The sequence below is a fragment of the Podarcis muralis genome, chromosome 8 (assembly GCF_964188315.1).
Source record: "Podarcis muralis chromosome 8, rPodMur119.hap1.1, whole genome shotgun sequence".
NCBI classification, from domain to species: domain Eukaryota; kingdom Metazoa; phylum Chordata; class Lepidosauria; order Squamata; family Lacertidae; genus Podarcis; species Podarcis muralis.
Window position 1 is genome coordinate 30,372,710 of NC_135662.1, and position 72,089 is coordinate 30,444,798.

A 72,089-nucleotide genomic window follows, 5' to 3' on the forward strand; every position below is an offset into this window, starting at 1 on the left:
CACCTGGAGGGTATCAGGTGGGGAAAAGCTGAAATATAGCCTGAATAGATTGGAACTTCACTGCATGTGAGCAATTAACAGGCACATTTCAAAAAATTGAGATTGCTACCTTAGGAGTAGGACAAGCAGGAGGAAGCACAAGAGGTTAACTATATTCCCTGCCCCACTACAGCCCCAGCCCCAAACCCCTCACCTTATTAGCCAATTTAAAGAAACTCCTGTTCGCCTGCCCCCTTCCCTGCAGTGGGTAGTTTCTTTTCTTTTAAGGTCTTACATTCAATTAATGCCATATGTTGTGTGGCCCATAGCTGCGGTTGGACAGAACGACAAATGAGGCGTGTAAAGAGCAACCAGTGTGTATACTGCAGTGTTTATTCTATGAAGAAAAGCTTTGTTCAGGAAGGGAGGGCCTTCACAAAACCAACATGTTAATAATAACGCAATGCTCATTAAGCTCAGAAGGCCTCTGAGGACTCGGTAACCACCCTGGAGAAGCTTCTGTGGATTGTGGTAGGCAGCGCCTTCTGTTGTCGACATGGGGCTTCATGATGAAACGAGGAAATGGGCCTTGACACGAATAAACAGTCTCCAGGGGAGTTGCCTCTACACATTGCCTTTCAAAGCCAACCCATAACAGCACGTTCTCTGGAGCACCTCTGCTAATGCTGAGCCACAAACGTCTCCTTTATTCTTATTTTTCTCCATCAATGAATGAGAAAAGAAACCACATTAGAAAATTATCAAAGGGTAAAAGTTATGTACTGCTGACATCTTAATTCTTGTTGTCCTAAGATGTATTAATAGTAATCTGTCTCCCAGTTGATGGAGGGCAGGGCATGAGGCAAATGGGGTTCTTGAATGCATATGTGGTGGCCCTGTCCCTATGGTTCTGAATTTGGCTTTTTTTTTTTAATCTTACTGGGAATCGCTGCCCAGCAGGATCCTAAATCACCTTTGCTAGCTCTTCTCGCTGCCTTCCAGGGTTCCAAGATTTGATGACTCAGCTCTTAGTAGCTACACACGACTATAGCTGGAGCAAGTCATGTGACTATCCTCCAGAAAGCTGGTACAACCATATTTGGAATATAGCTCTATCAGGAGGGGGAAAAAATTACTGACAGCATCAGGCTGGCACAAAGCCTGTCTGAACCGGATCAGTGAAAGGCCTGTGGCTACAGAGACACCAAGACACTCTTTGCACCAACAGCTGGTCTCATGTTCGTCTTGTAGCACTCACTTCTGTGCCATGATCTTTCTGTATTCCCCCTCCTTTTCTGAATGCTGATATGTGTACATAGTGAGCAACCTGACATTGTGTTGCGTTGTTTTCTTATTGTTAAAAAAGGTAAAGGTACCCCTGCCCATACGGGCCAGTCTTGACAGACTCTAGGGTTGTGCGCCCATCTCACTCAAGAGGCGGGGGGCCAGCGCTGTCTGGAGACACTTCCGGGTCACGTGGCCAGCGTGACATCGCTGCTCTGGCGAGCCAGAGCCGCACACGGAAACGCCGTTTACCTTCCCGCTAGTAAGCGGTCCCTATTTATCTACTTGCACCCGGGAGTGCTTTCGAACTGCTAGGTTGGCAGGCGCTGGGACCGAACAACGGGAGCGCACCCCGCCACGGGGATTCGAACCGCCGACCTTTCGATCAGCAAGCCCTAGGCGCTGAGGCTTTTACCCACAGCGCCACCCGCATTTCTTATTGTTACTCACATGCTTATTTGAATGTGGCTGCTGTGTACTATATATTGAAAACAGTAAGTTTTTTTTAAAAAATCAAAGGGCAGGGGGGAAAAATCTGACATTCTCAAGGCGGAGTGGGGGACGTTCAATGCGCTTACTGAACTTCTGAGGTGGCGCAGGGAAATTTGTGTCCTTCTATTGTAACAAATAATCTCAACAGTGGTCTGCACTCAGCAGCCTTCCCAGGTGCCTGTGCTTCAGTCAAAACCCAGAGTAAGACATCATGAAGTAACTTCTTCCAGTGGATTTTTTCTAGATTAAGCAGCACAAGCAGCCAGGAAGGCTGCAGAGGGTTGGATAAATCTCTAGTGGAAAGAAAACCACATGCACACCACCCTTGCATATTTTGGGCATTGTTTTTGTTTGTTTCTGAATGCAAATAGCCTAAGGGCTCTCTGGTTACAGTAGCTGAATATAAACACCTTAAATAAATATAACTTGCTCCCATGAAATGGGTGTGTATTATACTTACTTTACAACCTTCCTGAGAAGTGACACATTTATTTCTATTGTATAAGTAAATCCCAATGGCAATAGTTGGAGCTACTTATGAGTATAGGTCCATCAGATTACAGTGTTACCTCTGGTTACATAACTTAATTCATTCTGGACGTCCATTCTTAACCTGAAGCACCACTTTAGCTAATGGGGCCTCCCGCTGCGGCACGCTTTCTGTTCTCATCCTGAAGCGAAATTCTTAACCCGAGGTACTATTGCTGGGTTAGCGGAGTCTGTAACCTGAAGCGTATGTAACCTGAAGCATATGTAAGCTGAGGTACCACTGTATATGGTAACTCTACCTTATTCCAGCTACGGGGCTTAGTGTATTTCTCCAAAGGCCAAGCTGAAGCTCCTCTGAACAAGGACTATTCATAACAATAAAGGGCCTGTTTAGAAAGTCTGTTTTTTTGTGTGCAACTGTTGTTGTGTTTTCCTGGAACAGTATTTGCAAGTGAGACAGTTGGATCAATTAGCGTCTATGAAATAGAAAAGGAAAATATATTGAAACATTTTCTATTTCTCCATCTGCTTTTGTTTCCACTTGCCTGTTCGTTAAACTTCACAGCTGAAAACTAACAGGGATTGGGGGTGGGTAGAAATAGTATCAAGTTTTCAAGAACTTGGGGTCCAAGCAATGGTTCAGTTCCATGATGACCACGTTCTACCTCCACCGTCAGACATAGTATGCCTCTGAAAAACTTTAGCTGGGAATTGTAGGTGCGCAGAATGCTTCAGCTTGCAGGCTTCTAATGGGCATCTAGTTGGCCAATATGAGAACAGGATTCTGGAATAGATGGGCTATTGGCCTGATCCAGCAGGCTCTTCTTATGTTCTCCAGTGAGAGTTCATCCATACAATATGCTAAAATTGTGTAAGACTACTTTGTGTGTCTCCACTCAAATTTCCCATATTCTCCGGTAATCCCTTTATATCAGGCTCTACTTGCTCACTTTTGTCCACAAAATTTTGGAAATGCTTCTGGAGCAAATCAAATGAGGTTGGCAGAGCAATCAACTCAACGCAACCGATAAGCCAGGGATGGCCCACCTGTGGCCCTCTGGCGGTTGTTGGACTACAACTGATATTATCCCTATTGGCCGTGCTGGCTGGGGCTGATGGAAGTCGCAGTCCAACAACATGCTGTAGAACTTCCTGCTGCTCAAAATGTTGCCCGTAGGAGCTGCGCTCTCTCTCTCTCTCTCTCTCTCTCTGTGTGTGTTTGTGTGTCTTCTGATTGCAGAGTTTTGAAGGCTGCAGAGAGAACTAGAAAGAGAGAGACTTAACAGATGACAGAGAGGAAGGAACTCAGAATGGTGTGTGATGCCTGAGACCTATACTTGCATCCCAGGTCTGTATAGCCAGACTAGTCTGAGAGACTTTAACCTCTCACCCATGTGTAATTCATGTTATTGGGACTCCATACTCCTTTAATCTGTTGCTCAAGGATACTCAAAATTGTATACCAACCTGAGTTGTTTCCCTTCCTGTCAAACCAATCCTACCTCTTGGATTTTCTTAAATTGCCCACTGCTTCTTCTACCCTGCCCCCTTTTGAGAAACATGAGGTCTACTGGGCAAAAACCTCTCAGCCTGAATGTGTTATTTCTTCCTTCCGTATCTACCATGCCACTATTGTCCACAGCTCCCACACCTTAGAATCTCTGTGATTTGCTTATAAATTTAATATAGACACATACTCTATAGACTCAAGTTCTCTTTAATAGTTGGCATAAATTAATCTGTCTTGAGTGATCCCAACAATGCACATTTCCTTAAAAAATATATTAAGTGCCCAGTCAAGCATTCCTGGCAAAAAATCTCAGCAACCAGCAGGCACTGAATTGTTTTTCAAAAAAACTGGCCAGCGGACTAAGATCTTTCTTCCACCTACCTTACACATGCATGTCAAATATGCACCATGGAAGCTTTCCTAGAAACCAAACTTGTGTATCAGACTTGTCACTTTTATTGATCTCTGTCTAATATAATTAGTGTTCTTATTTAAAAATGTATGCATATGTGACGGTAAAGATGAAATGAAACATAAGAGAAGCAGGTCACCAGAATGGAAACCACATTTCTAATTAGGTTGTGCATGTTTAAAGTCAAACCTCAACCATAAGTGGACTGTTCTTCAATTAAAATAGGAGTCTGATAGCTAGTTAAGCATCAAGGAAAGGACCTTCTAAATAAACTAGAGGTGTAGCAGGAGCAAACTGTGCTAACGAGCCATAAACATACTGCTGGGTTTATTTATTCAACACTAATTACTGAACTCAATACTGATTAGAGAGTTTACACATCTCACACACAAAAAAACCTCTAAGTGACAACTAACCACAATATGTATATATTGTAGAAACAGCCGTGGCCACAACAGTAAAGGTTGTTTCATTAACCAACGTTCAAATTTACTAGAAAGCAAAATTACACTAGTCCTTTAGTAAAGTTTATAAACATTTTAAAAAGTGCATAACATCTGAAAACAGGAAGAAAACAGGACAACACTTAAAAATAAAAATAAAGAAAACAAATTGGGATGGGAAGGGGGACTTGTGATTGCTGCTCCACTTGATTGCCACAGGAATATTCATGTTTAACTCCAATCTCAGCTGCTGAGAGACAAGGTGACCCCAGTTCTAAACACTACAATAAATTTATGCTTCATTTCAGGACACAAGTATTCAGCAACTTTCTGGGGCTTCTGTTTCATCAGCTCCCAACATATTATTTCTCCTTTTAAAAAAAAGTTGTACTGATAAGTTTGCTCTTAAAACCTCAGCACTAACATCATGGTGTTTTTTTTGGCTTTTTAGTGGAAAAGCCCAGTTCCCTAAGGGATGAGATTAAATAAAAGATTCTGTCTGAATCTTGGATTTCCAACCACCTACAAGCAAAGTGACCGAACTGTACTGTGAAAACAACAAGACACACCAGACTATACGTTAATTACACTGTATGTTCTTATAAATGAAAGAATGCAGTTTCATCAGACTAGCAGCTGATTTGATAATCTTATCATGTGCACACCCACCACACTATGCGAAAATAAAACCCTAGCCCTTTTAAAACAAGTGGTAGAAAAAAATCACAGTCACAGAAGTTGCCTTCATAAGCATTTTGAGAAGGGGCAGTGTGGCGCATCTAAACTGTACAATATAAAACATTGTAAGTAATAGAGCTGAAAACACAGAAGCAGAGTTCTTAAAAAAACAAACCAACGGTGCTTCCTTGACAGGTGATTTTAATAGGTGAACACCCTCTGAAGGTCAGACAACCTCTGAAGATCACTGGAGCCATTGTCATACAATGCAATTCAAGCCTCTGGTGAGTTGAGGGCCGTTTGCTACACGATGTAGTTTGCTCTACTTCCTATGAGCATTTCATCAAGTGGTCATTTGTGGCGAGATCCATGTTGAGAGAGTCTCGAGATGAGCAACCAAGTCTCAACCATTACTAACAGAGGTAGAGAAAGTTCTGTCTGCTGCTACAGCCTGCTTTGCCCCTTTCAGCATTGGGCCGTTCAGCTCCCAGTAACGAGGCGCATCCATTTTCATTTTTTGTTCAATCAGCTTGCTCACAAAATACCTTTTTCCCAATAGGCTTTTGCGATTTGAAAACATCCCACAGTTGCGGCTGTCGGTCAAAGTGGGATGTCAACTTTCTTGCTTTGCTGCTTCCCCCTGGGCTTCCCCAGTTTGCTCAGTGGGATTCCTCTGTGCATCTCCTTCCCCTTCTGTAAGGGAAAAAAAAGTTAAGCAGTGGTGAAATAGCATCCAGACCACATAATCATAAGAGTTGGACGGGATCCTCCAAGGGTAATCTAGTTCAACCCCTTGCAATGCAGGAAACTCAGCTAAAGCATCCATGACAGATGGCCACCCAACCTCTGCTTAAAAACCTCCGAGGAAGGGAAGTCCGCAACCTCCTGAGGGAGTCCTTTCCACTGTTGAACAGCTCTTGCTGTCAAAGTTCTTCCTGATGTTTGGCTGGAATCTCCTTTCTTGTAACTTGAAGTCGTTGGTAGGGGTCCTACCCTCCAGACCAGGGGCTAGCAAACTTTTTCAGCAAGGGGCTGGTCCACTGTCCCTTCCCTCAGACCTTGTGGGGGGGGGGGGCGGACTATTTTTTTTTGGGGGGGGGGAATGAACAAATTCCTATGCCCCACAAATAACCCAGAGATGCATTTTAAATAAAAGGGCACATTCTACTCATGTAAAAACACGCTGATTCCCGAACCGTCTGCAGGCCGGATTTAGAAGGCGATTGGGCCGGATCTGGCCCCTGGGCCTTAGTTTGCCTATCCATGCTCCAGACTAATCTAGTTTAAGCCTGCAAATTCCATGGCACTGAAAGACATGGATGGGTGTTTGGTTTGGCTTCTTTAATAGTCAATGAGTTTAAAAAATGTGCCTGGTAACTAGCTAATTTAGAGTACATAAAGAAGAATGGAAGTTCTGTGGGTATACAGAAGCGCGTGATGTACTTCATACTTGGATGTACATTGCTTGAGGTGTAAGCATTATGTCATGTTATAACTGTGAAGGTCCATGCACTCATGCAACTGTGTGTGCCATCCAGCTTATTGTACTTAGCTGCCAGAATTATTATTATTATTATTATTATTATGAGGAAAAGAAGAAGAGGAGGAGGAGGAGTTTGGATTTGATATCCCACTTTATCACTACCTGAAGGAGTTTCAAAGCGGCTAACATTCTCCTTTCCCTTCCTCTCCCTCTCCCACAACAAACACTCTGTGAGGTGAGTGGGGCTGAGAGACTTCAGAGAAGTGTGACTAGCCCAAGGTCACCCAGCAGCTGTATGTGGAGGAGTGGAGATGCGAACCCGGTTCCCCAGATTACGAGTCTACCACTCTTAACCACTACACCACACTGGCATCAAAGGAGTGATGGGAAAACCCTTGGCTTTTTTCCAGTACCATGCATAAAAATGGCATTTATGTTATGGGAAATGGAATCCCATAGGAGGGACGAATTCTCTTTTGTGCTCACATTCCAACCACTCTGCAAATATTCACTAGTGGATCTCTCCGCAAGCTGTTCCCAGGAACTGGGAGGTGGTTTCAGCTTGTGTTAGTTCAATGGAAACAAGTTTTTTCAGACACAGTAACACAGCCAATATTCGCACCCTCACACATGGGAAATAGCAGACAGAAATAAAATGTCCTTCTATTCCCTGTTGCAGCTCTGTCCCTTGAGAGCGGGGAGGGTTGTCTCACACCTCTGCATTCCTCTTTATGGTACTTCAGAGTACAGAAACCTTGCAGAGGCATGCGAGAATGGTATGAAAGGGAAGGCGTTTGCCCTTTGCTCCCTGTACATGCCTTCCTACCTAGAGAGTCCCCCTGGAGCAAGTGGCCAAATAAACCCAGGACTCAAAAAGTATTGTGCCTACCGTAATTACAAGGCCACTCTGCTGCAGGGATGTGGATGGAAAATGTAAAAAGGAAAATCTGTTTCATAAGTTCATTAGTAGCAATCAGTGGATGCCAACTGCAAATACAGTATTAGGCAAGCTTGGCAGTTTCACAGTTTTTAGCTGTGTTTGCTAAATACAAGCAAAATAAACATGCCAAATTGGATCGCTCTCTAGGGTATCAGGAAATCGAAAACTAAAAGGAAATTCTGATGCAAATTTCCAATGCAAAAATTTCCAGAAACCCAAATCACTGCTCTGTGGGTAGGATTTCCTGGGGTATGTTAGCTTCATGGTAGATGGTTCTGAGTTGCTAAGGTGTTGTTGGAGACCGTCTCCCATCAGCTGAAGCCAACATGGCCAGTGGTCAGCGATGAGAAGAATCAATGACATTCTGCACAGCAACAGTTTCCCCAATCCGGTGCCGAGCAGATTGACTTAAGTGGCTCTTATTAACACCATGAAACTTTCTCCGTATCACAGAGCTCATGTCCATTGTGGAGATATTGGGGTGGGGGAAGAGAACTTCCTTCGTAGAAGCTGGAAAGACTGAGTGGTACCCGACTAACTCCTTCCATCAGTGCAAGGGAATCCGCTTGTGCAATGCAACTCCACCCCTCCCCCTGCGTGTCCCCGAAATCTGTTCTGGGGGTTCTCCCAACCCTCCAGAGCAGATCTGGAGAGAGCATGAGAGGAGAGAGGAGAGGAGGGAAATCACAGACAGAAATCCTTGCACTGATGGGATGCGTTAGGCCACAACTGCACCATACATTTAAAGTACCAGTATACAACTTTAATAGACATGGCTTCCCCAAAGAGTCCTGGGAAATGTAGTTTGTAATGAGTGCTAAGAGTTTTTTGGGAACTGTAGGATCTGTGAAAGGAACAGGGGTCTCCGAACAACTCTTAGCAAGCTGTACATGGGTGTACTGTTTGAAGTGGTATAATAGTGTTTTAAATGGATGGTGTGGGTTTAGTCTTAGCTGGTAAACCAGGGTTATCAATTGGACTCCTCAAAGCACCGTTTTATTATACATTTCTCTAATATAGGCTCACCAGCTTGGCCAAAACTAACCAGCCACATAAAAGGCTAAATGACAATCCATCTGTTTTTGAAGGGGGAAGTTAGCATATTGTAGGTGGGTTGTGGTAGCCTGCACTAACTCAAAAAAGCAGAGGAGATGTTGTCCTTTTTATACAGCAACATATTTCATGAACTAGTCTACTATTCTGCTATGGCCTTGCACTAGATAGAAGTACATAAAATGCCCTCATATACAAACCAGCTAAAGACTAATTTTTAATACTGAATTTCAAATTTTTGTAGCCTGCTTTGGAACCTTAAGGAGAAGAGCAGGTAAGACATTTAATTTTTTTAAAAAGTAAATAAATTAATAACAATAAATGTGAAAAGCCACTAAAGCCCAGCATGTTGTTTCCATGAATGATGTCCCTTGCAGACTTATTAATGCTTTTTCTCTTAACCTTTCAGATTAGTACTTACCAGTTTTGTTTATATCAAGTTCTGATAACTTCAAGGATAGTTCACTAGAATTTCCACTTGCAGAGGACACAAGGATATCGTGAAGGGCATTTCTTCTCCCGGTTCTCCCAGAAGCAATGAAATCTGCATATGTAGATTCCACATCAGTCATTGCTAACCAGTATCCACATAGCAGTACCTAAGAAAAACCAAAGAAAATCAAAAGCTACATTAGGGATAATAGGAGGGCATGAAGCAAGGAGACAAATATGGAATCTTTAGATGATTTGTACAACTGGTAAGACAATTTCACACCTTGTATTGTGGAAGGCTTTGGGGAAGGGATAGCTAACCTGTGTCCCTTCAGGTTTTGTTGAACACCAGATCCTGTTAGCGCCAGCTAGCATGGCCAAAGCTCAAGGGTAGTGGGAGCTGAAGGGCACCAGGTTAAAATAAGCTGATCTAAAAATGATGTTAATCTATTAATTAACATCATCAAAAATGGTTTACTTTAAAGGTAAAGGTACCCCTGCCCGTACGGGCCAGTCTTGCCAGACTCTAGGGTTGTGCACTCATCTCACTCTATAGGCCGGGAGCCAGCGCTGTCTGCAGACACTTCCGGGTCACATGGCCAGCGTGACGAAGCTGCATCTGGCGAGCCAGCGCAGCACACGGAACGCCGTTTACCTTCCCGCTGGTAAGCGGTCCCTATTTATCTACTTGCACCCGGGGGTGCTTTCGAACTGCTAGGTTGGCAGGCGCTGGGACCAAGCAACGGGAGCGCACCCCGCAGCGGGGATTCGAACCGCCGACCTTTCGATCGGCAAGTCCTAGGCGCTGAGGCTTTAACCCACAGCGCCACCCGCGTCCCATGGTTTACTTTAGCTGGTGGAAAATACCATGGCTGTCCATCATTTGCTAATGGGTCAGCCAAAGCACATTAGACTGGTGCTGCATCAGCTGCTTCTGCAGTTGCACAACATCTGGAAGGCACAATATTGTCTACCCAGAGTGTCTGGTTTATCTGACTAGCCTGAGGTTCTCAACTAGAAAGAAGGGAACACTGGTTGGAGTGTGTTGGAGGGCTCCAGGTTGAGGAAGACTGCTTTATATCAATTCCAAATTCATGGTTGGTTGAGGAGATCTGAAATAATGATTCACGTCCATCGCTATCCTAGCCCCCTCAGCCTCCATGTCTTTCCTGCTTTCAAACGGAATCGTACACCTAAAATAAGCCTGCTAACAACAGGCATTTGCCTATTTTTAGCCTCTTTACTTGTGTCTCTCCCCCCCCCCCCCCCGCCGGCCCCCAGTCTTCCTTTCGATCAGACAAGAGACAAATAGTTACATGAGCCTTCCTGGAGCCAAGTGAACAGTTATTTGAGAAGCTGGCGGAAGGGGATTAGGTACAACATTTTTTACGGGCTAAATATAGCCATATCGAATGTCTCTGAGCAGTTTATCCACACAGGGCTTCACACCGACAGAACTTCTGAGAATGGCATGCAGCAGGGCCATCAGCCCGAACAATGACACACTAACGTTAATGCTGTAAACAACATGATCTAACATAAAGCTCAAAAATTCACTAAAACAAAGCTACACACACACACCAGCAGAGAAAACGTTTCTCAATAAACTCATTATTTCTAGCTTCCCTCACATCTCCGCAACACATATAGCTAACAGACCTCATTTTAGGGCCGAGGTAAAATGATACCCTGATTATTTGGTCCTATCATACTAATGTGTGCCTAAATTCATCACCTTTGGGCTAATGATAGAAAAAGGTAGTAAGGTGGTAGCAGGCCTTTCTTTCTTTCTTCTTTTACTTCTTTGCTGCTGCCTATAGAAGTGGCAATGGCCATAACCAAGCTGGCAAAGTTGTTCTTCTTTGGTGTCTCCAGCCACCATTTTCTTTCCCCTTCCCAGACTGCCTTGGGCCTGGATAGTGTCATTTGGGATGAGGATAAAGCACCACGATGAAAGGCATGGTGGGCCTTGGGGAAATTACAAACCCCTCTTATGGGAAAGGAGTGGTATGCTGTCCCCTAGTTAAGAGCTAGGTGACAGGGAGGAGGTAGACCCTTGCTGATGTCCCTGATAACCCTTTCCCTCCATCACCCGAATGCATCTTTCAGCAGGGGTGGGGAACCTGCAGCCTTCCATATATTGTTGGATAGCAACTCCCAGCCAGCTTTCCCAGCAAGAGATGATGGAGTCCAACAACAACTGGAAGACCACTGTTCCCCATCCCTGCCCACAGCCTCCTAGGAAGCTAAGGGAGCACAGAAAAAGTGGGGGAAGCACATCTGATACAAGAAAGAAGTGTTGTCTCCATTGAACTCACCCAATGGGGCATCCTACATGGATAGCCATTATTAAAGAGAAAGAAAAAGGGCAGATGAACTGGAGTGGCTGCAATTCACTTACAGCAATAGGAAGCTTCTCTAAAACACCAGTTTGAAATATGATGCAAGGCAAAAAATAAAAAAAGGCTTCTGGAGGGGGAAAAGCCAGGCCTGTGAAGAGTGCAGCCTGAGGAGAGTGTCCTGAGGGTCAAGTATGTCTACATTTGGGGCCCAGGGCCTGTGTTTCCACACCACTGACTTAGAAAGCTATCAGATTCATAGGTCAAGCAGGCAAGGCCAAAACAGCACTGGGAAAAACTATGTTGTTTTGAGGCAGTGCACAAAAGCTTCTTAGAAGGGCCGGGGGAAACTGTCCTCTGTCCCACTGAAATTATTCATTGAGGCTTTGATTGGCAGCTGGAGAGGAGAGGAGTTTGAGTGGCACCCTGAAGCTGTTCAAAGCTTCTTCCCAATACAGTGATGCCTTGGGTTAAGAACTTAATTCGTTCTGGAGGTCCGTTCTTAACCTGAAACTGTTTTTAACCAGAGGTACCACTTTAGCTAATGGGGCCTCCCGCTGCTGCCGCCACGCGATTTCTGTTCTCATCCTGAAGCAAAGTTCTTAACCCAAGGTACTATTTCTGGGTTAGCGGAGTCTGTAACCTGAAGCATATGTAACCCAAGGTACTACTGTACTGTATCTGCAGTATATGTGTGGCAGGCCCTTTCCTGCAGTGGCTCCCTGTTTCTATTTCTCTTTCCTCTTGGTTTTAATGTATCTATATGGGGTTTGTTGTCTATTTGTTTGGCTGTAAGCCGCTTTGGGTTGCCCTGGGCAAGATAAAGTGACTAACAAACATTATAATAATAATAATAATAATAATAATAATAATAATAATACTACAAATACTGCAGATAATTTGACTGTGAAAGGACATAACAGGTGCAAGGTGGCAGAGAGAGGGACAAGGGGGAGGAAAGATTTTTCAAAGGTTCCATTGCAGACTGCCATCTCACTAGAAGGTAGACACAATGGTAAGTGAGAACTTAATGTTCTGTTTATCCTACTTAAAAAATAAATAAATTAGCAGTGAAAGAGAAAAGCTTTTGCAAATAAACAAAATGCAAGTCAAACAAAGTTGGGCTGACACTGTAGGAACAATTGCTCTGGATTCGATGAGCAGACGATTTCCTGTATCAAAATTTCATACTTTGATCCTTCCTTCCATGTAAACATATTTACCATTTGATATTTGTCTGATCCCTTTATCCAGGGATGATTTCCGAGACTCATGTGCAAAGCCTCTGAGTAATTGGGCAAAAGACCAGCTGCAGCAAGCCACTCCTCAAAAACAAATGATAACTGGGCTCTTGGTGCTAATTTCACATCACTCCAATGTTGTTCACTAATTATTCCCTGCCAGGCTGCTGACTTACAGCAATCTGTTAATGCAAAAAGCTTATTACAAAGCCTCTTCTCATGCACCATAGAAAACTGCATCTTGCTCTGCTGATTGCAGTAAGTTTGCTGAACAACTGATAATGATGGCATTATGTCATATTTAGTCAATTAAGCTAAAGAGTCACTTGTATATGGCGGATGGCAGAATTAGTAAGACTATTTTCTGAACTTTGCCCTTTTTATTATACTAATGATCATACTGTTTTGTTAATGCAGGCATCTGCAACCTGTGGCCAGCCAGATGTTTTGGCCTACAACTCCCATGATCACTAGCTAACAGGACCAGTGGTCAGGGATGATGGGAACTGTAGTCCAAAACATCTGGAGGTCTGAAGGTTGGGGATGCCTGCGTTAATGGATGCACTGCTGTCTGTGTTTTAGGATGATGATTTAGATGTACCTGCCATAAATCTGCATCATCATAAGGTCCCAGGGTGGGTGACAACAATGTAAAAATACATAAATAAAACCAGTTAAAACACTTTATCATTACATGTATAGGGTGGATCCTAAAAATAGATACAGTGGTACCTCGCAAGACGAAATTAATTCGTTCCGCAAGTTTTTTCTTCTTGCGAGTTTTTCGTCTTGCGAAGCACGGTTTCCCATAGGAATGCATTGAAAATCAATTAATGCGTTCCTAGGGAAACCGACTTCAGACCAGGTCCGGGGACAGTCTGTCCCCCGACCTCTTCTGAAGGCTGGGGGGGGGGGGGGACAAGGGCTTTTCTTCCCACCCCCAGCATTTTAAAAAAACCCAGGACAGCGGAGGACTTCTCCGCTGTCCGGGGCGATCTTAAAATGCTGGCGGGCGGCACTTTAAAATCGCCCGGGACAGCGGAGGACTTCTCCGCTGTCCGGGGCGATTTAAAAGCCCCTGGGAAGGCAGGCAGGGGGGACAAAGACTTTTGCCCCCCGCCAGCCTTCAGCAGAGGTCCAGGACCTCTTCTGAAGGCGGGCGGGGGCGAAAGTCTTTGCTCCCTCCGCCCCCCCGCCAGGCTTTGGAGCAGCCTTCCGAAGCCTGGCGGTGGGAGGAGGTCCGAGGACAGTGGGGAAGAGGCACTGCGCTTCCCCGCTGTCCCGGAGATTTCCCTATGGGCTTTCGTCTTGCGAAGGAAGCCCATAGGGAAATTCGTTTTGCGAAGCGCCTCCGCGACGGAAAACCCTTTCGTCTAGCGGGTTTTCCGTCTTGCGAGGCGTTCGTCTTGCGGGGCACTACTGTATCTTGGATGTCAAGCAGGAAATGAACAGGAAGAAGAAACAGTCTCTTCTGCTTGATAGATGTGGGGATACTTATGGAGACATTTGCATGGATATCATGAAGGTACTGATGGGCACACTGCCCCCTCTTAGGAAATTCCATAGTTAAAGTGACTACTTCATTTTAGCTCTACCCAGGCAAAGAACCCATGTCATACAGCAGCTAATAGCAGGATCTGGGAAGCTCTTAGTTCAAATCTCAGCTCAGTCTTTAACTTGACAGATCTAGAAACCAAGGTGTATGCTTTGTTTGGGGTGCCCTATGCCATGTTGTTTCTGCTTCTTCCGGATCATAGTCTACACTTCCAAGAAGTGCCAAAGAAAGAGCAGAGGACACTCTGTATAGATAAATATGGCCCAGTACCTGGAAAGAAAAACAGGAAACAAGTCCTCTCACTAGAATTTTTCATTTTCTCTAAGGAAACAGAAAGCCTTTAAGATCTATGAAGATCCCATAAAAACACATTTAATTTTTCATGTAACTGCATTAGCTGGAAGTCCTAGATTTTAAAACATTTTCCCCCATAGAAAAACAAACCATTTACAATAAGTGAATTGCCTAGGGTTTCCTAAAAGCCTCACACATAATTATCGTGTGAGGAGACTAATGTCATTTAAATATAATAAAAAGATACAAGTCTTTTATAAATTCATGAGATTTCTTCAACTGCAACCCTATGTCCATATTCCTGGAAGAAAGACCCACAGAGCTCAGTGGGACTAATCTCTCAGTAGACATATATATAATTGTGCTGTTGCTTCTACCTTTATGGTTACCTAACTTAGACTGTCTCAAACTCCAAACAACATGCTTAAGGGTTTGGACAACTAGAAATAAAGCTTGCCTGCCATTGGCAGAAGTGATCTCTAAGAAAATAAGATTGTGGTTATGTTGGAAATACTGTACGCTAAAGCATGTTTAAGCATTAGAAGTGCCACAACTCCTTTAATTTGTACAATACCATGTCTTTCATGACCCAAGCTGGGGAGGGAACACAGAGCACATGGTTCATATGTATAAGATCCCAGCTTCAGTTCCTGTCATTAAAAGGATCACATAGTAAATTTGTGAAATACTTCTGCCTGAGATTCAGGTGAGCCTCTACCAGTTATAATACCAATTCCTCCATTCCATGCTCCACCCCAAACAGAGCTTCGGCCAAACATGGGTCACTGAAACTTTATAGACCTTCAAATTGCAGATTTGGGCGAGAGCCATGACATGCCAGCTAATTTGTACTGAACATTTAAATTGCAGAAGGTATTTACTTATTTAAAAGAAAGAACAAACATGTTCATTTGCTGGAGTTGGCTTGAAATTCGAGAAAAATAACCCATACACCCCCAAGGACTTGAAAGTCAGCGAGTTGGTTCAGTAATCAACACTATGATCCAGCAGGTACATCATTTGACTTCTTACTCAATCTCTTTTAAAAATAGCAGTTGCTATCATCTGACTTGGATCACCACTTCTCCTTTTATTGAAATAGAACCTGGTGGGACCTGCTGTACAGATAAGAAAGGATGCTGTGTATCAGTTCTTGCTTTAGTGCAACACACTAAACATTTGTCCATTCTTACTGGTCCCAGCTGAGATATCATGACATCTGCAAAAGGAAACAGATGCATTTTCAGATATTGGTGCTTCTTTATGGCAAGTATTCTTACATCAGGAGCTTTCAAAGCAGCAATAAAGAGCTGAAATTGAACAGTGTAAGCTTGAAACAGAACCATTAAGGAAACAGCATTCCAAATATTTCCAGAGAGCATCCCTGTAGAAATATGAAGTAGACCCTAGTGAGAATGTGGAAAGACAATTTAGTTCTTTAATATGACCCAGGTCATACTAACACACACTTTCCAAATAAGCTGATTTTCAGAACTACGCTTCTGATACAAGTAATTTCAATTACTGCATGCATATGAAGGTTTGGCTGCCTTGATGTCCCAAGTCAGCTGCCCCAGATAGAGCTCAATGAATGTACCTGTCAATCAATATACATGTTTCAGTGACAAAGCAAGCATGAATTATCACTTTAAGTGGTCACGTGAAAAGAGTCAGATTTGGGTAAGCCACATACTATATACTATCATTATGCACACAAAGACACTGCATCAAAACTTTGCAGTGTATTTAAATATATGTTGTCTTGTTCTGCATATATATGTTAAAATGACATGCAATATTCTGGACCAGATTTAGAGGTTTGTTTTGTGGATTTATTTCTCTGTCCCAAATCGGCAATCCAGAGTTGGAGATAGAGGGGGAATCAGTGCGACACACTGCCTAGATGGCAAGGCCATAAGTGAAAAATGGGCATGGAACAGGACCTGGGATCTTTCACAGTTAATTTGCATGGATATACACACCTCTTTTACCTAAAGGCATGGGTAGGCAAACTAAGGCCCAGGGGCCGGATCCAGCCCAATCGCCTTCTAAATCCAGCCCGTGGACGGTCTGGGAATCAGCGTGTTTTTACATGAGTAGAATGTGTGCTTTTATTTAAAAATGCATCTCTGGGTTATTTGTGGGGCATAGGAAACTTTTTTTTCCTTTTCAAAATATAGTCTGGTCCCCCACAAGGTCTGAGGGACAGTGGACCGGACCCCTGCTGAAAAACTTTGCTGACCCCTGCCTTAAGGGATATAAACAAACAATTAAAAGCAGGACTGGGAAAGACATTGATCTGCCCCAAGGCTCTCTGGAGCACTCTTGTCAAGAGTAAACAATATGACACTTGTTGGATCAACAGAATATAAGGCAGCTTCAAATAAAATCAAGGATGAAGATACAGGAGGCTGTAGAGCTCTTCCCTACATTGTTTGCATTTTATGTAGAGGTTTTCAAACATAGAGGTATTAATTTCAATCCAGCACATGACTATATCTATCCTTAAGTGATTAAATCAGACAACGTTGCATGGAAATACAGTGGTACCTCAGGTTACATATGCTTCAGGTTACAGACTCCGCTAACCCAGAAATAGTACCTCGGGTTAAGAACTTTGCTTCAGGATGAGAACAGAAATCGTGCTCCGGCGGCGCAGTGGGAGGCCTCATTAGCTAAAGTGGTGCTTCAGGTTAAGAACAGTTTCAGGTTAAGAACGGACCTCCAGAACAAATTAAGTACTTAACCCGAGGGACCTCTGTAGTTAAAGCAAAGCAGACAGGCAATGGTTATGTATTTTACAGCCCAGTCCTCTGACTCAAGTCTTACTATGTCCAGTGGGTTTGCTCCCTGGTAAATGTGCATAGGATTGGCTTCTCAATTAATGTATGTCAAGAGACCTGGTAAATGCAAGAAAAGAGCTTGTTTCTCTTCTATCCCACACTTTTGCAAGGATGGGGAACCTGTGACAGCTCAAGTGTTGTTAAACCAATGATCCCCAACTAGCATGGTGGGTGGCCAGGAATCATGGAAATGGTAGCCCAAACACAGCTCCCTACCCCTGCCTTTCTGTGTCATCAAACTGTCCCCGAACCCATCATTTCCAAGCTCTTTTCCTTCCCAGCTCTCAGCTCTCTGTTGGAGGCTTTCAAAGGATTACAAAACTGAAGCCTTCTGCAGATGACCCATCAGCAGTGGCAAAAAAATTAATGATTAGTGGCAAAATAGGGTTTTAAGCAAGGAGTGTGAATATATCTTGAAGCGAGGTTTTGCGCGCGCGTGTGATACTGTTTTATATGAGTCAAAATAAATTCACATGGAGGAAGTACTCAGGAAATTAACAGAGGATGTGCACAGTAATGATATTATCCTCTAATAATGTTTCAGAACCTACGGCATTTTTCTGGGGGTGGGAATCTCTGCAACCTCTTCTATATGAAATGCAAAATAATTCAGCTGGAATGTGTGATCTACAATATCAGCTGAATAATACCCCTAAGAGCTTTATGGTAACTTTCATAGTCCTAACAAAGGGCTTATGCACCTTATATAGAAGATTCCTCTTTAAAGAATGAAACAGCTGACAGTCAAGGAATGCCCACTGTAGCTTTCATTTAATTTGCTTGGTCCTAAAATGGCATATGAGCAACCAAGTTTTAGAATGAATTGAATTGTGTTTATTTCTCATTGGCTTAAAATTTAAAAAAGAAAATAAACAGAGTGGTCAATCATTTTTCATGTATTATTTTTCAATATCATTTTAAGCAGGAAATTATATAAACAGAAGAACTCCCAAGTCTGATGATTTGCTCCATGTTGATTTGAATCTGCTCACAGAGCTGAACCGAAAACAGCACCACACATAGACAAAGGGAAGATCTTAACAGGAAGAATAATTAGAATATATTAATTAGAAAAGGGCCCTGGGCAAAGTGGGGGGAAACCCAAATAGCCAGAAACAAACCAAAACAGTCACATACACAAAAGACTCAATGGCATGAAATATAAACTAAGGGAGTGTACAGACTGAAGATCAGGATTATAATAGAGTACCTTGGAAATAAGAACAGAGGAAGAGAGCCTTAGAATTATAGAGTTGGAAGGGGCCACAAAGGTAATCTATTCCATACCACTACAATGCAAGAATCTTTCATCCAACATGGGGCTCAAACCCATGACCCTGATATTAAGAGTCTCATGCTCTACTAACTGAGCATTGTGCATCTGTTGTGCACAAATGAAGCCATAAACACAGCACTTTCTACTCTTTTCATTTGCATTGCTGCCATCTTTGTTATTTAGGAATGGGAAAAGATAACAGGATTAAACCAGATGTGCAACCGAACTTCATTCACTGGAAAGTCAATGAAACCCATTATGATTGCACAGCTGTCAGAAAGATTCCTTTTTATTGAAGCTTCTGAGAGAACATTTGAGGGAGATGCAGTTTCACGGGCATGGAGGGCAAGGGCATAGATGAAGCTCTGTTTGCTAAATAAACATATTCAAACATGGAACCTATCTGGGCCACCCATTTTGTTGTTGAAATTAGCACAACCATCCTACTTGGCTCGCTGCTTCTGGCCTTGCGATGGAATGTAGGTCATATTCGTTCTGCTAGACTGGATGCTGTCTGAGCTTATAAAAAAGCTGTCACACCAAATGGTCCATCTAGCCCAGTATCAGCAACATCTCCCCACGGCATCAACATGTAGGAATTCCCATCATTGCCAAATGAAATCAATGAACCTGGTCCATTAATGCATGATGAGGACATTAGTGACAGCTAAGCTGTCTACCTCCCCATTTCTCATTCCATCCCACCAACAAGAGGACAACTCCTTTCTCACCACCATCAGATAAGCCAGGGCCCAATTCTTCAAGTCCTGAGGAGCAACACTCTAAGTGTTACTCCTCCCATGGGCAATGCCTGCAGGCAACAGATATCAGAAGCCTTCTTAACCAGGAGTCATTGATTGCCCTCTACTAAAAAACAAAAACAAAGCAAAACTGTAAACACATAGAGGATTTTACTCATTTGGAAGGCAAGCAGGCAATTCATAATGAGGCACTAATAAATGTGGCGACATTTGTAAAACTAGCTTAACAGCTCAGCAATCCTCTGGATTCACAGGTCGTTAGACTTTTAAAATCATGACCAGTGCTGTCCTTTTTAAGTGTGGGGCAGCACTTTTTCTATACTAGAAAACTTACGGCCGTAGATGAAAGAACACACACAAAATAAGTGGGGCTTTCTGAGAAAGTGGGAAGAACCACTTTTGATTCCATAGGAAGACATCTTATACCAAATAACAAAATTCCTTCCAGTAGCACCTCAGAGACCAACTAAGTTTGTTATTGGTGTTGTCTACTCTGACGTGCAGTGCCTGTCCAGGGTCTATCATATTCCCTGATATTTTGAAATAAAAGATGCCAGGGACTGAGCCTAGGATCTCCTGAAGGCAAGCTACAGCCACCCCTAATGGCATTTTATCCACTTGCTGCAACTAGCCCCACTTGCAATTGGGAAACACACAAAAAGGAGGTGTATGGAGGAGGAGGAGGACTACCACCACCAGGATAGTTTTCAGCAGGACTCCAGCAAAGGGTTGCCTAAGCTGATTGGGAGAAGAGCCAAAGTCCAGAAGTAGAATATCTGCTTTGCATGCAGAAGATCGCAGGTTCTATCCCCAACATCTCCTGACAAGGCAGGGAAAACAAATCTGACTAAAGTCCTAGAGACTTAATTTTAATTGAAGTATTATGATTGGATATTTAATTGGATGTTTTTTATTGGAAAATCAATAAAAATGATTAAAACAAAAAGAGCTGCCAGTCAGAGCTAGATGGACAAATGGTCCAACTCAGCATAAGACAGCTTCCTATCTTCTTATTCTGTGTGTACAGATAGAAGAAATACATAAAGAATACCTGCTCAGAGGGGCTTATGCCTCACTTGAACATTTGTCTTTAGAACAAACAGCTTGCTTGTCACTTATCTACACACCTGTATCCTGGGCATTCTATTATAACTGAAGACAGTGGGATTTTGTTTTGTTTTTCCCCCACCAGCTAGGGTAAAGTCTAAGCCTCTCGGCTTCTGCTGTTATGCAACTACACAGCCTAGTTAAGACAATTATTATTTCATCAGCCTTTTTAGGTCCGTTTCCAGCAGAAATAAGTTTACTGCTTCATTACTACACGGATCATTAAAGTTCCCACCACAGTGATGGACACAGATGGTGTCCATCTGAAAATATATGTGTACCAGTTGAAAAACACAGGCAAAAACTGAAGGCAGCTGGTCTTACCCTAATTATGTCATCCTATCTTCCGGCAAGTGACTCAACATACTGCGAACTTATATATAGAATTTATAACAGCTTAACTATTGCAACATCCCAAGAATCTTGGGAATTATGGGTGGTATCCCATGTTTTCTGTCCCCTGATGGAAGGAATCTGCCAACAGACAGGGGAGGGAGGAAATTTCTGTTTATTCCCCTTCCTCCCACATACTCCTAAATCTGCTCCAGAGCCGATGAGGGAAGGTACATGGAATCACCAGGAATTCCCCCACACTGCTGACCAGTTCCTTCCTATAGCTTTGGGAGGATGGATACAATGCTCTATTAAGAGACACCTAGCTCAAATTTCCATGGCGCAAAGGGAATATTAAAATCAGTACGTGTCTGTACTATTTAGGTAATATTTCTAAGCATGGGCGTGGAGTACAAAGTCAGAATACATCTTTTTCTCTGGGTTAATTTCAGCATGGCAAAAATGAAGCAAATCAGCTTCTCTAATGACACTTCCATGCAGAGTTTATTTCATGCTCACATATGACTAACTACTTGTCAGAAGTGCCCCCCCCCCCCCGGGTATTTTATCTTGTTGCTTGATATACCCACAGAAGTAAATTGGCCTCTATGCCACTCCGCAACCGATCAACCTGAAACCGATTTCATATGTGCAGAACATTTTTAGCCTTCCACTGTCAGGGGCTCAAAATAAATAATGCAGATACAACATGGTGTTGCAAATTAACAGCCAATGTCTTCACAACCTGCTGCTGATGCTAAATATTGTATTCCTCCCCGTCTGCTACATCGGGCTCTTTTGCTTTTTTTGGTTGCCGTCAAAAAGGTCCCTGTATTGAGCAACTTTCTAAGTCCTGGCAGTGAAGATGGAACTTCTGCTAGATGGAAAGAATCGCACAGTGTTAGGGCAGCTGTTGGAGCTCTGGCAAGCATGCCAAGGCAGGCCTTTTCTTCCCTTCCTCCAGCCCTGGACTTTGGCTGCCAAGATGGATGACTGACTGTATCTTCCCATTTAGAAGCTACGAGTAAAAGATCAGTGCCTCTCGGGAAGAAGCATGATCCTGACAGCATTGTGGACCACATGGAAGTTATTAGTATTGTAATGCACATACCACTCATCTGGAAGTACTGAGTATTGGGCAGCATAAGAACACAGGAAGCTGCCTGATGAATCAGACCACTGGTCCACCTAAGCTCCATATGGTCTACACCAGGGATGGAGAACCTCATTCTCAAGAGCCAAATGAAGCTTGCTCTATCTGGCCCCCTTCAGGCCACATCAGACCTGCTCCATAGCCTCTTTGCGGGCTGTTGCCTGGCTGAAATGGCCCTTGCTTGCCTGGATTAAAAGGCATGGTGGGTGTATAAACATCTACCATCAAAACAGAAGCTACCAGCATAGTTGCAGGTGCCTAGGCAGCTAGTTAGCGGGGCAGTGTTGTTGTATTCTTGTACGTTAGGAGCTGATGAACCGAATGCTTTGCCATTAAAGAACTGAAAATCCAGTCGTTCATCCTCAGTGTCTGGTCGTGTTTGGAACAAGGCCAAGAAAGCCCACCATGCTAATCTACTTTCAGAACTCAGTTATCATTGAGCTACCGGGAGGTTGTAGGAGGTGGGCAGGGTTCCATTCAAATAAGGCAAGTCTGTTTATACACTTCAAAAGCTTCTCGCTTTAGGGGGATCTGAAATGCTACTAGACCCCCTTCTGCACTTCCACTTTGATCAGGTGCATGAAGCACTGAAGGAGATTGTTTGCTACATCTATAAGAGGATCTGGCATTTCTTATATAGACGTTAGAATGTGCCCAGTAAGGATAGTTAGGGGCTGCTTCATTTGCAACCCAAATACGTCCATGCACTGCCGCAAGTGATTGGCCCTTCATAATCATGGCTGCCTGCCAGAGCTACACCTCCAATGCAACTGAACTCACTTTGTAACATTTGCCTTGATATACTGAGACACCTGTCCCTTCTGTTGTCCCACATTGCAGTGATGCAGAAAGGGGCTGTAGCTGAGTGGCAGAGTACATGATTTGCATGCAAAAGTCTCCAGGTTCAATCTGCAGCATCTGTAGGAAGGATTAGGAGTTGCCCATGTCTTAACCTTTGAAAGGCTACTTCTAATCAGTTCTAGCCAATACTGAGCCAGATAGACCAATGGTCCGAGGCATCTCAACTACGCTCCTTTCTGTGTTTCTTCATTAGCCTACTGAAAAATGTATGGCAGGGCCATAGCATTCAAAAGCTGCAGGAAAATCAATTCTTTCTCTTCACTTGAATGTTTCCAACAGCAAACACTGCTGAGCTCTCACAGCGCTGTGTGGTCAAGTGTGTGATTAAGCACAATTATATCCAGGAACATTCTCTGTAGTATTCACAGGAACTACCAAAGCAGGCCTATTGATTCATATCTCATGCACATATAACACCATTTAGCTGCAAGCAAACAAGATGATGCAAATCTTGGCTGAGAGCCCCACTGAAATCAGTGTGACCTTTCCCCCCACTTTATCATTACATTTCTATCTCACCTTTCATCTAAGTAGCTCGTGATGGCTTACGTGGTTCTCCCCTCACCCCATTTTATCCTCACAACAACCCTGAAAGGTAGGGTAAGGTGAGAGACTGACTGATCCAAGGTCACCCAGTGAGCTTCATGGCTGAGTGGAGATTTGAACCCTGATGTGCAAGGTCCAAGTTGAACTTTCTAACCACTGAAACACACTGACCCTCTTGAGTAAACATGTATAAAAATCAGTCTGCAAAGAGTAATCAACCATTAGGGTGAATTATGAGCAATATTAACTGTATTCCACATATTAATTTACATGTGCATTATATTTCACACATTTACTTCTAGAGTACATTTCATATATTAATTTACTCATGGAGTATATCATTTCTGTCTTGTACCAAAAGGAAAGGAGAAGCGAAAACACACACACACGCCCATCATAAAAGCTTTTCTATTGCAAGAAAGATACTGACAGCTGAATGGAACCTTGCTTGGCACACATGCTACTTCCTCACTCCAGAACTATTTGAAGAGCAGCTTTGTTTGAAGTGGCTCCCATTCAGAAAAGGAAAAGGGTGACACAAACAAGCCCACGTAGACATAACTTTTTAAAGGGCAGCAAATCCAACTGCTGAATTAATTGGCATTTGTACAACTGGGTACCATTCAAACCGAAAGATATACATTAAGCTCTTAGAAGACAAAGTCCAGCAACTGGAGGAACGTGTAGCTACACTCCAAAGAATTAGAGAGCTGGAGCTCTTCTTGGAAGCAACAGAGAACACCGTCTGCACCAAGGAGGAGACAGGGGACACCCCTGAGAAGGAGGCTAGTTCACCAACACAGGTGCCAGATATATGGAGAAACGTGACTCAAAGAAGGAGGAGGCCCAGGGTTCGGTCTGATTGTTTAGAAATACACAATCACTTTGAAGTCCTCTCCCCTAGGCATGGAAGACGAAGAACAGACTCCATTTGAGGATCTCTCCCTCATTACAGTCCATCAGGTATATGAAGACGAGCAGCAAAGTCAGTCCTCAGGGAATGTGCAGGTGACCTTGGAACGGACAGCTCACGGAAGAACCCCGACCAAACCTAAGAGGAGGCGTGTAGTGGTGATAGGGGATTCCCTACTGAGGGGAACAGAAGCAGTGATCTGTGGGCCTGACAAGATCTCGGGAGGTGTGCTGTCTCCCCGGGGCTAAAATCCAAGATGTAACTGAACGACTGCAAGGAATCATAAAACCCACTGACAAGTACCCCTTCCTCTTGGTTCATGTGGGAACCAATGACACTGCAAGCAATAGCCTCCAGAAGATCAAAAGAGACTACGAGGCTCTGGGCAGGAAATTGAAGCAATTAAATGCACAAATTTTCATCTCATCTGTCCTCCCCGTTGAACGATGTGGCCCAGGGAGAGAGGGAAAAATAGTGGAAGTGAACAGCTGGCTTTGCAAATGGTGTAAACAGGAACAGTTTGGATTCTTAGATCACGGACTGCAGTTTCTTGAAGATGGACTTCTGGCAAGCGATGGGCTGCACCTCACAACGGTTGGGAGGAATGTTTTTGCCAAAAATCTCAGAAACCTCATCAGGAGGGCTTTAAACTGACTAATGTGGGGGAGGGAGACAGTGCTCCTGAAGTTTCACCTATTCCCCCTTCCCTCTGAAGGCACTTTTACTCCTGACAATCTGCTCTGGAAGGTATGGCCCATCTAGAACAGCATTGGAAGACAGTGGAAGGATCGGCAGAAACGGCCTCTCCTTAATGTGAACCTCCACTGGATCTGAATCCCATACATGAATGGAAGGAGCCCTTCTGTCTGCAGGTGTCTAGTTAGGATCCAAACCACCATTTATTACATTTATACCCAGCCTTTCTTACATGATGGAACTCAGGCTGCTGTGCTCAGCTGGTCTCCCATTTGAGGACCGAAAAGAGCTAGATCTGTTTGGCTTCAGTACAGTAATGGTGTGTGCTTTCACAGCATAGAGATTGTAGCATCAGCTGGAAACTGATCAATATTTGTTACTGAATAAAACTAACATTTCAATCAAATAAAATGTCCCTGCATCCTAGTGAAATTCCTTTGACACATCATTAAAAATGGATGATGGCAATAGAAAAAAGAAAAACGCTAGGGAAGTCCATACTAGCTAGACTTGGGCATCTCAAGTTGCCAGTACTTATCACTCTACTTTAAAGATCACTTGTGGTGAACAAGGTCTTCTAAAAACACAAACATAGGCTGTAGGGAAGTTGGCATATGGAATGTAGCTAAAGGAAAAACAAATCTTGAGTTTAACAGCTGGAGACTTGCACAGATCCAAGCCCTACACACCATTTGTTTCCTGGAGGAAGCTATGCTGTCTTAAAGACCAGCACTGTGCAGAAGGGTTGGCTGCCTGCTCCCCCATACCCAGCTTGTATATCCTGTGAAGATGACTGATGAACTTGTCCCCTGAAGATTGCATCAGTTAGAGGATTCTAGGAGTTACTGGCTGGATCACTACAGGCTGAAAATACTATTGCTGAAATCCACCTAGGAGAAGCTGATTAGAGCTACCCTGCTGTCAATGGACCCCAGTGCCACCTGCTGAAGTTCTCTCTTACCATGAGCGCTGCTGCCTGTATTGTTGATCTCTTGGTGATCCACTGTTAGCTGAATAAACAACACTGCTTGCACATGGCTTATGAGTGGGTGTGTATTGTGGGAAGGCAGCAGCTCATAGACATCTAAACTGGAGTCCCAGAATGTAATATAAGAATATCCTCTAGATACTGAACCTGGTCCCGAATGCTGACTCAAGGGTTACACAATACAGTACATTGGAACAGGTTCCAACAGCAAAAACTCTAATATCCATATTACTTTTAGTCTCCGTTTTACTGCCCTCTCTCAAAAAAGACTGAAAAAGCAGAAATCGGACCCTCAAATGAGAAGCTAGATAAACCTGCTGAGATGACCTTACATGCAACAAATATCTAGGAGAGAGCAGTCGAGACTAAATATTGGGCCTGGTCATACTTTTATACTGCTGCTAAATGTGAAATCAAAAACTACTTGCATGACAGCACTATTTTTATCCTTTATGACATATACACTATACAACTCTGCCATTAAACTGATCTGCTTGGGAAGAAGATTTGCCTTTCTGATTAAATGAAATGGCAACACATTTTTTGGTGCTGCACAAACAGGCTAGTTAACAGCCTATAAGTGGGATCGCAGGAAGGCACAATTTGCTCCAAAAGGAGAGCTATAGATATGACATCATTATGGGTTGAATTTAGTCAGGTATACCAGAAGACTCACAAGAATAATGTGGTCATACCACTATAATGCCTCTGAAGCACTATGGGTGAACAAATGGGAATTCCTTGCCCAGAGGAAATGTTTCCAGAGCAGTATTATCTTTAAAATAGGGAACTTTCAAAAAAAGGGATTGTGACCAAGGGGTTGGTGTTCTCTCCAATATAGGCAGAGTTCAGATGAGTTATGAGGGCCACAGACTTTAAAAAACAATATGGAAATTAGAAAACAATGCAAATGAATCTTACCCCCCAACGTCACTTAGGACTGAGGCAGGACATACTTATGACATGCAGGAAATACTGTCTCCCTCCCCACACCTAATCTTAAAATGAATTTTTTTTCTAGGGGGCTCATACACACTTCCACTTGCCCTTTGCCTAGAAAGCATGAGTCTGAGCGGTTTTCCACTTGCCCCATGCTTTCTAGGCCATGGGTCCAAGCAGTTTTGCCTTTCCCCCGCTTTCTCCCAGAAAACACTCTCTTTAGTGATAAATCAGAACAAATGGCAATCTGCAGAAACCTGATTGTTGCTTGTTTCAACTCAGTGCTAAGTTGCCTTTCATCTCAGAAATGGAAGTGCCAAAGCTGAAACATTTGTAAAGGCTCTGGGATCTTCCAAGATAAAAACAAAATGATGTGACATAAAATAAGTGCCTACAATACGAATAGTGGAAGACAAATGATTGCAGTTTATCTTCAGCTAAAGTATTTCTAAATACAGTGTTGACTAACAGTGTGTAGGTCGCCCATTCTCCCTTCAAATAATTGAACCTGCATTTGTGACCTCAAGCCAAATGCGCCCCATCAGCGCCATCAATTGTGCCTGCCAGACCTGACATTGCCAGCTCATTTCTTGCATTTGTCACCAGCAGCTCTTCCATGCCCTCTTGCTACTGCATTGCTTAACATTAACACCACATTATGATACTGCATAATTCACGCCCTTGATCATGCCATGTAGCTTTGTAATGTAGCATGTCTTGAGAATAATATAACACTGCCCCTCCCCATGCAATTCGTGTTGCTTTCACATCCTACATGCCCACACTGACAACAGTTATCAACAATGAACAACATATTCCTTTGACGGGTCACTGTGAAGCATGAGGCAGAATACGAGAGCACTATATTCTTGTTGGAATTTTCTACTGTTATTCTGTTTGACCATCCAAGCACTTCCAGCACTAGAAGTCGCCAGTAGAAACTATTACAAAGGGAGGTTATTTAAAATTCTGAGCCGAAGCTTGTTGTTCATTCAGTCTTTTTTCCATGCATACTCTCAATCCACTTTTTCTTCCAAAGAGAGACTGAAATTTCTACATGCTCTAATTCTTCTATGATTTAATGAGTGTCGCTCTATTTTCTGTTGCCAAGCTTTCCCTCATCCACTCTCATCTAGCAAGTGCACCACACAAGGCCGGAAAGGGGTGAGGGGAAACTCCCCATTACCAAAAAAGAAAAGACAGATTTCTCAATTGAAGCATTTCGTTGCATACTTGTCATGTGGTAGAATATAGAAGAACAAGCCTTACTGAGAAAACAGCAGCGTGGCTTTGGTAGAACCATGTTTCGGCAATACAGTCATACCTTGGGTTGCAAACATGATCCGTGTGGGAGGCACGTTCACAACCCACAGCATTTGCAACCCGCAGTGCCGCTTGTAACGCGCATGATGTCATTTTGCGCAACTGCGCATGCACGAGCACCAAAACCCAGAAGTGACCTGTTCCGGTACTTCTGGGTTTGGTGCAGTCCGCAACCTGAAAACGCGCAACCTGCAGCGTTCGCAACCCAAGGTATGACTGTAGTGTACAGCTACTTAACGGCATATACAGTCATGAGACAGGAAGATGTGTACAAATTCCTTATCATATACAAATGGGTTATACAAATAGGTTACATTTGTATTTGGGTTATACAATTTCCTTATCATAGGCTCATGGTTGGGATAAGGGGATGAGTTCTCTTATCAGAGCCAACCTTTCCACTAAGCAGCCATTTTGAGAGGAGGATTCAACAGTGCTTAGTTAAAGGAATTTGCTGCCCCATGAAGTGGTGATGACCACCAATTTGGATGGCTTTAAGAGATTCATCAGCTGAGTATCAGTTGCTAGGAATCACAAGTGGGCAAAGTGCTGTTGCACTCTGGCCCTGCTTTGTGGGCTTCGCTTTAGTCATCTGGTTGGCCACTGTGAGAACAGGATACTGGACTAGATGGGCCATTGGCCTGCTCCATCAGGCTCTTCTTGTGTTCTTAGTATTCCCAAGGGTCCCTTTCATGCCTCTGACCTCCACTTCTATTGGCTTGTACAAATGCTACACCACAGGAGCAGGAGACAAGGCCTGAAATCACATTCCCTCTTCTCTGTCCGCTTCAGCTTGACTCACCCATGGCTATTTGGAATGACCACACCAAAGTTAATCACAGGTAAACACTAACTAGGGTTTGCTCCTTTCCAGGATTTGAAGCTTATTACTCCTAGAAGAAAAGGGTGTTACAAGCGACAAAAGCTGGTGACTGATATTACTGTGGAATAAGATGAGCCATAAATGTTCTCTGTGAATAGAATTGACACCGTGACAACTAATATTGACGCATTTCATCGTCTATCAAGAGCGGTTTGTCTAATTAGAATGTCTATAACATTATTGGATCAAGTGTTAAGTGTGTAAAGTCAGAGAATTATTCCTGCTCAACCAGAGGAGTTCGTTCAGTAATCAGACATGGTCATCACAAACAACTGAAAACTTGGGGTATAGTCTGCCTGTCATTTATTTTAGCACGACTAGACTTAAGTTATTTAAGTGGAATTGCAGACAGGCCATCGATAAACATGACAGCCTCAATAGAACTCTTCCATCCCACCCTCAGCAATACTCATAGCAGCAGTAGCAGTGGAAACCGTATGCACGCAAGTCAATCATATTCAGCATTTCCTTCTGCACGAAACTCCCCCTAGAGAGACAACCAGTCTAGATAAATTAAAATTAGCTCTTGAAGCTTTAGTGGACTGCATCTTTACCAAACCATGACAGGAAATAAATATCCTCCACTGTGCAGAGAACTGCAACCTTAGGAATCTCAAGAGCTTTAAAAACCTTGGAAGGGACGATAGAAACAACCTCCAGTGACAGAGAGGGGAAACTCTGGACGACAGTATCACTACAATACAGCGTAAGTAAAAACCATGTGCTAAAACTGCAGATTAAAATATATGTCAACTTTACATGTCTGGGTAAAAGTAAAGGACCCCTGACAGTTAAGTCCAGTTGCAAACAACCCTGGGGTTGTGGGATTCATCTCGCTTTACTGGCCGAGCGAGCCAGCGTTTGTCTGCAGACAGTTTTCCGGGTCATGTGGCCAGCATGACTATGCCACTTTTGGAGAAACCAGAGAAGTGCATGGAAACGCCATTTACCTTCCTGCCGGAGTGGTACCTATTCATCTACTTGCACTTTGACGTGCTTTTGAACTCCTAAGTTGGCAGGAGCAGGCACCAAACAATGGGAGCTCACCCCGTCGCAGGGATTCGAAACGCCAACCTTCCAATCAGCAAGCCCAAGAGACTCAGTGGTTTAGACCACAGCGCCACCCGCACCCTCACATGTCTGGGTAGGCTAGCCTAAACAAGAGCACTTTTAGGAGGCACCAAAAAGAGAACAACAAGGCATCACAGCAAAAGATGCTTGACTGAGGAATCAATAAATTTTGAACGTTTACAAACCAGGAGAATGCAATGTCATGTTGCATCATGCAACCATAACAAATGTCATCAAGGCAGCTTTTTTATTATAGGCTGGAGTTACCAACTTGACGCCCAAGTCTTTCATTGGTGCTCCCAGGCACAGGTCCAGACTCTGAGCTTTCGTTGTTTTATATACTGTATATATATATAAAAGCAAGTCCCTAGCCCTCCTAGAAATAACGTTAGGAAGCAAAATGTGCAGGTACCCTCCTAAGCAATTTCTGTGAAATGATGCAGCCCGACTGCTCATGCCTTTCAGTGTTTTTAGCCAATGTGTGAAGTCAGAGCTGTCACTGACGACTGAGTTGCTTGGAAACCAGGAAGTAGGAATCCCTGGAGTCCTTAACAGTTTGTATTTCCCCCTTTCCTTTAGTGCACTTCTCCTGCTTCACTCTTATTTTCTAGTAACCATTGGACTACCCATAGCTTGCCCTTCCTTTTTTCCTAGCAACCAGGATGCATCTTTCCTGTGGGGGGTTTGTCAGAGATCAAGTGCTCCCTAGAAGCTAATTTCCGCAAATACCAATACGTAATACTAATACGTAAGTGCAGGTGAATGTTAGAGAATCCCCTCTCCAAACAGCAAAGGCAGAGTGCTAAAATTTTGCAAACAGGCTTAGGAATGTCTCCTAGGCTTTGGGTTTAGGGTTGGCACTGCCTTTAGCAGTTATATCTGCACAGTCAGGACCAGCAGGACATCACTGACTTCCTACGGTAAGCATGAGGTTGTTCTGGGGGGCAGGGTGGGGAGAGAAGCAGCAATGACTGTATTGTCTGTAATTCTGTGTCATGCTATGCCCCACCCCCTGCGGTAGCCCTGTCGCGCTATGGCATGCTCCAAATGACAGCTTGTGTGTGTGTGACTGGTACCTACAATGTTCTCAAAATCTGAAAAGTGCCCACTGGTCCAAAAAAGGCTGGTGGCCCCTGCAACAGGTTAATGTCAGGTGTTGAACACAGCTTCAATGTTATTTAATTTAGAGAAAATCCTAAATAATGTTGTGGTCACGCAGCATGGCATTAAAACATTATTAATCTAACATCAGAGTAATCTTAATCCCAGCCAGTGAACACTGGAGTAACAAAGTTAACAAGCAGCTTTGGGTTCAGCTGACCCATGTATGGCGCTATTACAACGACCTATCCTTATCATTACCAGTAGGAACGCTGCTGGCAGCAGTTTCTCAACTAATCACACTTATGGTTGGTTCCACGGGGGGATAAGGGCTCAGAGGAGGGAGACTTTGCCCTTTCTTTTCCGTCTTTTCCAACAGCACCATAGATCTGAGCTTCAGGATTGATTTTACAAGTATTATAGTGTAGCCAACAATTTTCTCCCTTCAAGTGTCAATATTTTGCAAATGTCTTATATTTCCCATCTTCTATCCAATTTGGATGCATTTCAAAGATACTCAGCAATAATATATAGACATACATAATTATTCTCACATATTGTTTGTGTTCAAAGAGAACAGCTGTACTCTAAACAAGGAGCAGAATCTAATAAAAGTCACATAGCTTTCTGAAATGGAACGACTCTAGTAGAAATGAAGAGTTGTGACCATTATTAAAAATCAGGATAATGTTGGCCACGTAATATTAGCTGCAAGCTCTAAGGGCAGTGTGGGGGGAAGACTTGTAAGCCATCTAATTCAGCCTCCTGTTCAATGTAGGAAATCCAGAGCAAGGGCATCCCAATAGATGTCTGTGAAGCCTCTGTCTGGATATTGCTAGTGAGAGAGGGAATATCATCTCCTGCTAGGCAACTGTCTCCATGGTCAAACTCCTCCTACCGTTAAAGACATTTCCCCTAAATGTTCAACTGAAATCTACCATCCTGTACCTTGAGCCCTTGACATATAGTCCTGACCTCTGGAGCAGCACAGAATAGATTTTTGCTCTTTCCTACGCAACAAGCCCTTCAGCTCCAGCCGAGTTGCTTGGATACAACCAGAGGGCTTCCAACCCAAAGGAAATCCACATCTAACCACAAGTGTGTGCTTAATATCCAAACCCAGTTTTGCCTCCTGTGCACTCTGGTCTCAATTTAAGCATACCACTCATGATGCAAAGCTCCAGAACAATACAAAGTCCCCATATAAAATAAGACTCTCTTTAAAATCTCACCTTTTTGAATATAGTCTTTTGAATTGCTAGAGATTAATCAGAGCCTTCCCTTGACTATCAGAGAGTTTAATTTGAGACTGAACTTTCCTGGGCTGAACATGCAGTAAATCTCAGGGCACAATCTGCAATACATGTTGGAGATAATGATGCAATTTTTTTAGGCTAGTAGTGCACAGCAGGGCTGGAAAAAAACCAGGGTTTTCTGCTGGGTAATCTGCAGTAGATTAGAAAGATTTTCTGATCAATAGCAACAACTAAAAGGACCCTCCCTCTTAATTAGCCAATTAAAATCCCTGAGCTTCAGTTACTCAGCTACAGCTATGACTCATGGCAAGGGTGGGAAGATGGTAGACTGGGGTCTACCAATAGGTCTCCAAGTCATTCGCAGAAGATCAGCAAGGATTTCTGACTCTCAAATTTCTAACAAATAGAAGCCAACACACACACAGAGCTTGCCCACCCGAAAACCGTAAGTAGATTTTTGTGTGGCAGGAATTATGAGCTTGGTTCTGGTACTGATCAAAAACTCCTGGACAGAGCCTGAACCCAGAGACATCTGGTTCCTTAGTTCCTAGCTTCCCATCTGAACCACTCTTTGGTTCTGGTTGGTAAGACTCTTTGAGTTCTAGTAAAAAAAACAAAGCAGTTCTTCCAAACCTGCAGTCTGCCCACCCAGCTCATGGAGTGCCATGGATACTGACCCCCCCCCCCGTGTGAATCTTGCTCCACCCACCCCAAGTGACTATTTTGAATCTGGAGCTCTGTTCTAAAAAATGAATTAGAACCTGCAACCTTCAAGTCTGCCAACGGCTGGTGTTCTACATGATGATACCTTGGCACCAAGGACCATTTCACATATTACGCCACAGCAGGCTTATATCCAATAGTCAGCCACAGCCTCTGGATGAGTGCTCAGTTTATTTTCAGTAACTTTGTCATATTTATTTTAGGTGTGAACTTTAAAAAATAATAATTGATGTGGCATAGCTAGTGATATGAAGGCCCAGAAAAAAAAAACCTGGAAAAGTTGGGGGGTGGGGAGAGAAACCAATTTCCTACCATTTCCCCAGGTTTTCCCCCCTGGATCTCCACATCTCTAGGAAAGACCCCCAGCAAGAGAACATAAGATGAACTCTGCTGGATGTGCCCAATGGTCTGTTTAGTTTTTGTATCCCATCTCCCACTGTGGCCAGCCAGATTCCTCTGGGAAGTCCGTAAGTGGGGCATCAAGACAATAGCCCACTCCCTCTGACACACCTCAGCAACTGATTCTCAGAGACATGTTGCATCCAAACAGGGATGACTCATAAAATCATCATGACTGGCAGCCATTGACAATACTTATTCTTCGTGAATTTGTAATCCTCTTTTAAAGTCTTCTAAACTAGAGATAACTGGCATATCTTGACAGCAGTGAATTCCAAAAATTCCACAGGAACCATAACCAATCACTGAACACCTGGAACTAAGGTTGCTAAGGGCTTCTGCAGTTAGATCTGATCCAAGCACCTATCTTTAGAGGAACAAAAGCCTGCTGTTAATGTAAAACCATATTGATTCTGCGTTTATCAATCTGAAACCCCTTGCTCTCTCCTCTATCACTATTGAATACAATCTTGTACTTCCAATCAACAGAATGCATGAGAATCACCATTAGTGACAAATTCATTTCTTCTTTTTTTACCCTAGGTGGTTCCAAACTTGCATGCACAAAAATGTAATGAACAGTACAACCCTATTCATGTCTACTCAGAAGCAAGCTGGACTGGGGGCTTACTTTAGAGTAGACATGCCTTGGTTAGGCGAGAATCCTCATTAAGTGATATCCAGTACAGGCCCCTTCCCATCTCCATTGTTGTGAAACATTACTTTCTTTTCTCTAGCAAGCACAAACAGCTCTTTGACTGCACAAATGCTGTGTCAACATCAGCACCTACTTACACCATCCTACACAACAAAAAGAAAAAAGGAAGAGTATTGCAGCAATGTGTTTTGCTCAGCAGAAAATAAAATTAAATATGCAGAATATGCGAAGAGCATGGTAGTGGGGAGGGAAAGAGAAGGAAGTATTATTCAATCACCCATTCTATTTAGCCATACAAAATAAGGAGATGGATGGCTTAAATCATCAATCTGAAACTGCAATGTATGTTTTAAAACTCACTGTTATGTTCAAGGTTAGTACAAGGACAACTGTGAATTGAGGGAGGGGGAAAGATGACAAAAACGGATCAATACAGACCTCTGCTATTTTAGATTTCTTTTAAAACAAGCATCATAGATTAACAAGTGGATAATATTCAGCAGAGCTAAGTCAATAACTTCTACTTAGGTTCATTAAATCAAGGCTGTTTTGAGCAGAGTATCACAAGGATCATGTTTACAACAAGCATGTACTATTGGGAGCCAAGTACTGTATGTTTCAGCTCCCCAAATATGGGACTCTTAGAACTAGATGCTGAATTATAGAAGTTAGAACAATAGTTTCAGGTGCAAGGCACCTAAAAATCTGCAGCCCTCAAAACACTGCACAAAGATTTGTGAAGTCCTTTCAAAATATTCCTATGATATGCATAGGGAGTCAGCAGCTATGGCTGGAGAAACTCCATCTCCCCAAAGTCTCTGTAGTTGGAAGTTCAGCAACGTGATATGCAAGAAATATATGAAAAAGAGTTTGATACACTCCTTGCTTTCTTTCACTACCAATGTGACATAACGTCATCGCTTATACACATACATATCAGCATCATATATACAATAGATAGATATATTTTAAATTGGGAGTCTTTTCCTGGTATATTACAGGGGAATTTGCAGTGGAAATTTTTCAGTTTAAATCAACATGAATTCTGGCACCCTAGACTGTTACCTAATTTAGCATGTCTATTTTACTTGCATTTAATAAACAAAGCTTAAAACACTGAAACTACTAAGCTCACTTAATAGTATTGGCAATTGGCATCCATTCATCGTTTCCAATATGAACTTAGGAAACAGAACGTTTTCCATAGAAAGATAAAGCACTGGAGAGAAAGGAAAAGAAATCAGGATCCCGCACTATGTCATGTATATTGATGCAGAGACTTGCAGGACAACCACTCAAAGCTCACTTGCAATTCATGCTTCATGTCTTCCAATTCACAAGCACTAAGCAGGTACCTTAGCCTGGTGTTCTTTTTAGCTGGGCACACTCACATCTTGGTGGAAGCAGTCAGGTCACAATGGAGTGTACCAAATGTACTTCCCTGCTCTAACCTTCTCTCCCTGGCCCCACAAAAATGGGGCAGGGTGAGGAAAAGCTTTCCACCAAGTCCCATCTGCCTAAATGGAGGTAAGGTGGGTAACGGGTAAATGGACAATAAATGCATTACAGCACAGGGAAGAAGAAAACAAAAGGGTACAGCCTCTGTCTGGAACAGCTTTAACATTTAACATAGGCAGGCGTGCAAGGGTAGCTGAAGACTTACGTTGCTATCTTACTGCACTAATTAATGCCTGTTTCTTTCGATGCAAGATGACTTTGCCTCTTTGTCCTCCCACAAACACCTCTATATTTTTCTCCTCCTCACTGTGTGAAGTAGCTTCTCCATATCGGCTGTAATTGCCTCCCACGCTAACATCTGCTTCCAAAAGACAACTCTACCCTCTGAGGCATGTCAGGTTGTGGGAGCATTTTTATGAGAAGAGAATTAAATCAGCACCCCACTCCCCCCAATTCTTCCTTTCAGCTCATCTCTTTAGAGAGACCCATTTCTTTGGGGCTAAGCTACATAAATCACACAGTTTTAGCTTTTCCTTTTTTAAAAAAAATAAAATGCAGCCATGGAAGCAGTATTCTAAGGCAAAAGAATTGCACCCTGAATTGGGATGGGTGGGGAAGGCAAAAGCTACTTAACTTTCCTCTCAAGTGGCTATGCCATTAAAAGCTATATACCCCTACATGTCAATTCCTAGGCAAACGTGTGTGTAGCTTAACTATTCTGAGTTGTACCTTCATCCTCCTTTACAACCAACCAATACAGTTTACGGGTAAGCACAGCAAAGGCTTCAGTGGACTCCTCCTCAACTTTCATATGAATCTTGGCCACCATGCCCAATAAATTAGTTTCCATGTTGAAAGGCAGACAACAGATGGAGATAAACCAGTTCATGTTGGTATCAGCTCTACCAACGAACAGCTTGCCATAAAAGCCACAGCAACATTTGCTCTCTCAAGACAGACCACAATGAAGAACTTACTGCTAACGTTGCTGCTTTTTTGTCTGGTGGCGCTTCTGTAATAGCTGCAGAACAGGCAGCAAATCCAACAGATGCAGCTTTTGCTGGCATGTCTCATTCCCAGTTCTGGCTGCCATGCCACTTAAGGGCACAACAGCCCCAATGGCAACTCTGTAGGCATTCTCAAGCTTGCAATGCCGAACCAGTAGGATTGAATCAGCTGCAATGGATCATCAGGAATGCTTACTTCTAACAGTTCATAGAAGAATGGATTTCAGGAGGTAGAAGTCTAAGCACCCTGTCAAAAACTGCTTGACAATGCCAGATTACACCAGCCAAAATCCTTTTCCGCACAGCTACTGAAAGTACAGCAGTTTTCCTGTTCTGCTCATTCCAGAACCCAGCAAGCTGAAGAAATAGACTAACAAGGCCAGTTGCCCAAACAGTGATACAGAAGGAATGATGGTGCAGAAAACACCACTGATGGTCAAGGCTATTGCTAAGCTGAAGCTCCATGAGCACAATGCAAGATACCAACCTAAAGGTGGCTGAGGTAAATAATTATTTCATGCAGAACTAAAATCAGGACAAGCCTTGCTTAAAGACAGCAGCAAAACCACCACAGACTGCTGCTAAAACAGCTGAGGTATCCTACCACAGAAGAGGAAGAACAGAAAGGACCTCCCATAGGTTGTTCCAGTCCATCTCCTACTCTAGCAAGACTATTTTTGGCTAGCTGTAGACCAGCTGAATGGGGACGCGGATGGTGCTGTGGTCTAAACCGATCAGAAGGTTGGCGGTTCGAATCCCCGCGAGGGGGTGAGCTCCCGTTGTTCGGTCCCAGCTCATGCCAACCTAGCAGTTCGAAAACATGTCAGAGTGCAAGTAGATAAATAGGTACCATTGCGGCAGGAAGGTAAATGGCATTTCCATGTGCTGCTCTGGTTCGCCAGAAGCAGCTTAGTCATGCTGGCCACATGACCCGGAAGCTGTCTGCGGACAAACGCCGGTTCCCTCGGCCAGTAAAGCAAGATGAGTTCCGCAACCCCAGAGTCGTTCGCGACTGGACTTAACGGTCAGGGGTCCCTTTACCTTTAGACCAGCTGAGGGCAACTTTTTCTTTCCCTTCCTGCCCCCACTCCAAATGGGCGAAAAATTAATATTACAGCCCCAGGATGGATATAGTTTTGGATCTTCTTCAAGGCCATGATGTAGGGGGGAATCCTGCAGATCATGGCTTCCCCTGACACATGCCATTTGCCCTGCCCACTGCAGGGGAAATAAATAGTACTACCAAGACAGCTTTGACTGGCTGACTGAACCAGGTTAGGGTGGTTGATGGGTCTATCTCGGTGAGTTAAGGAAGGAGATCCCCTGCATAAGAAGACAGGCTCTGGTGGATTGAGCGGATGAGACCAATAGTAGGGTCCAATGGTCAAGGAGGCAGTTTCTGCATGTGCTGTAGAGGGAAATGAGGGGCAGATGGAGCTCATTAACATGGGAAGTTAGCCCTTCTAGGAGCAGGAAAACTCTGATTCTAAACCTTGCGGAATATCTTCAGGAGAAGGCTATGGATGAAATGGGAGTGGAGTCCCTGCATAAAGCACATGTGTGTTGAATGCAGAGTTCTTCTGTGCTTTAGCAATGGATACCTATTTTGTAGGCCTATCCTCTTAATTTTTATATTGGCTTATCCTTCACTGCATTTGACATCACTGACTAACTGGATATTGAAAATTCTAGGATGATTTGCAATGAGTTTAGAGTCCAAAGTTTCTTAAAACACACACATTTGTGGTCTAAGGCACTGCAGTCATTTGAAAAATGTGAATGAAGGACCTTCCTCAAAACAGGGCATTAAAGCATGTCCTTAAATCAGGGATCAGAAATGCTAGAGAGTTATAACTTGCACAAACCCTCACCAATGGCCGTGTTGGCTGGTGCTGGTGGCATTTGGGAGTCCAGCAACATCTCAAAGGCCAGTTTCCCTAAACCAGCCTTCAACAATCAAGATACTTCCAAAGTGCTTGGAGCTAGAATGGGGCACATGCATAATAAAAGGTAAAAGGATCCCTCACAATTAAGTCTAATAGTTAATGACTCTGGGGTTGCAGTGCTCATCTTGCTTTACAGGCTGAGGGAGCCGCCGTTTGTCCGCTTTCATAGACAGTTTTTCTTGGTCATGTGGCGAGCATGACTAAGCCGCTTCTGGCGCAATGGAACACCAACACCAAAACCAGAGCAGCACATGCAAACGCCGTTTACCTTTCCACCGGAGCGGTACCTATTTATCTACTTGCACTGCGTGCTTTCGAACTGCTAGGCTGGCAGGAGCTGGGACCGAACAACGGGAGCTCACCCTGTCGTGGGGCCTCGAACTGCAGACCTTCCAATCGGCAAGCCTAAGCAGCACAGTGGTTTAACCCACAGTGCCACCCATGTCCCTTCTGCATAATAAAAGGGTATGTCAATTATCAGAAAAGTCTGAAAGGGATACATTTTAAAATCTCCTTCCAGAAATTGTGAAGCTTAAAGTGTACCTCTGTCACAAGACCAAGATATTCCCAAATTATCTAGGAAGCTGAAATGATGTTACCTTATTCTGGGAAAGTGACCTCCTGATGAGGCTCTAGTGATTTCTGCATGTCACACAGCAGCTACAACCATAACAGCCTCATCAGAAAATAATGGAGAATTCTAAATGTTGATCCCCCCCCTTGATTTTTAGTAGTCATCAGTGGTTTAGTAAACCGATTACTAAATGAGCCACAACTATCTTCTTAATGCATTGTGTGTTCTTCTCATCTGCTTCATAAATGTAACCCTCTGTGAAAATATCTACTGGGGGGGGGGGGGGAGAGATTATTTAAATACTGAGATCATTCTGGTAGTTGAGAAGCAGTACATAGCCAAGAACTGTGGACAATTAGGCTCTTAACCAAGATTCACACCTGTCAAGTATAGATTCTATTTTAAAACAGTTTCTCAGTTGCTCAGAAGATGGAATGTACACCAAGGAAAGCAAAAGATGCCAACCTATAGCGAAAATATATGTGGGTCTTCAAACAGGTCATCTATGCTACTATATACAGAAACCTTCAAAAGTCCAAGTGTGCCATGCTAAACAGGAGAGGATGGGACACTTTGAGCCCATTTCTGTAGGCAGCGACCACTTTGATACACATCATTCCTAATTTTAATCAAACAAGATAGATGACTTGGCTGGCAGTCTCTCTCTTGAACAAGCGGTAGTGTTGATTTTAACCTATATTTATCACTTAAATTAGTAGCATGTGGGGGTAGAACTTGGAAAGGCCCACAGCAAGCACGTCCTTCTTTTCCGCATTTGCTAAAAAGAACAAAATGCCCACTATTAATTCGCTTCCAGCAAACATAAAGGATGCTTCCATGGCATTCAGCAGACTATTGGCATAACACATTGCACATTCTGGCACAAAACCCACATTTCAGGCAGGAAGGATTTTCCATTACTGGAGGGAAATGATAGATTACTACGCAACCCACCCGTTTGTGGGTTTTTATTCAGCCAAATGCTTGAAACACTGAAGGCATCCAACAGCAAGTATGGGGGCTGCTGCCTGACACCTTCCCTGTGGTTGAAGAAGAGAGATTCAAATCAAGGGTCCATATAGGTGTTACGTAGCAAATGCCATCCTTCAGAGAACCTAATCCTTTAAACCATTTTTTAAAAAATGAACAATCACACAGAAGAGGGTTAGTAGCACAAAGGACAGAAAGCATGTATTTTGGGTTACGATCCAAAACAGGCTCAAGATTAGATTGCTTCTCTTTTTGGACTCTGATACAAGAACTGGTTCGTATCCTGACACATCACTAACTAGTTCTCCACAGGCCTCACTGTTGCTACTGACATTTCTCAACTACCAGCTGTGTAACTGTATGTGCATAACATTAAAATGGCTGCTTGTGTTTGGGGGTGGGAAGACACATGGTAGCACCCTTTAAGAGCAGCTCCCAATAAGCCCCGGGGCTGTGTGGGGAGAACCAGGAGTGTCCACGACCCAGGAGCAGTAAATGACCACACACACCCCGCCCCTCCAACCAGCCTGACCCCCCAACCCCTGCCATCATATTTTGGCCTACCTTTAAGTAAACTGAAGTAGAGCTGTCACATGTCCCATAGTTTAGGCGTCATCCCTTAGCAGTCCACCACACTGGCGCGTAGGTCCGTCGTTTATTCCATCCCGCCGGAGCGCCACAAACCCCAACGGGTGCCCCTTCTTTACGCAGGTCCTGGGGAGGAGAAGAGGAAGCAAAGGAGCCGCCGTCACGCCGGTCCTGGTCCGAGGAGAGGCAGGAGAGAGGCAGCGCCCCCACCTCCCGTCCCCAGCCACCCTCCCTCCCTTTAAACACTCCCGGCTATTTTTAGGAAGGCGAGAAAACAAGCGCTGCCCCTCGAGGAGGCGGCTCGCTCTGCGCGCAAGCCTGCTTGGAAGACACAAGGAGAGGAGGGAGGGGGACCCCAGAAACCGGAGGGCCGAGCAACCCTTCCAAGTCAAAGTCCCCCCCCCCGACCCCAATTCTCAGCAGCGAAGGGCCCCCGCTGTCACTCGACAGCAGCGGAGAGGCGGGCGGGGGGAGCCCCGCTTGGATGCCAGCAGAGGAGCATCCCCGATCTCGCCGCCGCGGCTTCTCCAGCCCCCACCACGGGGCGCTCGGCCCAGCAAGCGAGGCTCTCTCGCCCACACCGTCGATTCCGCACGTGTTGCGCCTCCCTTTGCTGAAGTGGCGGCGGCGGCGAAAAGGGTGTGCGTGTGTATCTTACACATCTACTCACCTCCCCGACGGCCGATTCAGCGCATCGTCTCCTCTTTCCCCCCTCGCACTGCGGCTGAACCTTCTCAGCTTTTGGGCAACTCTCCGCCCCCTGCAGGCTGTTGCGGGTGGTGGTTTATTTGCAAAGGAGGGGGGTGTCTTTTTTATTTTGGAAAAAGATTACTCCGGGGGTGCTTTGGACAAACGCCCGGGCGGAGCTCCCGCTGTCATTGCCTCCCCAACGTGCAGCTGCAGCTGCTGATCCCAAATTCACGGCGCTCCGGCTGCATGAAGTCATCGTGCTCCTCCTCTTCCTCCCTCCCCCACTCCGGATCACCGCATTCAGCTCTTACTGGGGGTGGGTGGAAAGGCAACCCCCCCCCCAAGGCGATAGATGAATGAGGCAGGGATGGATAAATGAGGGCGTGGGGAAGCTTCGCGCCTCTCATTGCTAAAAGCTTCCATCTCCGGGAAACCGGCGAGGCTTGGCTTGCCAAGGGAGATTCCCTGCCTTCCCTCCCTCAAACCTCACCCCGGCTTTGGATGCTCGATGGGCTGCTCCGCGAAAATCTCCCCTCCCCTCTTAACTTCTCTCCGGGCTCCCCCGAGGATCTATTTACGAGGGGGCGGGAGAGAAGCTGATGATCTGTGCGCTTTAGCCGGGATCCATCCATTTGCACCTGCGAGTTGCAAACCGGAGTAGCTGTGGAATGCAGACCTTGTGATCCATGAGCCTCGTTCGGAGGCTGAGCAAGAATTGCAAGAGTGCTTGGGAAAAAGCGATTGCTCCCTGCAGAGCGTTTTCGAGGAAAGGCTACGTAGGCCTCTCGCGTGGTTGCTGTAGATATCTGCTGCAGTCCCAACTGTTTGCAATAAGGTTTCTGCAGCGTTTTAGCAGAAATCTGTTCAATCTTTCTCATTTCTGTTGAGTTAGAGCCAGGCTTAGTCATGCTGAGAGCAAACTGTGAACCTTGGAGCTAGTCCCATTAATTTCAGTGGGTCTGCTTTAAGCGTGACTAACCTTCATCTCACTCGTAATTTGCATGAAGGTGTAGCCTTATTAATCCACGGGTAGGAATAATTGTTGCACCCGAGCAGAGACAAAAGGAGCCAAACGACACCAAGGGGTTAATCCAGAGAAAGAGCGTTTTATTCTGCCATCCGGAAGGGCAGAGGCACCTGTGTGAATCAGTTCACAAAAGACAGGCCGCACCGAAAACATTTTACAAGCAGGTTTTATCCTTTTTTCAAACCCCTTTTTTCCTCTCCCCCTTCACAGGTTCTTACATAGAAATGTTGCTTTTCGTTCTCTGGCTCTGTCCCCAGAAGTATGTTGCAAGTCAATGTACCAGTACAAGGTTATTTGGATCTGGGAAGCGAAAGCTTTTCTGTTCTCAGCTATGGGTTTGTTACAGCGTTTTTGTTACAGAGAGGACTGCTTAGCTCATGCTTTTTGTCTTAGAGGAATATGCAGTTTTAAAAATGCGTACGCCGAGGCCTGGCTGGGGGGGAAATTCACAAACAGTTTTAGGGCTTTCTGGGGTAACCCTAACTGTACCCCTTCATTCCATACCTCTCAAATTTGGACAGCCTTTTTCTTTAAAAAGGCTCGTCCCAGGAAGGCACAGGCTGATATTCTCGGGTCAGAGCTATAATCTGGGGGCGAAGCATGCGAGAAATCATATTGCGTGTCATTGTATGCAAGCTTTGCAGTAAGCAAGGTACAGAAAAGCAAAAAATTAGCAAAATGAAAAGTGGGCCTAGCAGCAGCAAAAACAGGCCTTTTACCCATCCTAGGTTTGGCAACCAGTCAAGCCATGACATGTCCCATCCCTCCCAGGTTTGGGTAGGAATATGGGCCACTGTTTCAAGTCCTGCTGCCAAATTGCGAATGGCCTCACCATGATCAGAGATGTTAAAGCAACAGGCCCCACCTGTGAGATTAAACGCTGCACAAAAGCCGCCATGTTGCGCCAGGAGAAAGTCCAACGCTAATCGGACTGAGAGAAACGCATTGCGTGTCTCATCCAATTGCGTGGCCATTAGCCTAAGGGCCGTGGCTGTCGTGTTCGCAACAATCTCTACCACTGCCTGGAGTCTGATTACGCGGTTCAAGTTATAGATCGGCCCCCTTGCCCCAGAGATTTCTCTCCCCGATTCCATGAGGCTGGAGCATAATGGGCCAGTATCCTTTCCGGAGGCCACTGATTTTTGCCCCAATTCTGGGAGCTGCCACCTGCAAGTGTTGCCAGGTCAGCCGAACGCCTCCTTCTAGGGGGTGCAGAGGGAATCTGGTCAGGAATCCACATGGGGGGTATTAAGTAGGCTGGAAAGCAGACTCCATACCATCCTCTTGGGCGGGCATGATAGGCCTTCCTGCCACACACCCAGTAAACGTCCTGACCATGGGCAGATATGGTGCCTGTCAGCAAGCGGGCCAGGCATGCAGTCAAATTGGAACCAGAAAAGGTTCCTGTCTTGGACTCAAACATGTTAGTTGGGGCTGGGAAGGTACGATCACAGTGGGAAGTGCCCACATAGGTCTGAGCGTCACTTGCGTCATTTGATTTGTTGACACAAAGGCAGCCAGTGATCCTGTGGACCTGGAAAGGGACGGAATGATTCCATAAAGAAGAATGGTTGCCCAGAGGCTGGAAGGCAACAAGTGGAGTTGTAACCAAGGATTCATTCCAAGGCACAGGGAGGAGTGGCATTCCTCCCAGAGCATCTACAGGGGCCAGAGTGCAGACGGCACAATTGGTCCGATTTGCAGAGAACGCAACCATCTCAGCAACCTGAATCCACTTATTATATGTGTGGTGGGCCCCCCACAATTGCAGCAGTTGTCTGGTCACTGTGAGTGGTATTGGCATTTCAAAGGTCAAAGGCAGCAGAAATACCAGCATGGGGACCCACAGTCGTATTTGAGCCATTGTATGCACGGGGAGGGGCTTAGGTAAGTGCTAGAGAGTGGGGTATAATCATGCTGAAAGAAAAGACCCACTAGACCCACTGCAGGGGTGGCGTAAAGCAAACTAGGCCAGGTACCTTCAATAAAGTTCAGTTATGCAAAAGGAAAGAAAATAAAATGTGAAAATGTCCTCTTTCAATCCATGCTGGATTCTGGAGCCGTGCCAAGCGTCAGCGTCCGGAGTGACGTAGGCAGGGCGGTAGTCTGGTGGGCGTTGGGTCGTCTGGTGGGCTTGGGCATCTTTGGTCCCCTCCAACAAGGCTGGAGCGATGTCTGGGCGTCTGGGTCCTCTGGTGGGCGGTGTAGATCAGGTGTCCCAGATGCCGGTGACTTTAACAGCTGTAGAGAAACAGGACAGCCTCTGGCCAGTTTACCTGTCAAGAGAAGAGATAACAAAGACGGCAGCGATTGCACAGAACAAATTGATAGATAACATTCACACACAAGGCATAGTAACTCAAAGGGGATAGTATGGCAAGAAACTTCACAAGGGGTTAACAGTTCTGTTCCTTGGGTTAAGTTTTGCCAGCTGAGATTTTTAAAAGTCTCATTTGTGTGCTCTAAGTTTCAGAGCTTTAAGCCATGTTGCAAATTTCAGTTCATTTGCCAGTGTCTGTAGAAAGAACAATGCGCTCCTTGCTTCTCGCAAAGTTTCAAATTCCTCAAAATATCAATTCCTATGCCGCAGCTCCTTTCAGAGTAAAATTGCACCTTAAAAAGAAAAACTTGACAAAGTTCACAGAAAGCATTCACTTGCTTTTTAAGAAAGTCACTTCTTCAGGTTAGTACTTTGGGGCAGGGGGGTGGGTAACTCTTGGCCTTCTGGGTTTATGTGGCTGAACTGTAAATCCAGAAAGTGTGAGGTTCAGGGTAGCTGGTTGGCGAGAATGCAGCATTTTCCTCTAGGGATAGCAGCCAAGAGATAACGCTCTGAAGCTACCTCCAAGCACCTGGCACAAGGGGGGGGGGAGCTGATGTCCTGTTACTTGCATGATTTTTCAAAAAACAGTCTGTTCAGTTGCTTTTTTTGCTGCAACAGTCTTTGAGCAAGAACAGAGATGAGAAGAAATAATTTTTGAGAAATCTTATTGTTCCCAGCCTGTGGGGGTGGGGTGTGTCGGGCATGGGGCCTGTGGGCATTCCATTTCCCAATGACTCCCTTGCCTGCAGATGGCGCACTGGCTTCTTCCCTAGGCGTCTTCTGACCCTCCCATGGACACCCTCGCTTGCTCTAGGATTGCGTTTTTGGCTTTCTGGCTGCTGGCTGTTTGAAGACAAACCCCTAAGTATTTTGGCTGGGTCCTCTTCGAAAGGAGGATTCTGATTTAAGGTGCTTGGAGGTCTGTGGTCCTGGGCATCGGATGACTCCAGGGGGTCATACACTCAGTGGGGTGGGGCCATCAAAGTGGAGTTTTAGCTGCCTCAATTGCAACATCAGTATTATTTGCTGCCTTGAGCTGTTCCCTGGCACAGGCATTTACCTTGCGGACCTCCTCAGTGGTCAGAATTGTGTCCAAAAGCTGACTTACATCATCATAAGTAGGCATATAGGTTTTGAACACACCTTCAAAAAGTCTAATTATTTTTGCAGGATTTTCCTCAAAAGAAGGATTTTGATTTTTCCAATTGCAAATATCGGAGCTTGTAAAAGGGACATGCTGAATGGTAAAGGTCCTTGGGGGTCGAACACCCTGATCATTTGGCTGTTCCAAAGGATCATACACTTGCCTGAGAGGGGCCACCACAGTGGGTTTGGACAAAGCCTTTGATTTAAGTGTCTCTACATGTTTTGTTGCCCTGTCCCACGCTGTTCTCAAAACCTTTTGCTTTTTTCTCCAATTCTCACCCTGGCACTGGGCTGCTTCTAGAACCCAGGGGGCCACATCCAGTTCTGTTTTAAACGGTTCTACATACTGGAACACTCTGTCAAACTGCTTACTAGTCCATCTTATCTCTTTATCTAGAGTTTTTCTAAAGTCTTCATCATCATTATCATCATCACCTTTCTCTTCACCTTCCTTGCTTGCATCACAAGGGGGTTGGGGAGGGGCAGAGGGGGGAATCTTCTCATTTGGGTCCTCAGTCTGGGCATTGGGCGGAGAAGCAGCCCTATTTGCTCCCAGATTTGGTTGCCTTGGCGCAGTTGCTGCATATGGCGTGGGGGGGGGGTAATTATCTCCTCTTCTAGGACTGGCAAAACTGGTGGCTTTTTAACTTGTAATTGTACTGAACACAGTTTGACTTGGGCAGTCACAATTCTATTTGTCCGAAGCCATGAGGGATTTTGATCCACATTGGCTTTCCAGATAGAAATATAGGGAATGTGATCTGTGTGGGTCTTGAAAATGTTACTCCGTAAAATGTTGACCAAGTTTGGATCAAAGGATCCTCCAGTAGGCCATTCTGGTAAATACGAAGGCCAGTCAACTTCACATAAATGTTGGAGTCTGCTTTTTATGAGTTTACATCCCCACTCTTCTGCTTTCGTGGCACTTTTCCAGTTTTCCAGAAAGCTCTGTAGTGGTGTCTCAAGAATTGTTTTACTGCTTTTGTTTCCCATGACTCTGGGATCCTGGGGACACTGGGACACTCAGCCCTCCTAACGTTATTTGTTCACTCAGTCACAGGGCAGACGTTGCTTTCAACGTCTCACACACTCAAAACATTCACTGGAGTGTCCCCACACGCACATTCAGAAAAACCCATGCACCTCCCCCAATCCCTTTTCCCCCAAAAACCAAAACCACAACCGGCAGTGCTTCACAACTTCGACCGGGGCCCAAGAGCACCTTTTTTTACTGCTTCTTCTGGGCACAAAACCAACAACCAACCATAACCGGCAGCGCTTAGACTTCGACCGGGGCCCTAGCAGCACCCTTTGCTGCTTTTTCTGGGCGACACCAAAACCAGTGGCACTTCGTCTACCCTGCTGGCGGAGTTGATCAGACTCTCTTTTTGCTCGCACCTATCCTTGTGGAGCTTGCTCCCACCTATACCCTGTGGAGCTTACCTTTTTCCTCGAGGTACCTTCTTTCTGCACGGCCGTTGCTCTTTCTCTCCGTCACTTTGTCGCGTGTCCACTCAGGAACGGGTGGCCAGTCCCTCCCACGAAGTTGGCAGGATGTGCACAGGAACTGCTGACCCGGTATCCCGAGCTGCTCGCCTTGCAGTGACGCCCTGGACCTCCTTGTCCCTCGATCTCGGGGAACGTGCTTATTCCCGGCCAACGCACCAGAAATATGTAGCCTTATTAATCCACGGGTAGGAATAATTGTTGCACCCGAGCAGAGACAAAAGGAGCCAAACGACACCAAGGGGTTAATCCAGAGAAAGAGCGTTTTATTCTGCCATCCGGAAGGGCAGAGGCACCTGTGTGAATCAGTTCACAAAAGACAGGCCGCACCGAAAACATTTTACAAGCAGGTTTTATCCTTTTTTCAAACCCCTTTTTTCCTCTCCCCCTTCACAGGTTCTTACATAGAAATGTTGCTTTTCGTTCTCTGGCTCTGTCCCCAGAAGTATGTTGCAAGTCAATGTACCAGTACAAGGTTATTTGGATCTGGGAAGCGAAAGCTTTTCTGTTCTCAGCTATGGGTTTGTTACAGCGTTTTTGTTACAGAGAGGACTGCTTAGCTCATGCTTTTTGTCTTAGAGGAATATGCAGTTTTAAAAATGCGTACGCCGAGGCCTGGCTGGGGGGGAAATTCACAAACAGTTTTAGGGCTTTCTGGGGTAACCCTAACTGTACCCCTTCAAAGGCACTATGCTATTGGTAGCCTTATTTTTGGCCCTTTGCGCTGAATTTTCATTTTTCACAACTCCCACCAAAAGAGTTGGTACAGTGGTACCTCGGATTACATACGCTTCAGGTTACGTACGCTTCAGGTTACAGACTCTGCTAACCCAGAAATAGTGCTTCAGGTTAATAACTTTGCTTCAGGATGAGAACAGAAATTATGCTCAGGCGGTGCAGCAGCAGGAGGAGGAGGCCCTATTAGCTAAAGTAGTGCTTCAGGTTAAGAACAGTTTCATTTTAAGGACGGACCTCCAGAACGAATTAAGTACTTAACCCGATGTACCACTGTATTTTCATTCAGCTGTTCACCACGACCCCAAGATCACTTTTCAGTTGAGTCATTGTGCATAATTGCACAAATACTTACATGAAACTGCACTTACCATTTTCTTGCACATTTGCCCAGTTTGGAACAATCCTTTTGGGTGCTTCTCCTGAATAATTTGGTGTCACCATCAAACTGGCTTCTCAAGGTTCTCTTAAGACTTTTTGTGAATGGGGAGGGGGATGCCAATCCCCCCAAATTTTAGGGGGGGCACTTCTTACATTCCTCCATTGTAGGATCCACCCACTTGCACCTACTTTCTGCTCCCTGTTCTTTAACCAGTTACTATTCTGTAAAGGGACCAATGCTCTGATCCCTTGACGCTAAGTTTACTCATTAACCTTTTGTATGTTTTTGTGTGTGTTCCAAATCTCTTTAAAAGTCCAAGCCCAGATAACCCCATTTACATGCTTTTTGACGCTGGGTGGGACAGGACTTAACCTTTGCAAGAAGCCATGTTGATTCCTCTTCAGTAAAGCTTGTTCATTTAAATCCATGTTATGTTCCTTTAATAATGATTGCCATCAATTCATGTTAAGCTAATTGGCCTGTAATTTCCCTGGATCCCCCTTAAAAAATAATGTTGCACTGGCTTATGAAGGCTGGTCTTAGGGATGTATCGAACTTTTTTTGTATGTAAGCGCAACAATTTCACTTTTGAGTTCTTCAAGGTCTCTTGTGCAGATGCCACCTGGACGCAATATTTCTGTCTGGCTTGAAGCATCCTCAGATTGTGATAACTCTCCTCATCAGGGTGGAGAGGTGATTTTTGCATGGCTACAATATAATTTACCATACAAAGTAAGAGTCACAACCAATATTACTCTTTCCACCTCTCCCCACACATTGTCAGTATGTGGCCCTCAGAAGGTTACCCATAAAGAAATGGGCTGAAAAATGTCCCCCCACCCCTAGCTTACAATGGCTAGATGTTTTCCAATGCCAGGCACATAGGAGGTTAGTAATAGGAAGACAGTGGGCAGGGTTCACCTAACTAGCCTTACCAGCAGAAGCCATGCTCAAGGACTTGCACAGTCGGGTTTCCTCCCTTCTTCTCCCCCATGTGCCCCTGACCCCCTGGAATTGGCTCACGGCAGGTGGGTGGTCAGGAGAACGCTCAGAACCACACGTGGGGTGAGGAGAGGGGTATCATTCTATCTGGCAAGCTGCAATACTTTCACGGAGAGAACAATTGGAAGAGTGTGACATTGAACTGCACCCAATGGTTTGCAGCATGTTCAGAGAGCCTTTTCCTACAGAATACAGAATATTCCTACACAATACAGTGGCACCTCGGGTTACATGCGCTCCAGGTTACAGACTCCGCTAACCCAGAAATACTCCCTCGTGTTAAGAACTTTGCTTCAGGATGAGAACAGAAATTGTGCTCTGGCGGCGTGGCGGCAGCAGGAGGCCCCATTAGCTAAAGTGGTGCTTCAGGTTAAGAACAGTTTCAGGTTAAGGACAGACCTCCGGGATGAATTAAGTACTTAACCCATGGTACCAGCGTGGTGTAGTGGTTAAGAGCGGTAGTCTCGTAATCTGGGCAACTGGGTTCGCGTCTCCGCTCCGCCACGTGCAGCTGCTGGGTGACCTTGGGCTAGTCACACTTCTCTGAAGTCTCTCAGCCTCACTCACCTCACAGAGTGTTTGTTGTGGGGGAGGAAGGGAAAGGAGAATGCTAGCCGCTTTGAGACTCCTTCAGGTAGTGATAAAGCGGGATATCAAATCCCAAACTCTTCTTCTTCTACCACTGTACCCACAACCATAGCTGGAGTTTCCAAGCAAGTATTGAGGCCTGACACCTTGCTCACTTGAGAAATTTTAGCACTGTAATCTTCAAGGTCATTGCCTCGTGCGTTTCTATGGTGATTCAGCTGGCACTTCTAAACAAAAATGCAGCCTCTTCACACAGATTATGTTTCATCAGAACCATCTGCAGAGAACGCTCAATGGCTTTCTCTCTCTCTCTATTGATCGCCTATTGCATTTATAACAAAGTTTGCCGTAATCCCCTCCCCCTTCTCTTTCTCACCCTCGGACTTTTATTTCATACCTATAAATATTCCGTGTAGAGTGTATACTGCAGATACTTCACATCTGTGGCCAGTGATTCTAGACAGTGATTTGTGGTGGATCTATTGTTTCTTCAAAGCTGCAGAATGTTCAAAGGAAGGGCAACTTGGGCAAGATTTTTAAAAATATCACAGGCTGACATGGCAAATATATAGAACTATCGAAGTAGGCTGAAGTGCGTAATCGAGACCTTTCTCTTGAGCAAATTCTCTTGAAATGGATGTGATTTGATTATGTTTAATATTCAGTTGTTCATTTTTGAAAGTGTTTGTTACTTATAGCCCTGAGAGGCTCCCAAATATCAAATATTTCAAAAGGTTAGCAGATCTAATGAGGGGTGGGGAGAACCATAGTGACCAGTTTGTCCAGATGGCCTTTTCTTTGTCTTCATTCTTGGCCTTCATTGGTGTGGATCTTTGAGAAAACTGTGACTGAGCAGGTGAACCATGAAGCTCAGTCCATAAATGGGTCAGGTCTTTGCTGGTTGGCAGTTGCCAGGCAACTGCTTCCACTGAGGACCTCTGAGGCAAAGGAGTAGTTCAGCCCATGATGCATCCAAGTTCTTCGCTTGTTGGGAGCTCTTAATCATCACTAATATTCATCTCAGTCTTAAGCCAGTTTCACCTGATGGGGTTTGAGAACCCTGAAGATATTAAACTATGAGCTACTGAGAAGGGACATAGCTCAGTAGAGGACACTATATGCTTTGCATTCGGAAGGTCCCTGGTATCTTCAGTTAAAAGGATCCGAGAGAAGAAGATCTAGAAAATCTCTCCCAAGGAGCTGCTGGCAGTCAGGGTAGAACAGATTACGCTGTTCTAACAAACAGTTTGATACAGTATAATAATCTTCTGCTACTGTGAACAATATGCTAGATTTTTAAGAGCAGCAAAACCTGCTCTATATTTAGAACTTCGTATTTTTACCATGTCAGTAGAACAAAGTGAAGCTCCTGCCAGAAAAGGGTTTTTGAATTTCCTTTGTGAAATCCTGCAGCTGTGATTCAAGAGCCCGTTCAATCAATGGGAGAGAAGGAGAGCAGATAGTGAAAGCAACAAGAATCTGTGCTTAAATATATATATATATCCATGTGCACTTTCATGTCCTTGACCACGTTAAACAAACGAAGGCGGCCATAGCTGGCTAGTAACTGATTGGTAGAGTCTCAGCCCAAAGCCCAAGCCCTGAGAACACAGCATTTCAACTCACTACTTCCGTGATATGCTGGCTAGGATTGGATGAGCATTACTTGAGCTGCAGCTTTTGCTGCTGGAGGATGCTCTGAAAAGTGGAACAGGAAGGGAAACTGCCTGTGAGTACTGATCCCACAAGCAAAAGGAGAAGCAGAAGCTCTTCAATTTTTTATACCAGAAAGTGAAGCTTGAAACCACACATTCTTCATTTGCAACTGCTTCAGATGCTGTATATCTGATTTCTCACAGCCTTTCTGCTGCTACCATTTTCATAGAGTTCAAAAACTGCACTTAGATGACTATTTTTCTCTGCCATCAGCTTAATTTTTGCCATCTCTTGTGGTGGGATACATCTGAAGGAACTCTCTTCTAATGCTTACAGCAAGTCAGCTGCAATGGCTGTTGGCAAGGACTAGCAGTGTAAATCTTATTCATGTCTACTTTGAAGTAAGTCTTATTGAGTTCAATGAAGCTTACTTCCAGGTAATATAGGATTGTGCTGTACGATTCAACAGTAGTAATGGTCACAGTATCAGTCGCAAGAGATTGCCTGATGTACTAGAAAGGTGGAAGGACGGATTAGGTTTTGTAACACATACCCAATCACTCAGATTCTAAGCCCTGAAACTTGTGGCAGACGTGTGCAATTGTGTTCCCCACCATGTCAACACTGAGTACTTCAGCAGCCAACTGCAGCAGAGCAGGGGTTTTCTTCCTCTTAAAAATATAAAGGTAAATGGTACCCTTGCCCATTCGGGCCAGTCTTGCCAGACTCTAGGGTTGTGCGCTCATCTCACTCTATAGGCCAGGAGCCAGCGCTGTCCGCAGACATTTCCGGGTCACGTGACCAGAGTGACAAGCTGCATCTGGCGAGCCAGCGCAGCACACGGAATGCCATTTACCTTCCCGCTGGTAAGCGGTCCCTATTTATCTACTTGCACCCGGGGGTGCTTTCGAACTGCTAGGTTGGCAGGCGCTGGGACCGAACGACGGGAGCGCACCCCACCGCGGGGATTCGAACCGCCGACCATGCGATCGGCAAGTCCTAGGCGCTGAGGCTTTTACCCACAGCGCCACCTGAGTCCCCTCTTAAAAAAAATATACTGCGTCCCCTCTTAAAAATATACTGCCGCCTAATTTTTTTACCTGACATTTCAACAGTCTGGTATTAGTTCCAGGTTAAAGCATCAGATATATAAAGGTAAAAAGGTAAAGGTACCCCTGCCCGTACGGGCCAGTCTTGACAGACTCTGGGGTTGTGCGCCCATCTCACTTAAGAGGCCAGGGGCCAGCGCTGTCCGGAGACACTTCCGGGTCACGTGGCCAGCGTGACAAAGCTGCATCTGGCGAGCCAGCGCAGCACACGGAAACGCCGTTTACCTTCCTGCCAGTAAGCGGTCTCTATTTATCTACTTGCACCTGGGGGTGCTTTCAAACTGCTAGGTTGGCAGGCGCTGGGACCGAGCAATGGGAGCGCACCCCGCTGCGGGGATTCGAACCGCCGACCTTTCGATCGGCAAGCCCTAGGCGCTGAGGCTTTTACCCACAGCGCCACCCGCGTCCCTATCAGATATATAGTCTGGGTGTATTCCTCAACTTGACCGCCACTAGAAGCCAACATGATCTCAGTGGTGGGTAATATATTTTCCTAGCCATGGCTGGTTTGCCAGCTGTGGCCATTCCTGGACAATTACGGCTTGCCCCCAGTGATTCAAACACTAGTGACCTCCCATCTGGATGATTGCATTGCTGGGGGTTGGGCTAGATGACCTTTGGGATCCTTTCCAACTCTACAGTTCTATGATTCTATGACTACAGGTTGGCTCAACATGGAGCTGGCCTTGAAAACGGTCCTGAGACTGCAGCTAGTACAAAATGCAGCAGCCAGAGCTTACCAGGTCCAATCAAGGATATAGTTTTAGCATGCAAAGTCCTGAATGTCTTAGGCCACTTCTTAATTAACTGCTCTCTATAGTGCTGAGCTACACATATATTTTAAGGATATGCATCCCTTAACATTTTCACTACCACTTCACGTTGCTATTCATCACCCGTAAGTGCTGTCAGCCATTTCATATAAATTGCTTTCATTGATTCTACCTTCCACTGAATGAAATGCATGGATGACTCCATTCAGACATTGAACTTTAAGGAAGAAAGAGGTGTGTGGATCATTTGCATGTCTACATTTTCTGTTGCCCCCTCCACCAAAGTCCCACACCACTTTTAGACAAACTCATGTGCTGCCAGGGCATGTGCCATTAGAGACCGGGGAGGTGTGCCTGTCTGTGTAAACCAAAACAGAAGGACCCTGTACAAGAATATACTTATAGGCAGTGATAGCTACCTGAGGAAGGGAGTACAAACCTTAACTGCCAATGCTATTTTCCTAGAAAAAGAGGTAGTGGAACTCACTATGAGCCCCTCCCTCGTTCTCTGAGAATGGCAATGGCACCCACCTAAGAAGTGCTGGAACCCACCTGAGAGGTGCTGGGACTGAGTTCCGGCTGAAAGAAAGTCCTGGCTACAGCTGATAAATTAGGTGAAAGCAATCACCACCACAATTACCTAGAAACACAGCACAGTTGTGTTCTGGACTGTCTGGGCCAGCCTTTGCCAACCTGGTGCCCTGCAGATGTTTTGGATGACAGCTCTCATCAACCATGGCAGCAGAACTGTGGTGAGCAGGCCTTAACAGAGGTTTTATCCAAAAGATCTGCAGGGCATCAGGTTGGAAGCAGCTGGTCTGGAAAAACGAAGGGTGCCTAAGAGGCAATAATAGTTGGATTATCCAAATGAAGGAATAGGAGGCGTGGAAATAGGGGGTGAAGATGAAAGGGGTACTAAAGGTCTGCAGAACAGAACAGGATGGCAGCTTTGTAACTGAGTGAAAAAATGAAAAAGGTGCTTAGTGTTGCAATATGTGGGAGGATGCCGGAGGTTACCATGGGCTAGGGAGTGGTATGTGTGCAGGGTGGGCAGGCTTGCCAAAAAATGGGAGGAGGCATGGACATGGGGGTAAAAGTGATGATGGGTGTGAGGTGAAAGCTGCAGAGATAGTGCAGAATAGTGTGCACCCCGGAAATGATCTCTTTCAGATTCTGCCTTCTGGAAGAAGGTACAGGGTTATAAAGACTAAGACTAGCCGCCTGAGAAACAGTTTCTATCCAAATGCGATTTTGGTTTTAAACGCAGTGTAAGGTAGTCTTTATGTGAGTATATTGTATTCAATTATGGGGTATCAGAGTTTTTAGGGGCTAACCAGGCTGGGATAGCTGGGATAGTAGGCTTGTGGGTTTTTGAATGTCTGATGTAGATTTTTTCAATTTCGTTGTTCTTTATGGGACAATGACAATAAAGATTATTGTATCGTATCGTATCATGGAGCTGCTAAATGGAAGAAAGAAGCTACTTCAGAAATAGGGTTGTGAAGTTGAAAATACTGTTTAGTGCATGGGGTGGGAAGAGGAAGCTCAAGGGGTCTAACATGGTGGGGAGTGGCAGGAGGTTCGGCAGGAGAGCAGCCCCTAGTTCAGCTATAAAGACACTGTACCCTTTTTGATCTTGTATCACAAATCTTCTGACAAAACATTGTAGCTGATGGTGTTCTGCACCTATTTATGATGCATGTAAATTCCATTGAAACCCATTAGGTCTGTAATATCCTGTCACTTTTGATTACACAACTACCTGAGGATGAGATAGATAACTGAGGATGAGATAGATAACTCCTCTAAGGTTCATGGCGCACCAGAAGCTCTGTGGAAATGAATTGTGGCAATGTAATAACAGTGATGCTACGCTCAGGAATGGGCAAGTGTGCCTACCTTTTCATTTCTGGTTCCACCTGAACTTTGCGGGCTTCTTTTTGGAGGTGGAGGGCTAACGGTGGCCGAGGAGGACCCTTGAAAGCAAAGGGTGGCCTGAGCATCTTCTGGAGTCCGGGTTTCCAGAATGCCTGTTTATGAAGGATGCACCTGGCAATTGCAATTATGAACTGCAAGTGACTTTGTTTTCTTCCTCCTCCTGTCTGGTACCTTTGATTGCTTTCAGACCAAGTTTATCATTTGCTTCGCCTTCCATGTGTCCAGCAGGACCCTGCCCAAACTATATCATGTTTCGCAGGCATTTCCTTTAAAACGGATTTCAGAGCTCTTCTTTCTTTGCCCTCTTGTTTTCTCCACAATGTGTTTATTGTAAGCACACTGACAATATAATGAATGTCCAGACAGTCCCGGTATTGTCTGGCGCTTTGTCACTCCACTGCGTACCGTTATAAAGGATTTGTGCTAGAATATATATTTTGTGCTGTTGGTTCATTGTGGCAAACCTCATTAAAACTGAGGGACGGGGTTTGGAAATACAGCCCTGGATGCAAAGGTCACTAGGGTCACGCAGAGTTGACGAGATGGGTTGCACGTAAGGCTTTGATAATATCTTTAAAAATAGGATGGGTAGCTGAAGAAGCATTTAATTTTGCAGGTACTGAAGGGCTAAGGGAAGACGTTTTGATGTTCAAAATGGCTGTGTTTCATGATGCAAGAGATGTGCAACGATTCAGTTCCCTGGGGGAAAGCACAGCTTGTGTGATTATGGCCTCCTTGGTGCTTCTAAAAATATCACGATCCCAAGCAACCAGTTGGACTTCTTGTGCCGTTGTGCTGACTCCGGTGGACTGAAGATACACAGAAATGCTCTTAGTAAGTGGATTAGTGTCATATTTAAGGCTGAAAAGCTAGGGCCTAGCTCATACACTATAGAACTGAGAAAATATAAAACGCAGAAATGCAAAGTAGCTGGTATAATGCAAGGATGCCAACAGGATTTCCTGGGCCTGGTACACCGTATGGGGACTTCCCTTTCCCCCACATAACCTGTGATCTATTGGAAACAACTGCGACTTATGTACATACAGTGGCACCTTGGCTCTCAAACTTAATCCATTCCAGGAGTCCGTTTGACTCCCAAAACCATTTGGAAACAAAGTTGAGGCTTCCGATCGGCTGCAGGAGCTTCCTGCACTCAACTGAAAGCCGCGTAAGCCGCGTTGGACGTTCAGCTTCTGAAAAATGTTTGCAAACTGGAACACTTACTTCTGGGTTTGTGGCATTCAGGAGCCAATTTGTTCGACAACTAAGACTTTCAGGAACCAAGGTATCACTGTATATTAACTTAACCTAAGCCTCCCTCTTGTACAGAAAAATATACCGTACATCCATCAAAGGCAGAAAAGCAGCCTCCGTCTCCTTGCAACATTTCAGAGTCCTGATATTTACACTACAGTAATGATATTATTTGTTAATTTAGTTGTTAATTTTTATCCTCCAAGGCAGCCAAAGCACTATATATGGGTTTATTCCATTTCCCCTCCCACAGCAATCCTCTGAGGTAGGCTTGGCTTGCACAAGTTCACCCAGTGACTGATTTTGTACCTAGGCCTTTCTGGCCCAAGTCTAGCACATGAAGCGCAGTACTTACTGATCCAAGTTCAACACCACACTATGGTTATGGTAAAACTACAAACCACAAAATACAGTAATAAGACTGTATTAAAGCTATGATTTATATAAAGTGCATCCTTTTTTAAGGCAAATGCAATGGCCCCATCTCTCATATAGAAAGCTGCCTCATGCCCAGTCAGACCATTGGTCCATTTAGCCCAGTATTGTCAACACTGGCTGGCAGCATCTCTCCAGGGTTTCAGCCACGAGCCATTCCCAGCCCTACCTGCAAAGCCACTTAGACTGAGGACAGTTTATCAGCTCCAGACAGAGAGCTAATCTTGACTCCTGAGTAGCTTTGCAAGCATTGCACTCATTCCAATTTCCTCTAATCCACTCGTTGCTTCTTTCTCACCTTTTCTTTATTTAATACATTTATAGCTTACATCTTCAACACCTAGGGTTCTCAGGTCAACAAGTAATAGAAAAATATGCAACTCCTTCCCTGAAGGTATCAAGCAATTAAATAAAAACATAATAATCCAAACTCAAATCCTAACAGCAGATTCCTAATGCAAACTTGAGTTACAGGAACCTAATTCAGGAGAAGGGAAATACTTCTTCCTTGCCATATCTTAAGGCGGGGGTAGTTTTGCAGTGTGTCGTTTTTGCATCTTGTGCTAAACCTCTCATTTGAACTTGAGAGATCAAGTTGTAAAAACACCTTGAAATAGTTTATTAATTCAGGCCATACAAACAGCTTGAAAAGCGACATCGTTTTATTTGAATATATTCAAAGGCTGCCCTCGTGTGGTGGTCTTTAAAATAGGAATGTGTCTCTTACATAATGGTATTACGATTGAACACAAAAATCCCCAACCTACTGAATATTTTTGTTTTAAAAAGTTACAGAAGCAAGAGGTTTCAGAGCTTGCACGGGGCTGCCCAGCCTGATACATATCTAAACCTTGGGATTTGTACAAAACTGGTCAGCTTCCTTATTCTTATTTATAAATCTTGGTTTCTACTGATTTATTTCATTTTTCACATGTCAAATTAAGTTCATCACATTTCTTCATCAGTTTGTGTTATGGGTTCAGTGAGAACAAACAAGGAGGTCCTGGCAGGATTCATCAAAGGGAGAGGACAATTGGGAGAAGATATGATATGAAGATATGAATGAGTGGCAGGTAGACGCCAAGTCGTTCACTAAGAGACGTTCCTGCCCACAGAGGCAGGGGTATCGAGTCTTCCATCGCCCACCTCATTGAGGTTGCCCTGGTAACCAAGAAGGCATGAACATGAGTTGGACCACTAGTGAGCAGACTGAGACAAAGTTCCACAGACCCTCCAAGTGTCCCTCTTTTCCAGGGACAGTCCCAGATTTACAGAAGCTATCCCGGTTTCTGATTTGATCCCAGAATGTCCTGCGTTTCCTTAGGCCCCTGTTTTCATCAGAGGAATGTTGAAGGGTATGGTAGGGCATCCCTATTTTCATCAGACACATGTTGGAGCATATGGAGTTAAGTGACAACCCCCCCTCCACCAGCCAAGGAGATAAGTAACTGTCAGCGGCTGCCTCAGGTCCCAGCTCACAAAGGACCAACGCCAGTTGCTCTTTATAAACAAAAGTCTTTATTGTGGTTCATTGTTGGTTTGACATCCGTGGCGCGCAGCGCTACGTCTGAGTCCTTAGACCGGCGAAGTCCCGTCTGAATCCGCCCCTCCTTTACACCAGTTCAATACCCGAGCTTTGCTCCACCTCTTCCTTTCCTCCCTCTGCTCCTTTCGCCTCCGGGTCCTCCTGCCCTCTGGGGTCCCAACCCTCCTGGACTCTTCGGAGGCGGATTCTTCTGACTCCTCCCCCTGTCTCTGGCGGGCTTTGGGACCTGGCTCCCAATCCGGATTTTCTGCTGTCCCTCGCGCCTCTACATTTGAACTTGGCGCTCGCGCCCAGCCGCCCACTTTCCTCCTAACGGCTACACTGCTCCCTTCACTGCTTTCTCCTTCCGGGAGGCTGGACGGCCCTGCTCTCTCCTCCGCCCCTCCACTCTCTGACGGAGGCGTGGTCAGTCCTGCCTCACTCCCTCCTCCTGCAGGAGGAGGCTTTTGTTCTAATCTGTGGGAATCTCCCCCCCCGCTGCGCTCTGGTGGGGAAGCTACCCCTGATTTCCAGCTGCCGCTTGGCGACTCCCCACTGGCCCCCCTTGCCCTGACCCTGGGGGCCTCCTTCTGGGAATCTTCTGATTCGCTGGAGAGACTCAGGGAATCTCCCTGGTCACTGTCACACCCTCCTGCGCTCCCCTCCGATTGTTCCCCTTCGCTCTCCATCTCCTCCTTCTCCTGTGGCTCAGTCCCTGAGCCCCTGACAGTAACTATGAAACCTTTAGAAAACATCTGAAGGGGCTTCTGTTGTCAAACATAATCTGTTCCGGAAGACCATTCGACTTCCGAAACGTTTGACAACCGAGGCACAAAGAGCTGTTCGCAATTTTCATTGCGAAAATTAAAAAAAACACGCCTTGGAAGCCGTTTGACTTCTGAGGCATGTTCAAATATGGAAGCAATTACTTTCGGGTTTTCGGTGTTCAGGTTCTGAAACGTTGTGCTACCAAGATGCTCGAAAACCAAGGTATAGGCAAGTTTTAATGTTTAATGTTTTATTATGTTTTTATATATGTTGGAAGTCACCCAGAGTGGCTGGGGGAACCTAGTTAGATGGGTGAGGAACTATATATATATATATATATATATATATATATATATGCATAAAGGTAAAGGTAAAGGGACCCCTGACCATTAGGTCCAGTCATGGCCAACTCTGGGGTTGCGACGCTCATCTCGCTTTATTGGCCGAGGGAGCTGGCGCACAGGTTCTGGGTCATGCAGCCAGCATTACTAAGCCACTTCTGGCAAACCAGAGCAGCGCACGGAAATGCAGTTTACCTTCCCTCCGGAGCGGTACCTATTTATCTACTTGCACTTTGACGTGCTTTCGAACTGCTAGGTTGGCAGGAGCAGGGACCAAACAACAGGAGCTCACCCCATCGTGGGGATTGAAACCGCCGACCTTCCGATCAGCAAGCCCAAGGCTCAGTGGTTTAACCCACAGCGCCACCCTCGCCCCTATATATAGGCATAGGACATCCCTATTTTCATCAGAGAAATGTTGGAGAGTATGGTTCCAGTGCTGCTGGATGTCCAAGTGTGAGCAGACCTGGCCTACCCACAGGAATGTCTGCTTGCGCAGTCCCGTAGGGTGCAATCATGCACATAGCTAGTCCAAAGTCAATCCAGCTGAGTTTAGTGGGGCTTACTCCTAGGTATGCATGCTTAGAATTGTAGCCTTAGCAAACTGACATAATGTACTCAGAACCTCATTTGTCCCCAGGAATCACCTGATCCTTCTCTCTCTGTGGCCTCTGCCCATGGCTGAAATGGAGACTGGAAGCTCTTTGCAGAAAGAAAACACCCATTTTGCTTATGCTGCTATTTATTTATTTCGTAAGGTTTAAGGGACGCACGTGGCACTGTGGGTTAAACCACAGAGTCTAGGACTTGCCGATCAGAAGGTTGGCGGTTCGAATCCCTGCAATAGGGTGAGCTCCCGTTGCTCAGTCCCTGCTCCTGCCAACCTAACAGTTCGAAAGCATGTCAAAGTGCAAGTAGATAAATAGGTACCGCTCCGGCGGGAAGGTAAATGGCGTTTCCATGTACTGCTCTGGTTCGCCAGAAGCGGCTTAGTCATGCTGGCCACACTGGCTCCCTCGGCCAATAAAGCAAGATGAGTGCCACAACCCCAGAGTCAGTCACGACTGGACCTAATGGTCAGGGGTCCCTGTCCCTTTACCTTTAAGGTTTATATACCACTCGATTGTAATAAAATTCAAAGTAGTTTATAAAATCTAAAGTGCTGTATACATTTAAATAGGGCAAAGACAAATAATAAATAGACTCCCAGCCCCTGCTTGCTTGGCAACAGGCTACGAAAGACTGCAGCCTGTGTTCATGTTCAAGATATACCTACAAATGTGCCTCACCCCATTCTGGCAATCATCCATGCTTTCACCTGGTGTTTCCCATTCCTCTGCAATTGGTTTATTTTGAGCACATCTTTCTTCCCTTACGTCCTTCACTGATGTGGAAATATATGGGTTTTTACGTATATTATAGTGCACAGTAGACATGCAAACCTCAGTCACCAACAGACATTAGCAAATCAATTACCTTACCTGTGTGTTACTTTTCAAAGTTAATGAATTTCCAATTGGGTAGCCCTGTTAGTCTTTTGCAGCAGAAACAACAGAGTCTTGAGGCACCTTAAAGACAAAGTTAATGAAGTGGCTAATGGCCCATCACAAAGCCATCTACGGCTGCAATTCTAGCCATGTCTACTCAGAAATAAGTCCCATTTGATGCAATGAGGCTTACTCCCTCGTAAGTGGGGCTAGGATTGCAGCCTTTCTCACTAGCATGATTTCACAGTTCAGCAGAAGCTTGTCTTCCTTTTCCTTTCTGTCACAGAGGTATCAGGGAGGGACAGTTTAGCACGCTTGGTATTTTGCTCTTTGTGTCCTCAGTTGCATGAATTACTCCTTCACTCAATTGCAATGCTTATTCAACCACATTCAAGGCCCTTTTTATTGCAAGGTTTTGTTTCACAGATGCATATTCTAGGCATAAAAATGGATGTGTGCATCTTCTCTCAAGCTAGTTTATGTTTTAGATCAGGCTCAGTGAGGCAGCTGCCTCAGGGCAGCAAGTATGGTACAGCTGGGGGGAGAAGCAGATTTGGGTCCAGGGGAAGCTAGTTGTTCGCCACCCTGCCCCTTCCCCTCTGCCACCACTGACTTCCCTTCTGCCCCCGCCACTGCTAACTCCTCCTCTGTCAATGCCCAGCAATGCTGCCTGCTCCCCCTGCCAATGCTGCCAACTCCTCTCCCGAGAGAGCCAGTGCGGTGTAGTGGTTAAGAGGGGTGGACTCGTAATCTGGTGAACTGGCTTTGCTTCCCCGCTCCTCCACATGCAGCTGCCGGGTGACCTTGGGCTAGTCACACTTCTCTGAAGTCTCTCAGCCTCACTCACCTCACAGAGGGTTTGTTGTGGGGGAGGAAGGGAAAGGAGATTGTTAGCCGCCTTGAGACTCCTTAAGGGGAGTGAAAGGCGGGGTATCAAGTCCAAACTCCTCCTCCTCCTCTTCTTCTTCTTCCCGATGCCGACTCTTCCTCCCCAGCCTTCATTTCAGCCTTTTTCTTGACATCATTGACTGGGTGGGGAGGCAGAGGTGTCATTGGCAGTGGGGAGTTGCAGCATTTTCTGTGTTGCCCAAAGCAGCAAAACATCCTGTTTTATATACAGTGGTACCTCAGGTTACAGATACTTCAGGGGTTACAGTTGCTTACAGACTCCGCTAACCCAGAAATAGTACCTCGGGTTAAGAACTTTGCTTCAGGGTGAGAACAGAAATCGCGTAGTGGCGGTGCGGCGGCAGCAGTGGTTGGCCAATTAGCTAAAGTGGTACCTCAGGTTAAGAACAGTTTCAGGTTAAGAATGGACTTCCAGAGCGAATTAAGTTCTTAACCCAAGGTACCACTGTATTGGGATTTTGCTGGGAGTTAGGCAAGGTTTTTAAACCAATGATTTAGCAGACAGATACAAATCCAGAAATTTCTTTCCACTTTGTCGAAAAGGCTCAGAGGAGCACAGATGAAGTCAACAGGTAACAGAAAGAGACCACTTAGGCTTCTGGTCTCCAGAGTTATTAGCCACCTTTTAGAAGACTAGGTATCATTATTTTGCATTGTTCAATGGTTGCTTAATTTTGTAAAGTAGGTTTTTATTGGCTGGAAAAGGAAGTTTCACAAATGGAGTGCCAGAATTAGAAGGTCCCATCCCTGTAAGCAGGGGTGTACCTAGGGATTGACGCCTGCTAAGGGCCCAGGCCTGGTGTGGGGAGCAAAAATGGTGTCTTTCTATTTTGGCTCCTTGCACCAGCGCTGTGAGGTCTCCTCCCCAGTTGGCTGTCGGTACTGTTAGCTCCTGGCCCATGGTGCAAGGGAGCCTAGGTTCGTTTCTGCCTGTAAGGTACTACAGTGGTACCTTTGGTTAAGTACTTAATTCATTCCGGAGGTCCGTTATTAACCTGAAACTGTTCTTAACCTGAAGCACCACTTTAGCTAATGGGGCCTCCTGCTGCTGCCTCGCCGTTCCCGCGTGATTTCTGTTCTCATCCTGAAACAAAGTTCTTAACCCAAGGTAAAATTTATGGTTTAGTGGAGTCTGTAACCTGAAGCGTATGTAACCTGAGGTACCACTGTACCTCAATTCTACAAGGATACTCAGAGTAAGGCCTCAGTTGAAAATCTCAATAATCCAACAAATTTTATGTGGGAGCATGCTGGGAGCAGTAGTCTTTGTTTTTAATTCTAATATGTATTTTGTAGGTTTTTTATGTTGTAATTTTATTTGGGGAACTGCCCTGAGATCTATGGGTATAGGGGACGGTATACAAATGTTAATGTTAATAATAATAATAATAATAATAATAATAATAATAATAATAATAGAGATGGACAGGCATCAGCAAGCACACTTTCCACACTCGCCATAGAGAGCTTCATTCTCACAATTGTTTCATAATTCCTTGTCAAACCTCCTCCAATAATCTTCTTGAAGGCCTTTTGTGGCAAATCCTATTCAACTTCTCATTGCTGCCATGTTTACTTGACAGTGAATGTACATGATTTCAGTTTGGCTTCCTTCCAAATTAATAGGGTTAGGATGGCAGCCCATAATTGCAACTTTAAGATTTCAGAGTCCTTAATTCATTGTGGGCAAAAATGCATGCACAAATAATCAGCTCTTTAATTTGGAGGGTGAAAATGAAAAAGCAGTGCAGAACAGACATTCCCATGGAACCAATTGGTTGTTAATCCATCCCATAGATTCTCAGTGGGACGGAGAAACAGAAATAATAATAGCATTTCTTCAGTGGGTTTCATGCAACACTAAATCTACTGAAGAGGATTCTGTGAGGATGCGTAAGAGAGGTTTTGTAATTCGGCACTTCGATACATTGAAAAGTGCTGCAAAAATGTAAATAAATAAATAAATAAATAAATAAATAAATCTCAGCTGGCCATGTTATGCCTGAATGGAGTCTTTGGGAAAATTGATTTGGGAATCCAATCCCCAAATCTGTTTTATTTACATTTATTTATTACAGTTATGTATATGCATAGATCCTATTTTTGGCACCTTCATTATTTACCCTGTTTCCAGATGTGTCCAAGATTCAGAATATGTCAATATGGGGAAAACCCACCCACCAAATATTTCCCGATTTCTTCATGCGCTTTGTACTGTGGCCTCGTGGTGGCAGAGTAGGCTAAGAAATCGCATTCACGTGGGTAGATTTAGAACCGAACATCTGTATGTGTGGCAGCAAACATAAGCTATTAGACTGACGATTCCTTTGTCTGCAGTCCAGCTTCCCTGGTTCTTTTTGATGCTCTGACTTTCTCTCATTAGATTGGTAACAATGTCACCTCTTCATAGGAGACAATGGATAAATCCAGGAATTTGATACTGCAGTGATTTGGAAGCAGAAGACCCCAAAGAAGGTAGAAACAAAGAGAGAAGTTTATACTCTTTTGCTCAAGTCTTGGGACACACACACACTCTCTAGATGCTTTCAAGTAGTATAGATGCCATGTTTCAGATGGGTGAGAGACAAGTCTGAATAATATTATGCCCATATCACAGGGAGTAATGAGGTGAAGCAGGAAGAGTGAGAAATGTACTATAACCCTGCCATTAATGTAATGTAACAATCTGCTGCTAACATCTGCATATGGCAGAATAGGAACAGGCTGAGTGAGAGTGGCTGCAATATAGTCTTTTCTTACAGGGTTACAGAACCACCCTGCATTATGCTCTCTGAGGTTGCACCCCCGCATTAGGCTTCCTGCATTTTCGACAGGGGGGGTGAAGGCTGATAGATAGGAGCTACCGTAGCTCTCTAATAAAGGCTTCAATTACTGCCACCAAAATACTACATCACAGACACATGTCTTTACTGGATTACTACATGTAGATAGATAGAAGATAGATAGATAGATAGATAGATAGATAGATAGATAGATAGATAGATAAGGATTTTACAAAGAATATGCAGATGTTTCAAGTGACATCATTTGACTATCTTGGCACGTGTATCTAAATTACTTGAAATCAGACGGTTATGTTGTAAATAGTGCAGCAAAATGAATCCATCGCCTTTGCAAAGAGATCTATCTACTTAGGCACCAACTTTAGGGCCACGGAGACAGCAGGGATCCTGCTGAGGCATACCATTTTCCACCCTGCTAATCACCAAATTCCCTGGCTGAGGTGGTTTCTGAGCTTGTGTTGGAGAACCTCAGGACTATTGTTTTGGGAGGCTTCAATGTCTATGCTAGGAAGGGCCTTCTTGGGACTTTATGGCTCCCATGAGGATACCTCAGTAGATCATCAGCACATGACATTTGTTTTCTGCCACTGGGGAAATGAGGTATTGTTAAGCACAAAGTCTTTCCTTCTTGGGTTTGGATTGACAGTGGAAATCCTTCCCTGAAGGGTGGGAGACAAATTAAGTTGTATGCCCCCCCCCAGGGGCACCTATGGGATCCAATGGATTGCTGAATACTCTGGGGAACTTTCTGGTTGACAGATTCTGTCAAAGCTTTGGCCTCACTATGGAATGACAAGAGTAGGGAGGGTGATTGACTCAAATTCTCCCCGGTACCCTCTCCAGTGCTGCAGAGCCTATAAGGCTCCCTGATTCTCAGACGGTCTACAGGCAATTAAGCAGCTCAGATGATGGCTGGAGTGCAAATGGGCCAAGTCACACAGTGAATGTGGTCAGGCACAAGCAAGACAATAACATTGTGCTTACTATGTGGCAGGCAAAGAGCATATTGGAATCATGTTTGGAAGGAAGTTGTTTGGAAACCTTTGCTTACCTGCTGTGTCGCCTATTTCTTCTTCTTCTTCTTCTTCTTCTTCTTCTTCTTCTTCTTCGCTAAAGACTTTGAGGTTCTACTCAGATCTTGATGCCACAGTATCTCATCTGGGAAGGTGTCCAGCACACAGTCTAGTCAAATTTCTTCTTTTGATAAGTTTCAGTTGTTGCAGACTGAGTAAGTGGGCAGAGTAGTAGAAACAGTCAAGCCACATGTTCTCCCAATCCCTTTCCTGGTTCCTATTGGCTTGAAAAAGGCAGTGGTGCAGTCTTTCCCGAAGAGTGATGACATTAAGACCCCTGAGCAGTTTGAGACCTTGATGCTTGAGGAAGCACTCTCCCCATACATTTCTGCCCAAGAATTAAGATTCGCTGGAGACGTTCACCTCTGCATTTCACCTATGGGAGATGTGCATCTTCTTGTGCAACAAATTTTTGCTGGTTCAAAACATTTTGCCAGTGGAAGAAGACATACAGCTAAGGGTCTTGAACTTAGTACTGCATTGGATACAACCTCGAGCTCTCTTTAAAGTACCACACGGGATATGGGAACAAAAGGATAAAAGATAAAGCACTACATTAAAAGGTTGCAAAAATATAGGTCAAGATAATGAGGCCCACACAGAAGCACAGTAGTCGCGTAAAAGCAACAATTTATTAGAGCAGTTAAAGTTGGACCACTGTCACCATTTATCTCAGCGCTGTTCCTGAATGGGCAAACACCATGCTGAATGTTAATTATTAAAATGGGCACCATATGCATATTTTCTTTTTTAAAAAGAAACAGCAACAGCCAAGAACCACTCACCTGATTGGAAAGAATCACTCTGTTTTAGAATAGTGAAGTGAATGGTTGTCTTAACCTAGCTCTTTTTGCCAGTTTGTAGTTTTTTACTTAGGGATGATGAGAATACATCTCCATTCCAATAGATATTTAGGGCACTGTTTAAATGGGAAGAATATTTCAAACAAGGGTTATTGTGATTCCGTGAAATAAAACAAGAGCTAAATATGCTGAAAAAATAACATCCAAATCTAGATCTATGAGGCCCTGTGTCAGATGTAATAGAGGGGAAATGGTTTTGTTTATGGTTTGCTTTCTTATTCCAGGTGGCCAGAAAGGTCCCATCTCATTAGATTGTAAAATGAGTATTTTTATATACAGCAGGCATTCTGTTCCATTCAATCCCTAGGCATTTTGCACAAATGACAGCAAAGGGAGTGGCTATTGGTCCATTTCCATACAAATCTTGTATTGGCTGATATTCACTCAACTCATATAAAACTCTTTAAAAACAGGATAGTGAATGTGAAATGTTCAATCAAAACATGCATAGAGTCTTTCTCCTAATGCCCCCAACTGCATTACTTCTCAGTCATTTGAATCTGAAAACAGACGGGAGTGCTCTGAAAAACACATATTTCATTCCCTCTAACTGAAGGGTAATACAGGTAGAGATACAACAGAAGAGGGGTGGGTGGGGGAAGGGGGTAAGCCATCTCAGCCTGCTTTCAGAAGAAAGCCTCTTTTAATTCATTCCATTTCAATTTTGCATCGGTGCTGCCTTCCCTTTAGCCAAATTAATTTTGCCATGCTTTTGCAAGGAAATAATGTCACACTGAAATCCAGGCAGTCCCTCCTTATCAGTCAACAACTGTCCCCAGACAAAGCATTTTAATTTTGAAAAAAAGGGGGGGGGCGTGAGACGCAGTGGGATTGGAGCGGCAATACATTTTCATTGACAGCCAGGCAGCAAACAACCTGCGTTCTATAATACCTTTCCTAGAGTGGTGGGGATCATTTTTGTGTGTGTGTGGTAGGCAGAGAGGGATTGGTTTATAGATGCTGCTTCCTGTCTCCTATAGCTGAATTTTTATATATCTCCCCCCTCCAGGGGTGGTTTTTTTGTGCTTTGTTTAAAGAGCTTCTATGATAATTTAAAACTCATTATTTTTGAAGGTTCCTTGTCTTTATGGAGCGGTTCCTTGTTTGCTGTATGCCTGTTGTCCAAGCAGCAGGAATGCCATTGTAACCAGAGTGGCGAGCTCAGCTTCCCTGTGGTTTCCCTCTTTAATTGCCTTTATTAGGTTTGTCCCTAAGTGAGGGAAGGCTCCAGCTAGGGATTCAAATATGAGAGGGCACAATGGTTTTATATATATCCTGCAACGAGAAGTCCATTTAAATGTTTTCTTTTTTTTTTAACGAAGCCATAAAATCAACCAGAAATGATTTTAGTTACCTGTGAAACATTCAGAATAAACAGGATTATTCAAATGGTTCCAGTGATATAACTTCCATCCAGATTAGCATAGATGTGGAAAGGGGCGGGGAGCAGAAATCTGCGTTAAACCTAAAGTTGCAGCAGGACAAATGCCTGCCTGCTTTGTAAGGACGCATTAAATATATGTGCTTCTTAAAAAAATGAGTTCATTTTACTATGAAGTGAATCTCTTACTGCGAATAGCTGAATATACAGCAGTTGAAAATGTTTAATTGTGACTTAAGTAATATCAAGGAACCTTTCGCACCTTAAAGATGAGAAAACATATTATGACATAAGCTTTCGTAGACCATAGTTCACTTCACCAGATGTATCTGATAAAATGGACTGTGATCCATGAAATCTTATGCCATGACAATTTTTCTAGTGTTTAAGGTACTACAAAGTGCTTAGTTTTTGCTACAACATCCTAAGGCTGTGTACACACTCCTGCTTACTCTGCATAGAGTGAGTTTCCACCACTGGTTTGGGAAGCAGTAAACACATGACATTAGCCAGTCTGTCTCTATCCTGTCCCTAACCTGACGCTTCTCATGAAATACTGTGTTTTGATGTATTTTCCTCCAAACCACCTAGGATCTGAACTGCAAAAAGAATGACCTAACTACATTTTAAGCTGGTAATGTGTACACTGCCTAATATGGCTATCTTCCTGGAAATGAATAAAATTCAACCTGTCATGTAGAATTACATACCAATTACAGTCATACCTCGGGTTACAGACGCTTCAGGTTGCGTTTTTTCAGGTTGCGGACCGCCAAAACTCGGAAGTACCGGAACAGGTTACTTCCAGGTTTCAGTGGTTGTGCATGCGCAGAAGCGCTGAATCGCAACCTGCGCATGCGCAGACGTGCTGCTTCAGGTTGTGGACACTGCGGGTTGTGAACGTGCATCCCGGATGGATCACGTTCGCAACCCAAGCGTCCACTGTACATACCAAGACCTTTGATTCCAAAGGAAATAGGGAATAGTGGTAGACTAATAGTGGGATGCAACAGAGGCAGTATTCTGGTTGGGGAAGCAGAGGAGGAGCAGTTAGGAAGTTTGATGGATTTTGTTTCTTGAATGACCAGCTCCACTGGTGGATGTTTCAGAGAAACAGCAATAAATGTTCCCATCTCCACAGCAGGGGGGCTTACAACTATCCCCAGTCCCAGCTAGCATGGCCAATGGTCACAAGTGATGGGAGTACCAGGGTATCCACATCTACAGGGTATCAGGCTGCCTAGGCCTGCTTTAATGCTTCTTTAAAGAATTAAATAACCTTTTATTGAGGGTGAAAGAGGAGAGCACAAAATATGGTCTGAAGCTCAACATCAAAAAAACGAAGATCATGGCCACTGGGCCCATCACCTCCTGGCAAATAGAAGGGGAGGAAATGGAGGCAGTGAGAGATTTTACTTTCTTGGGCTCCATGATCACTGCAGATGGTGACAGCAGCCACGAAATTAAAAGATGCCTGCTTCTTGGGAGAAAAGCAATGACAAACCTAGACAGCATCTTGAAAAGTAGAGACATCACCTTGCCAACAAAGGTCCGTATAGTAAAAGCTATGGTTTTCCCAGTAGTGATGTATGGAAGTGAGAGCTGGACCATAAAGAAGGCTGATCGCCGAAGAATTGATGCTTTTGAAATATGGTGCTGGAGGAGACTCTTGAGAGTCCCATAGACTGCAAGAAGATCAAACCTATCCATTCTTAAGGAAATCAGCCCTGAGTGCTCACTGGAAGGACAGATCGTGAAGCTGAGGCTCCAATACTTTGGCCACCTCATGAGAAGAGAAGACTCCCTGGAAAAGACCCTGATGTTGGGAAAGATGGAGGGCACAAGGAGAAGGGACGACAGAGGACGAGATGGTTGGATGGTGTTCTCGAAGCTACCAGCATGAGTTTGAACAAACTGTGGGAGGCAGTTGAGGACAGAAGTGCCTGGCGTGCTCTGGTCCATGGGGTCATGAAGAGTCGGACACGACTAAACGACTAAACAACAACAACAACAACACAGGGCTTTCCTGTACCTCTATATTTGCTTAAATTATCAAGAAGCTGTTAAAGGTGAGCTGGAAGCCGAGTGACCAAGCCAAGGGGGTTCAAGCTGAGGAATTCATGGAAACACACCAGAACCAGGAACACTTTGTTGCTCAGGCATGATCCTAGTTCCAACAGGCAGCCTTTTATAGCCTCAACTGGCCAGTTTGGGTGAGCAGGGCTTGTCCACAGCAAGATATTTCGCTGCCAGCAATATGGTCTATGCTAATTCTGATAGCTGTATGGCACACTTTGCAACTCTGGGGTGAATGCAAGATTCCACGTGAATTCCAAGGACAGCAGTGGCCATAATTACCAAGTGGGAAACCCCTGATAGTAGTCACCACCAACCTGGTGCCTTCCAGATGTTTTGGACTTCAACTCTGCCAGCATATGCTGGCTGGGGCTGTTGGGAGTTGTAGGCCAAACCACCTGGAAGGCAACAGTGTGATGATAGCTGCCGTAGAGGAACAGTCAGCACAAAGACACATATGCTTGGTCCACTTATGCCAATAGTCATCAATGTTTTATCTTCCACATCCTTATCTGGCCCTTTTGCCGCATTCTGATCCAATGTTATTACATTTAAAATCAATGTAAAACATGCATTTGGTTCAAATATCCATAGTTTTGAAAACAGCAACGGAGCTGGAAAACATTAGATTCTACATATCTATGGGGTTACAAAATACAAAATATTACATTTGAGAGGACTTAACTCAATAAATTCCTATGATTCAGTGAATTCCTAAGATTATCAGATTCCAACTAATCTGATAGTTCCCTCCTCAAAGAACTTTGTATTGGCATTGAGATGATATAATTCAATTGGACACCCATCATGGGTTGTGCTGTGACCGTTAACTTTAGAAAGATGGGGGGCTATAGAAGGAATGTACATAAAACCAGGAGCTGATTCAAGCCAACATAAATCCCCCCTAATTCTAACCAAATAATCTACAAGCTACATTCTTATCTATTTTTTTGGCATAAGCTCGCACCCCCAAACATGTAAGTAAGCACTAACTGGGCAACTCAGATAGCAATTCTTGCTCCTTGCAACACACCCAGGTATGCTAAACATACGAGGGCTTGGCCTCTTTTGTTTTGGAGTAAGTAAAATAAGGGTAGTGGCCACAGCTGGAGACAGGGATGGGAAAGTTTTCAGCCTTGGACTACAATTTCCATAATTTCTGACCATTGGCCATGCCGGCTGATGGGAGCTGGAAGGCCCGGCTTCTGTATCTTCTAATATTAGCATAGGTACGACTGTCGTAGACACAACAGACCAGAACATTAAATGCAATGTGCA

General features: G+C 44.6%; 1 protein-coding gene and 1 long non-coding RNA gene across 2 annotated transcripts; one reads left to right on the forward strand and one right to left on the reverse strand.

Moving 5' to 3' along the window:
• Nucleotides 1–3,943: 3,943 nt before the first annotated feature.
• On the reverse strand, nt 3,944–41,860 carry PKIA (cAMP-dependent protein kinase inhibitor alpha). The gene is made up of 4 exons (XM_028736643.2): nt 41,688–41,860; nt 40,994–41,143; nt 9,185–9,362; nt 3,944–5,980 (listed from the first exon to the last, which is right to left on the reverse strand). Exons 3-4 carry the CDS (start codon nt 9,333–9,335, stop codon nt 5,901–5,903), a joined length of 231 nt encoding a protein of 76 aa, XP_028592476.1. The 5' UTR covers nt 9,336–9,362; nt 40,994–41,143; nt 41,688–41,860; the 3' UTR covers nt 3,944–5,900.
• A 218-nt stretch (nt 41,861–42,078) lies between these two features.
• LOC144328689 (uncharacterized) lies at nt 42,079–49,253 on the forward strand. Its single transcript, XR_013393887.1, has 2 exons — nt 42,079–42,714; nt 48,395–49,253. It is a non-coding gene; the product is annotated as an uncharacterized LOC144328689 (long non-coding RNA).
• Nucleotides 49,254–72,089: the final 22,836 nt, after the last annotated feature.

Coding starts and splice junctions, on each gene's coding strand:
- PKIA (XM_028736643.2), bottom strand. CDS start 9,335: ATGACTGATGTGGAATCTACATATGCAGATTTCATTGCTTCTGGGAGA. Junction 5,981..9,184: donor ACTTGATATAAACAAAACTG/GTAAGTACTAAT, acceptor TTTCCCTTACAG/AAGGGGAAGGAGATGCACAG.